The sequence below is a fragment of the Gossypium arboreum genome, chromosome 10 (genome assembly GCF_025698485.1).
Source record: "Gossypium arboreum isolate Shixiya-1 chromosome 10, ASM2569848v2, whole genome shotgun sequence".
Classification (NCBI taxonomy): Eukaryota; Viridiplantae; Streptophyta; class Magnoliopsida; order Malvales; family Malvaceae; genus Gossypium; species Gossypium arboreum.
The window spans coordinates 112752995-112813942 of NC_069079.1; the positions used below are offsets into that span (position 1 = coordinate 112752995).

General features: G+C 32.3%; 1 protein-coding gene, 1 long non-coding RNA gene and 1 pseudogene across 2 annotated transcripts; 1 reads left to right on the plus strand and 2 right to left on the minus strand.

Annotated features, from left to right (window-relative positions):
• The window catches only part of LOC108487662 (probable methyltransferase TCM_000331), a 1490-nt pseudogene extending 467 nt beyond the window's left edge, over positions 1–1023 (minus strand).
• A 49997-nt stretch (positions 1024–51020) lies between these two features.
• Positions 51021–53573, minus strand: LOC108487077 (superoxide dismutase [Mn], mitochondrial-like). Its single transcript, XM_017791306.2, has 6 exons — positions 53185–53573; positions 52658–52704; positions 52446–52571; positions 52294–52350; positions 51822–51899; positions 51021–51421 (listed from the first exon to the last, which is right to left on the minus strand). The coding sequence occupies exons 1-6, from the start codon at positions 53477–53479 to the stop codon at positions 51329–51331; spliced, it is 696 nt and encodes a 231-aa protein (XP_017646795.1). The 5' UTR covers positions 53480–53573; the 3' UTR covers positions 51021–51328.
• Positions 53574–55663: 2090 nt separating this feature from the next.
• Positions 55664–58393, plus strand: LOC108487469 (uncharacterized). The gene is made up of 3 exons (XR_001871654.2): positions 55664–56423; positions 56506–56623; positions 58028–58393. It is a non-coding gene; the product is annotated as an uncharacterized LOC108487469 (long non-coding RNA).
• Positions 58394–60948: the final 2555 nt, after the last annotated feature.

Consider the following 60948-nt stretch of genomic DNA (forward strand, 5'->3'; position numbering starts at 1 on the left):
AAAATATTTTACAAAATCTATGTTATTTTCAATTATATAAAGAGTTGTAAGGAAATATAGGAAATATATATATATATATATATATATATATAACCTCTGCAACCAAGTCAAGAAGGGATTTAGATATCAGCTCCCAACCATAATCTTCTTTTGAGGGATTTGGATTTTTCCTATCAATACAGGTTAGCACCATACACCCTTGGGGCATTATTTCTTTGGAGCGCATGCTTAGAAAATTTGTGAAGTCTTTCTGAAATTGGTCTGCATAAGCTTTGAAAACACTGGGAGGACTTGACCTTGCCATGTATATGTTCCCCTTGTTGTCCTCCAGTCCGACGGGACCTAATCACATTTATTCCAACAATTAAGATATGTGATAACACCCAAAACAGGTATCTATGTTTTTTGCTTCAATGACTAACCTTTGAGAGCCAATGAATCCCATAGGAAGAATGCACAAAGTGCAAGCTTTTGGTTGGAAAGAGTCTGTGATAGAAAGAACCTGCAACTCCTCCTATAAAACACCTTTCTGCACTATACCTCCTTTCTTTTTCTTCAGCCTGTCATAGAAACCAGGGACTGATTTATACACAGAGTTAAAGTCATTCTCTGGGAGATCATTTAGAAGCACTTCAAACTAGGGAAATTTCAATTGTTCTTGTTGACATATGCCATGGATAGTATCAATAATGTGCGATGTAGTCATGAAGGTGTTAGGACCTGAAGAGCAACCCAAGTCTGCCAGCTTTATGTAAATTGGAACAATTTTTTTGAACATATCAATGATGGATTCTTCAATGATTGGTCTTATTTTCAATATTACTTCTTTCTGAAAAGCATATTTAACATAAACTTGTTAGTATGATATATGTTGAGAGAAAAAGGAAAATATATAATGGAGAAATGATTAATATTGAAATAAGAGATGGAAGAAAGGCGGAAAGGAACCTGGGTAACAGAATTATTGGCATAGCTGATTTCATGATCTGCTGGGTTCATTCGAAGAATCTTTTCTGTTGCCATTTTGATTATTTACTTCAAAAACTTTATCTAATCTTTCGTTTATTCATGCTCATTCTCTAGCATACAACTATACATGTATATATGGTAACATATCTCTATTTATATTTTAAAGATAAAAATATATCTAGTAAAATATATGTGGTAAATTATAAATATATATGGTAACATAAATTATATTTTATGGTAAAATATAAATATATATGGTAATATATATGTATGTGTGTGAAACATATGGTAATATATATGGCTTAATGTGGTACCTGTATTTGACAAAAGTTATAATTTGGTATTTGTAAGTAACAATGTTAACTTTTTAGTATTTAATTTAAGTTTTAGAGTGGATTTGCTGAAAATTTATAGTTAGCTAATAATATTAACAATTAACTTTTATCAAACCAACCCTAACATCGAAATTAAATCTCATTCATTGAACTATATTTAACAAATTAAATGCAAAATTAAACAAATTCACAGTAAACATTGTCACACCACATCCACTTACCCTTACACATGTGCTCATTAGATATACCTCCGTCGGCTAAGTGTTGGATCTGGTGTCCTAAGTATAGTACATTTGTTTTTTATACTTGTATTTTTTTTGAATAGATTGATTTAATAAAATTATCCATGAATTAAATTAATACCCTTTGTATATTATCCTTAATGTTTTTTTTTGCATGCAAAGCAAAATAAAAGAAAATATTGGCTCACTTGTTATCTAATATTTAACTAATACTGAGCGGTATTACGTGGTCGAATTGTAATATGGAAAGACAATTTGTATTAGTAGATGAACCTAAACATGTCCTTAGTCTAATCGGAAGTGAACAAACCGATTGAAAGACTAATGTGTTATCTATCAAGTCCAATTGGGGAGATGTTTTGCCTTGAGCATAAGAGTAGATGATTCCTAGAAGATAGAGACATAGATTTGATTGACTGGACTGACAGTATATCAGATAGGACCCAAGAAGCATAGATCACGAATCTGTTTATGGATTTATTCACTTGTGACGTTCAAAGTGTGGCATACCTTAATCTTGAGTGGATGACGGACTATGTATGTGTGACTTGTATACTTTGATGTAAGTAAAAGCCTGAGTTCAAATAGAAAAGGAACTGAAAGCTAGTGCGTTGAGTATATGACTTCTGCAGTATGTAGCATCATTCATAATAGTGGAATTCATAATCCAAGAAATGAGTAAATGATATCCTGTCATTGACATTACATGATAGATGAAAAGTAAACGTGACCACGGGTTGTTTGTCTTTGTGATAAAATGACTTAATTACTATTTGATAGTAATTAACCTTTTATGAAGGAAGATGCAATGGATTCCATGAGATAAAATAGGATCATATTTTAAGAACGAGTTTATCCCAAAGAGATTAAGGATATCCTATGAGGGTAACACACTTATAATACACTGAGTCTGTTGAATAGGACGATGATAACCCATTCACATTTGATGAAGCCATGTAAAGTTCTAATTCCAAGCTTTGAGAAATAAATATGAAAGCTGAAATGAATTCTATGGATTCCAACTTAGTGTGGGAACTTGTAGACTTATCAGAAGGGATAAAACTCATAGTATGTAAGTGGATCTACAAGAAGAAATGAAATGTAGATGGAAATGTACTGAAAACTTACAAGGCCAGACTTGTAGCAAAAGATTATACTCAGAAATAATGTATTGATTACGAAGAAACTTTTTCTCTGGTTTCCATGCTCAAGTTAATTCACATATTGTTATCCATTGCAATGACTCTCGATTACGAGATATGGCAAATGAATGTTAAGACAGTTTTTTGAATGACTACATTGAAGAAAACATATATATGATGCAACCTACCGGATATATAGTTAAAGGAAATGAGCATAAATTTTGCAAACTGCTTAGGTCTATATATTGACTTAAGCAAGCATCCCGCTCATGGAATCAAAGGTTTGATCAAGCAATCAAAACTTTTAGATTTGAGTAAAATGTAGATGAACCTTGTGTTTATAAACATATTGGGGATGAAAATGTGGTTTTTCCCGTTCTATATGTCGATAATATTCTACTCATGGAAATGATGTAGGGACATTGTCATTAGTTAAAATGTGGTTAACTCAACATTTTAACATGAATGAATTGGGAAATGCTAACTTTTTTATAGGTATTCAAATCTTGAAGGATCGAAAGAATAAAATGATAACATTATCACAAGCTTCATATATAGATAAGATATTGGAACATTATGTAATGACCGGTTCTAAGAAGGGAAATCAACCTTCTATATTAGGATTTCATGTTTCTTTGAAGAATTGTCCTAGGATGGTGAAAGAAAGAGAAAACATGAGAAAGGTTCATTATGCTTTTTCAGTAGGAAGTCTTATGTATGTCGTGTTATGCATACGTCCAGATATCTGTTTCGCAGTAGGGTTGGTGATTCGATACCAGGCAAATCCCGATCCAAGACACTAGGAATTAGTTAAGCATATACTCAAGTGTTTACGGAAACGAGGGATTATATGCTTGTGTATTCCTAAGGAGATCTTACTTCTACCGACTATATCGATTCAAACTTCCAAATGTGTCAAGATTCGAGGAAATTGACATCGATCTGTGTCTTTGTCCTAGGCGGTGAGTCCATAGTATAGAGAAGTGTCAAGTAGAGCTGTACTGTTGACTCCACTACGGAGACTGAATATGTGGCTGCTTTTGAAGCTACAAAAGAAGCAATATGGCTTTGAAAGTTCCTTACAGATCTTAAAGTCGTTCTTGATATAGGTAAAGCTATCACACTGTATTGTGATAACAGTGCAGCAATAGCTAACAACAAAGAAACCAAAAACCAGAAACCATAAGAGGACGAATCACATTGATAAAAAGTATCACATCATAAGAGAGGAAGTAACACACGAAATAGTGGATGTATTCAAAATCGTATTAGATGACATCCTTGCAAACCCATTTACCAAGAGTCTAATAGCTAGGAGTTTTGAGAAACATGTAGAAATCATGAGAATGCGAAATATGACTCACTTACTTCACTAGTACAAGTGGGAGAATGTTGGATCTGGTGTCTTAAGTGTATTATATTCGTTTTGTATACTTATATTTTTCGAATAGTTTGGTTTAGTAAAATTATCCATGAATTACGTTAATAGCCTTTATATATTGTTCTTAATGGTATTTTGCATGCAAAGCAAAATAGAAATAAAAATATTGGCTTACTAGTTATCAAATGTTTACTAATATTGAGCGGTATTACGTGGTCGGATCGTAATACAGAAAGACAACTTGTATTAGTAGATGAACCTAAACATGTCTTTAGTCTAACCTGAAGTGATAAAACCAATTAAAATACTAATACATCATCTATCAATTTCAATTGGGGAGATGTTTTGTCTTGGGCATCAGAGCAGGTGATTCCCAGAAGATAGAGATATAGATGTGACTGATTGGACTGACAGGACATTGGATAGGACCCAAGAAGAATAGATCCTGAATCTGTTTATGGATTTATTCACTTGTGACATTCAGAGTGTGGCATACTTTAATCCTAAGTGGATAATAGGCTATGTATATGTGACTCGTATACTTTGATGTAAGTAAAAGCTTGAATTCAAATAAAAAAGGAACCGAAAGTTGGTGCGTTGAGTATACAACTTCTGTAGCATGTAGTATCGTTCATAATAGTGGAATTCATAATCTAAGAAATGGGTAAATGACATCCTCTAATTGGCATTATATGATAGATTAAAAGTAAACGTGGCCATGGGGTTTTTTTTGTGATAAATGACTCAATTATTATTTGATAGTAATTGACTTTTCATAAAAGAAGATGTAATGGTTACCATGAGATAAAATAGGATCATATTGAGAGAATGAATTTATCCCAAAGAGATTTAGGATATCCTATGAGGGTAACACACTTATGATAAGGTTATTGGATGAGCACTAATCGAGTAGCTTTCGTAATGATATATAATTAGGGAGAACTCAATCACGATACTATAGTGGAATGACTTCGTGACTAAATGAATTTATAATTAATAGGTGAAAAGTTGGAACTCAATTATAAATCATTTGAGCCCTAATTATATATGTCCAATCGATCCCTCTGCTAACTCGTTGAAACCAGAAACAAATTGTGTGTAGAATCAAATGAACATAAATGGATGGAAATGATAAAGTTAGAGAAATGGGTTACATTAGAAAATGATTGTGGTTTCTCACTAAGCATGGAAATGATTGAGAATTAATTTAAGCTTTTGAATTATTATTTAATATAATAATTGAAGTTTAAAAATAAAACAAAATAAATTGTTCATTGTGAATTCATTGAATATGAAAATTAAATATATTTTCCTATAGATTCTTTTACGATAAAATTGTCATAACTTTAACGGAATTAGAATTGGGTTGAGAAAATTATTTAATTGAAAAATTAATTTATCTAATTAAATTAAATTAATAAATAATATTTATTTTGGGAAATAGAAAAACAAGTATTGGGATGGATTAAATTATAAAGTGTTAAGTTAAAAGTTCAATAAATACATATAATTGGACCAAATACGGAGAGACTCAAAACTACTTATAATACATATGAAAGGCAACAACCCTAGTATATTTAAATAAGGTATGTCACCCCCTTCTCCTAGTTAAACTAAGAGACTAGTTTTTCTATCAAATAAGTGTTATTTGTGTTATACTAATTTAACCAGGATTCTCCTATCTGATAACTCTAAATTATATAGACTTTTTAATCATCTTTTAACTAAGAATTTATGAAAATTCCTAGCATTTTGATAGCAAATTATGTATTTTTAGTACATATTGAGAAATTGAGCATAATTAAAGTAAGATTGTAATTTTAAGTAATTAAATCCTAATTTTACATAATTTTACTTTATGTTGTTACATTTTGGGAAATACATAATTTTGTGCTAAATTTGCTGCAACTTGGTACACTGATGTGTTGGATATTTGAAGCCAATATGGACGACATATGGACATGAGTTGAATACTAATCAACATGGACGACAAAGCTTGAGTATTGGACTCAAGGAATTAATTCTAACCCAACTTGGAAGTGGGTTGATGAAAGGAATAAGTCTGCTTTTCACATTGAAGCCCAAATCGCCCATTAAGGGGGAAAGAATCCAAATTCGACAATGAGCAGCCCAATCAGCTTTGGAAAAATTAACTAAAAGTCCCTACATGTGTAAAAAAAATCACAAAATAGCCTCAAAAAATTCCCATGGTTTTCGTCTAACCTTTTTCCTTTAATCAAACAAGAATCAAGCTAAAATCAAGCAAGAATCAAGCTCTTTCCACAATTTATGGTCGACCATGCATGAGAGACTTTCAAGGGATGTTCATGCTATTTTTAGCAAACTCTCAAGTCTTCCCTCATGTATAAATACCATCACTCATCATTCATTCATTCAACACATTCACTTCTTTCTCCTCATTCTCCTTCCTCCGCCATGCCTAAGCCTTCCATTTCCCTTCATTTTTCCCATCCTTTCTTTGAGAATTCCCCTAGTAATAAGTTCTTGAGAGAAAGGCTCTCTTGGTTGACCACCTTGAGGAGTAATTTGCATTAGAGCAATAATGGAAATCGGAGGAAGCTACCATGGATAGTTTTTAGGAAATCACAGAATTCATCTAAGAGTTTCTTCTTCCTTTCTCTTTAAATTGTTCTTAGTTTATATACATGTTTGCAAATTATTTGATTGTTTTTTCATTAATAATAATGACTTAAATTGTTTCATCTAGATGATTGCAATTTCATGATTCAATTTGTTCAAATCATGTTTATGATGTTCTTTGCCTCAATTATTTATGTTGTCAAATAAAATCATTTATGTTGTTCATGCATTAAAATATGTTTGACTACATTAGAATTAACTGCTTAATCTAAACCAGATGGTGATTAATGGACACAATATTTGGAAGATGCATGCTTAATTTATATCCGAACAAGAATAAATTAAAGGTTTATAATAATTTCGAAAGAATAGTATTACTTTGCATTACTTTAGATTTATGTGATTAAATTGTTTCAAACAGACTTGTCCCTATTACTTCACATAAACTCTAAGGAATCCTTAGTTAAATTATGACATAGAAATCTGCTAGTTTTTCTAAGTGACAAATATAAGATCTCGAAAGAGCTTATGATTTTAGATTCCAAGTTCATAAATAATCGAGTTGCCATGAAATTTTTTTGGAACGTTTGTTAAACATGATAATGAATAAATTAAATCAAGAGTTGTAATTGTTCTAGCTTATTCATGTTATTGTTGTTAAATCTTGTGAATTGTTGCTAAACATTTCATTGCATTTTATTTTATCTCATTTACATACTAGTTGTTAATTTAATTAGGACATCCATCACCTTCAAATATTTTATTTTCATAACCAACTTGTAAAATATTAATTTTACAATTTTTGATTAATAGATACAGTCCTTGTGGAGATGATACTCTTTTTACTCACTTATTGCTTGATAACAACTGTGTATACTTGCACATTCTATTGCGAACCACTATCTCACCTTATAAATAGATGACACTAGTAGAGCTATAAACACACAACTTTGAGATATTGTTATTCTGCTAAAAAATAGTGATAATTTATTTTCTAAGTATAAATTCTATTTTTTGGGAATAACAATTCTACTGGTTTCTATTGAGAGAAAATTACTTTCCTATTGAAATTAATAATTCGTTTTTGATTCTGTGTTTGAATCATTATTTTTTGAACACACACTTAAAGCTATTCGTGGTATCAGAATAGCAGAGAAGGTCATTTGGTTGAAAGCTGGGAACGTCTAGGATCCATCTCGCACCAAGCATGTGTACTTTTCGAGAATAGTTTATTGCTATAAATATCACAACCAACTCGATTTTTAAAATTTTAATTTTTCGCTGTGGCAGAAAACTATTTTAAGCAAATTTTTTTTCTAACACTAAGTTTATCATCAAGTTATTCCATTGAGCCCACGAACCTATGTAGACTAGCTTCGCCAGGAGTGCATGAAACCTCACACCCAATTGATAGATAATTGTATTCATTTAGTATTCTTAATCTAATGTGTTCATTATGTAAATTTCATTTTACTGACAATTTAATCTATTTTTTTTAAGATTGTACATATTTCATGTGTTATTCAATATTTTTTAAACTGGACTGGTGGTCGAACAGATCAGGTCATCGGTTTTCCTGTCCAATTAACAATATTAAAACTTCAAAAAATAAAAAATTTGGTTCAATCGCTCGAATATCAACTGGGTCCTAATTTAGTAATTAAATTTCCAAGATGTCCTCAGTTTAACAAAGCAATAAATATCAATTTAAGGGCATTTTTATCTTTTATATAAAATCTAGACAATATTCATACTTATGATGGGATATGAACCCCAAACAATAAACACTCTCCCAACTTTGCCATTTCAACTAAAGTTACATATAGTTTTTATGTGAATTTTTAATAAATATATTATATAATTATTTTCACCCACATCATGAGTATGCCATAATCTTATTGATAATGTTGTCGATTGATCAATTAGTGTCATAAGTCAACTCGATATCAAATTAAGAAAAATGACAATGCTATGATAAACAATTGGAGTGCATTTAATATTCTTAATATGATGTATTTACCTATTTAAATTTCTTTTTACTCACAATTTAAATTATTTTTATTTTAATTTCATACATATTGCATATGTGTTGTTTAGTTTCAAATATTACATTTCGTTATGTATTGTAAGTTATTTATAAACACACCTATGCATTCTAAATACATGGTTTCTGCACACATACGCGTGTGATAAAATTTCTAATTATTATTAGTTTCAAACCATACATTTCATTATTTATTATATGTTACTTTGAAATACAAACCAATATCCTTTGCAAAGCAATGGAATGGGTGAAACTCAAAATAGACACTTTGTTCGAAATAGACACTTTTGAACAAGTTGTGGCTTATTATTATAACCAAAACAATCATATGCACGACTTGTAAAACCATAACCAGCTTTGTGCTGTAACGATTATAAATTTGTTGACCATTATAAGCTTGAATTTGTTGAGAATTAACTGAAGCAAAAGGTTTAGAATGTTGACTTTAAGTATTAGTCTTTAGCTGAACCAGATTTGCATGTATTTACCCATTCATGATAAACTCTTTCTACCTTGATTCAAAATCCATCAACATTTAAGTAACCAGGTCTAAAGGTAAGCTCTCCCTTTGCAATGAGATAATAGCTAAAATTAACTCAAATTCAATTGATAGTCCTGCAAGTATGATATTGACTTGTTCCTGTTCAGAAATTAAACTACCTGAACCATTTGAGGAGTCACAAATCAACTTGATCTTAGCAAGATATTCTTTGTTATGAACAGAAATCGATAAGCTAAAAATGGTAGAGAAGGAAAGGAAGGAAGAGAGAAATTCCAAAGAGAGTAATTAGAGAAGGAAAGAGATAGAGACGAAAGAGGAATTCTGTGTATAACCCTATTAACAATTACAGGTCATTATATAAAGGAAAAATAACATTAAAAAATAAAAATTGGAAAATAATGGTACAAATTAGCTGGATGAAATACTCTATTTCATTAAGTCATTTGCGCATCATTTCACTAAAACCAAATGCGTTGTTTTGCTTGTTGGTTGCCTAGTCTTCATTTTGAGTAAAAATTACCTCCACCTAAAAAAGATCCTTGTCGTCAAGGATCAAAGTAAAGAAAAGTGCTTGAAGTTTTAATAGGATAACGATAAATACCCATTCTTCAATCAAGCATAGGGCATCCATCAGCATAAAGTTCATGATAGGAACATCAAACTTCAATTTAATGGGACATAGATCATCAAAAAGTTCTAGCCCAACACTATCCATTGTGTCATTAGGATCAGTAACCTTATGCACTTTGGTACTCATGATAGTAAATTTCACATCGTTATAAATATGGTTTCCATGTGACTTACCTACAACTGGATGGTATAAAAGGAATTGTTTTGGCCTTTGAAAGTTAACCCACATCTTATCCCTATCATCATCAAGAGAGACAATTTCATCATTGTTAAGAAAGTTAGAATCTAATACAACCATTTCCGCAATAACCCGCATGACTTCATTGAACCTAAGGTCAAACTCCATGTTTAATGAAAATCCACACATTTTCTCTAAATCAGGACAGCCATTACGAAACTCGTGAAGTGTAAGTAGAATGGTGAGAGGAAAAATATGACCCACAAGTGAATCATCATGCTACGTTTTATGCGACCTGTTGCAGCGTGAAAACTTCCCTAGTAGGAATGGAGGCAACTGAGGAAAGCCTGGAACAATTGAAAATTCCAGAGGCATGGTCATGTCATCGAATGGCACATCAAGTAGCTTAAGATAGCTAGAGAAATCTAGTAATAAAAATTTCGAAGAAAAGGTTGCCCACATTTGCCTTGAAGTAACTTCGCATATTCTCGTTGACAAGCTAATGTTCTTGAAGACAAAAGAAAGTGTAAGAGATGACCTATTAACATATGCTTGTTGACAAGCTAATGTTATTGAAGACAAAAGAAAGTGCAAGAGAGGACTTATTCACATATACTTGTTGACAAGCTAATGTCATTGAAGAAAAAAGAAAGTGCAAGAGAGGACCTATGTAATAACCTATTTTCAGTGAAATCGGAATAGTGGTTTTGAGACCACAAATTTGAAGTCAAAAAGTTTAGTTTAATATTATTTTATGGTCCACAGTATGATGGAAATATGGTATAAAAATTTTGTTAAGAAATTTTATCGTTTACATGCCTAATTTGAAAAAAAGGACTAAATTGCATAAAGTGCAAAAGTTGTGTTCTAATAGCTAAAGGTATTAAATAGATATAGAATTTTAAATTGGAGGTCCTTATATAGTAAATAGGCCATTAAAGTGCTTAGTGGTTAAGCATGAGTAGTCATCATTGGAAATTGAATAAATTATTAAGGGTAATTTTAGAAATTAGTAATTAAAGTTATAATAAATAAAATAAAATAATCTATCCTCATCATCATTCACCAAAAAAAAAAAAAAAACTAGCCATGGAAGCTTGAATTTGGAAAAGCTTATTTTGCTCAATTAGGTATGTATTCTTGTCCCGTTTTTGATTATTTCTATGTTTCCGATATCATAGTAGCTTAATCTAGATAGCTTGGGGATTAATTTGCAAAACTATTAAAGTATTAGGGTTTTTCCATTGATTAATATGCTTGAATTTTGAAGTTACTAATAGAAAATGAATGGTTGTTGTTAGATAAACAACTTTTGTAAAGAGAATTTTAATGGAATTATCAATTAGAAATTAAATTGAAAAAGATGATAAATTTATGGTAAAATTTGTGAATTTTGTGAAATATATGGGCTGCTATTAATATGTATAAAATTGACTAGGCTTGAGTAAGGATTAAATTGTATGAATTTCATTTTTCGAGCCTAGGGACTAAATTACAAAGGAATTAAAAGTGTAGGACAAAATGATAATTTTTCCAAAATTCCATGTTAGATTAAAATGAATGAGAATTATATTGAAATGAGTTAAATTCATTCGTATAGATCCTGTCAGACCTTGTACAGAGTTAGATCGAGACAAAGAGAAAATATATTATTAGTCGCCTTCGTATCTACGTATACCTGTCGAGGTAAGTTCATGTAATTAAATTGAGTTTTTGTATGTTTTAATTAAATCATATGTATGTGATTTGTATAATTGCCATGTATAAATTCCGGTCGCATATCCGATGATTACCGAGTCCCGTTTGAACCTTAGAAATTTGTATGATACAAATGACATGTCATTAGGGTTACTGATTTGGTTTGGGTCTTGCATGTGTTGCAGACACACCACAGCTCGCATGAGCTTTCCATTATATAGCTCACATGAGCTTCCCATTTACAGCTCATATGAGCATACAAGTACATGAATTGACGGATTGCAGTAAAGTACACTTTATGTGTACTACCCATGTATCCAATGATATTCTGAATGGTTCAACAGGCACAGTTCTGTTACGAGATTATATGAGTCCGATATGAACTATTACTGGTATTTACATGAAATACATGAAACATGATTATTTGATGAATTCAACCATGTGTGTTGGATTTTATATGTGATTTTCATGGCTAATATGTTGGTGATCATGTGTTTAGGCTTTTGGCCAAATTGATTGAGATATGCTTTGTTTACTTACCTATTTTATGGATATACGATAAGTTAAATTCTGTGTTATACAAACTTACTAAGCTTAAATGCTTACTCTATGTTATTTTCCATGTTTTATAGTAATTCAGAAGCTTGTATAGGTTGGAAGCTGGTTGGAGCTATTTCATACTATCCATCGGTCCTTTTGGTACTTTTAGTAAATTAATTTCGGTTATAATGGCATGTATAAGTTACTTTGGCCAATGTTGGTATATAAAGGTTTTGTTGAGACTAGCTATTTGAATGGCTTGTGTTTGGTATATTTTGATGTGTATATAAGTGACATTATCGTATTTTTTATGTGTTTGATATTGTAGAATGAAAGAAAGTAAAATGTGGTTTGAATATGCATACATGAATTTGGTCATTTAGATAAATTTAGATACTTGTTGACATCTCTTTAAGTTGTCAATTGAGGTGCCTAAGGGAATATTGGTTGTATGTGGTGATATTTCATGTTTGAGACTACATTTTGGCTTGTTTTGAATGCCTTGTTATGGCTTGTTGATGTGCAAATTGTTGTGTTTAGGTTGGTACCAAATTGGGTGAGAAATGTGGCTAGGAAAATGGCCTATTTTTGTCCACACGGGCGTGTGTCTCAGCCGTGTGTGACACACGACCAGGTGGCACGGTCGTGTGTCCCCTGTATCTTTTAAATTGTACAAGTCAGTATGCTCACATGACCTAGCACACAGGTGTCTGGCTTGGTCATGTGACCCAAGTTAGAGAGTTACATGGGTACGAACACGGGATGGGACACCGGCGTGTTTCCCTATTTCGAATGTCCACACGGCCTAAGTCACGGGCATGTCTCTTGGCCGTGTGAATTAAACGAATGTGTGACCTTTGCAGCTTTGAAAAATTTTAATGTTTTCTGAAAAATTCTTTAAGTACCCGATTTAGTCCCGACTTATTTTTAATGCATATTTTGGGCTTCGGGGGCTCGTATAAGGGGCAATATGTTTGATTTCGATTGGTTTCTGATATAAATGTTATATGATATGAAATGTCTATTTATTTCATTTGTAAACTTCGGAAATGCTCTATAACCCTGTTCCGGCAATGGATACAGGTTAAGGGTTTTACAACCTAAATCGACCAAATCCATAGACCATCAACTTCTCACATAAAATTTCATGAAAGTCTAGGTTAAAAGATTCCTTTTGCTGCAAATGCTTATGGGACTTTTGCACCTCGTAACGTAAGCCTTCCACAAGATTGTCATTCAAATAACCATGAAGATAGTCAAGGTTCAAATACTTAAACCTTTTAGGAAATCAATATTTGTCGTCAGTCAAGGAATATGGTAAGCTATCCTCAAAATTGAATAATGCTTTTCTATGAGCTATATCAAAATTCTGCACCAAATCCCATAAGGCACAATATTGTTATGCTTCAATCTTCCCTAAAGACATTAGCCTAATCAAAATTAACCCACCAAATTCATCTGACTCATACACCAAATTCGAGAGACTCCTACTAAAAAAAGGTTTGCAAAACTTTGAAATTTTCGTAGCAACAAATCCTTCATTAGCTGAAGAATGGCCATAACAAAACAACCTAAACTCACAATTCCAAAATGATCCCAATATTATGCAAAAAACTTGATTCAGTTGCTCACTGATATATATCATCCCTAAATTGTGACTTTAATTCTAATAACCTAATCACATTAATGAAGCATGGATTATATAGATCATGAGCCCAACACAACAATAGCACCCTTGACTTGCACACATTGCAAATGAGCAATAAACTTTTGGAAGCCAAAACAAACTGAAACCCATCAGCTTCTACTCTAGAAAATGCTAGGAACTGATCCTTATCAACTACAACATATGAGCTCAACATCTCAAGCTTAGCTAAATAAATTACATTACACTCGTCATGCTTAAAATCAAGTAACAAAGTAACATCTGATCGAGCAACAATTAAAATCCTAGGATGCTAATTGAACTCAATACCTTACTATTTATAATTCTCTGCACCACTCGAATCATCCCATAAAACTCTAAGTTTACTCCCTTTAACATAGCCATTGAGTTTCTAACAATTAACACAAAAAGTTAAATCAAACAAGAATAGTGCCCCATTTTCTAACAAGCCACACTTTCTTTAGGCATGTGTGGGTTGCAACAAGCACAGACAATTGAAGAACTCTTGAATAACTCACTGCCTAAGTAATCCAAAGCAGGGGTTTTGCTAGGGTTATCAAATCTAACCGAAATCTAATTAAGAGAATATAGAGTAGAAGCCATTAAATTCTCAACAACATAATCACCTGAAATCCCATCAAAATCATATATTGGATCGTTTGTTGCTAGCACTCTACTGAAGGAATATTCATTTGGAGGAACCTTACCTATCACTGCACACCAATCATTTGTCCCAGTTATGGCTTGCCTCACTCGAGTCCTTGACATTTTTTGTATAGTTGAAACAACCAAAATATCAACATCAGGTTCACCCTATTCCAATAGCTAAGAAACCTTAAACATTGGATCCGATTGAAGTGCTTGAATTTTCAACTTGTACAAATGAACCTTCTACCTTCACAGCCGACACATGAGAGAGAGCAAATTTAATACCTTTAACCCATCTCTGTTGTTGGAGTAGGGTTACAAGGCATTACTAAAGAAATCAGAACATTTAACTTCATATAAAAAATTAAGAAAAGTAATTAAAAAAATACAAAATCACATCTTATTTAATGTAACACAACTCTCACGGGTCTTAAATTGAGTCTTCGTGACCCTAAATTCAGTTTAGGAACATTCCATGATCAATTTGAAACAAAACAGAAAATTTTGGAAACACGACCATGTGACATAGCCTAGGCCATGTGGACATTCCGAAGTATGGACACACGGTCGTGTCTAGGCCCGTGTGTCCACCTGTGTGGGTATTTAAAATAGGGTCACACGATCGTGTTGCAGGCCATGTGCCAAATCATGTGTGCCATCGATGTTGGGTCACATGGCCGTGTTGCAGGCCGTGTAAAACTTGCACCTAAAATAATAATGACAAGCGATCATGTGGGATGGCCGTGTGTGGCACATGGCCGTATAATAGCGCGTATCCTAAGCTGTATTCTTCAAAAATTGCCCTTAAAACAAGTCATTTCAAACCCAATTCTTTCACACCAAGACACACCATTTCTACAAACATTCATATGACCAAAACACATTTTAAACATACTTAAAACATACCATTTCCATCAACCTATAAGACTAACCAATGTACCAAAAAAAGGTACCACAATCACAAATCAAGCATAATTCCATTCAACATTACAAGTTCATTCAATAAACTTAGATCAAACATACCAACAACCATTTTAAAAGAATACCGTTCAACCATGACTTACCTAATGAAAGATAGAACATGCACAAGAGCAACTTCACCTATTTACATCATCATTTACAACACAACACCAACTAAACACTTGATCATAATAAACTTATCACAAACTCAAAACATCAAAGGAACCAAGATTACATTTGAGCCTTATACATGCCATTTATAATCATTAGTCAAAATAATTGAAAACTACCAAAATGGTCACAGATAGTGTGATAGAGCTTCGACGCGATTCCAACTGATCGAGCTATCTGATGATCTACAAACAAGGAAAAACAACCATATAAGCAACTAATACCATATAAGCAACTAATGCTTAGTAAGCTCATATAAAGAAAATTTAAACTTATTGAACACATTATAACAATTAACCATGCATAATTTCATTAGGTCATAAGCAAAATTTCTATTTCCTATACCATCTCACAAGGTTAGTAAATGTATTAATTCACATGTAAATCCAACCAAATCCTGGCATATAGTAACAAAAGTATTTCAATTTCTTATTGCATCCAGCACATATATTCAAAGAACATTCTTTTCTTTTCAAATACACATAAATATAACTCACATTATTTCTGAAAATCATAGATCTTTTAAAGCTGAATATACTTGTTGAACCAAATGAAATAAATAACTTATTATGGTATGAAACATTACAAAGGCACGTATTTAAAACTCAATTCAACCTTTTATTCACATAATAAACTTCAATCTATAAATATAATACTCATAAGTTCTTATTCACATACCTAACCGTAGAACAGTGATATAATAATCATTCCATTGTAATCATTTTCAACCTTCCCATTTTTTCGGGGATGCCAAGTTATCTTTCAATCAAGGTCTTACACAATCTTAAAATGATGTCATTGTATCTTTCAACCATGGCCTTTCCTTTTTAAATATAATGCCATGATATCTTTCAACCAAGGTCTTTCCCTTTTCTCAAATCAAGTAATTTGATGAATCAATCATAAATAGATAAGCATTAAATTACAAAATATAAATCAAATAGCTACTAAATTAACTTTCGAACTTACCTAATATATACCAACAGTTGACTCATAGGGGCTAATCCGTAATTTTTCCTTATCCTCGGTTATCTTCCATACGAATCAAATCTTGATCTATAATAATTAAATTCAATCTTATCAAATTCAAATAAATATTCCAACTCAGTTTTATGCATATGAACCTTAAGTTTTTATTATTTATAAATTTTCCTAAAATTTTACATTTATCACAAATTAGTCCCTAAACTCTAAATTTCCAAATTTTCAAAATTCCACAATTTTCCATGCTAGCCTAATTTATTCCTATACTAGTACAATCCATAATTATTCACAATTCACAAAAATTCCATGTAAATTTTAGTATTTTATCAAATTAATCATTTATCTAAAACTAACAAAATCACTTTACAAAATAATCTCAATCCACAACCAAGACTACAAATTCATCATTTAACATCAAGAATAACTAAGATTCATTAATGGTAAAATCCAAAATCTGTAACAGTTTCAAAAAAGAAGGTACAGATTAACTGGACCTAGTTGCAACGATCTCAAAAACATAAAATTACTAAAAATAGGCTCAAAAATCATACCATGCATTAAAAATATGTCTTGACCAAAGCTTCCCCCTCCTTTAGCAATGGTGTTCGGTTTTTTGGGTGAAAGAAACAAGAAAGATGATTTTTTTTTTCATCTTTTGTTTATTTTATTTTATGTTACCTAATTACCATATTACCCTTAATAACTTAATTAACTATTAACAATTTAAAGTCCATGGCTGTCCGTTAGTTTTCTATATGATATAATTACAAATCAAGTCCATTAATTTTATATTCCATAGCTGTTTGACCTCTTTAACTAATAGAATTTAACTTTTGTAGCTTTTACGATTTAATCCTTTTCAATTAATTAACTATGTAAACATTAAAATTTTTGAACCAAACTTCAATTTACCCTTATAATAGCTTTGTAAATATTTAATAATAATATTTACGAGCTTGGTTTATAAAAATGAGGTTTCAAAACCTCATTTTCTAAAACCACTTAACTTTAAGGACAAACTACTTGAACTTAACTATTCATTCCAATAACATAAATTATCAAGTCAAAATTTTTTATAATACAATATTTGACTCGTAAATATTAAATAATAATATTTACAGATTCACTCATCAGGTTTGTGGCCCTGAAACCACCATTTTTGACACCACTGAAAAATGAGTTGTTATAGTAACAACAGCGCAAGCTTGATGGAGCTTGTTCTTAAGGATAGCACGGTACTTATTTGTGTCAATCGGTATCGTCGGTGTCAAATCGGACGGAGGAGAGTTATGGTTATTATACCTTTTTACCTCCACCACACTACCATCCCAGTCACCATTTTCAAATTTGGAAAATGGCATTTGAGGTACTGCCAAAGACATACCAATCACATTCTGGCACACATATGACCCCTCGGTTGATGCACCAACACCATAAAATTGTATATCAAGTTGACAACAGTCATCATAAATATTATGGCTCTGCAGAGAAATTCTAGCTAAGATAGAATTCAGGCATCCTTCAAACTAGATCAGGGCTTGAAAGCCAACCTGCTTTTGAAATGTGACGATCTTCTCCACAAATCCATGAGGTGACAAAACTTGGTGGAGTGCTTCCACAGTAATAAGATAAAACATATGATGGATTGAGACCAGGAGGGTTCAATTCGACTCATCACCAGCCATTGATACCTTTGTTACGAATAGAAATCAAGAAGCCAAAAATGGCAAAGAAAGAAAGGAAGGAAGAGAGAAATTCCAAAGAGTAAGAAGAAGGAAGAAGAAGAAGAAGAAGAAGAGATTAATCAGAGAATGAAAGAATAAAGAGAAAATAGGAATTCTGTGTATAACTAATTCATAACCCCCTAGCAATTATAGGCCATTATATAAAGGAAAAATAATAGAAAATGAAAAATAAAAAAATGGAAGATAACGGTAGGATTAGCTTGATGAAACACTCCATTTCATTTAGTCTTCTGTGCATCGTTTCACTAAAACCAAACACACCGTCTTTCTTGTTGTTTGCTTAGTTTTCATTTTGACCCATGACATTCTTTTATGGTTAGATGCCCTTTCTTCTGTAAATGAGAGTGTGTCTTAGATTTTAGATCTTTGTGCAACATCTAGCATTAAACATACAATTTATAGCATTCCACACAACAAAAGAAGTGTTTGTACCAATTAATTTGATTTTTCAACTAACTATCCATACGAATGTCTAAGGTTCCTAAAATATACCTACTTAGGCTATAACCCTTACTAATAAAAGTAACCTGATGTTTCCCCAAAACATAGTTCTTATCATTCAACTTAACTATATCATTTGGGAAATTGAATTAAAGAGGGATTTGTGAACTGAGTGAAATGAGAGTTTAGAGATGAAGTTTCTTTACCCAATTGAGGATCTTTAATGGAAGATGGATTTGTTCCCAATGGATTTCCTAGGTTTCTAAGAGTTTCTTGAGGAGTTCCTTAAGTATCCATTGCTACCAGGAACCACAAATGCAGAACGAAAAAATTGAAACCATAATCTTTAGCAATACAAGAAATGATCACTTGTTATACAAAGGTTTCGATTCCATGGTTGAACACTTATGGATGAGAAGAAATGAAGAAATGATTGAATTATATAATAAAGAAGAAGAGAAAATAGGGCACAAAATAAGGATGAGCTGATATATATACAAAGGACTTGCCAGAGCCTTGAATTGATTAGTTCTAACAAGGCTTAATGGTCAATTTGTCCCCCAAACTATGTCTGTTTTCCCACTTTGATACATATTTTTTTTGTCGCAAATTAGTACTTAAACTATCTTTCCATTACTCGATTCAATCCTTCTATTGTAATAGTGTTAAAAAACCGGTTGCCATGTGGCACCAATCAAAATGTTCATGTGGCACTTAAGGTTATTTAAAAGAACAATATAGACCCACCATTGACTAGCGTTGATCGATGTTGACTAGCATTGACCACTGTTTACCAATGCTAACCACCGTTGATAGGTATTAACCACCGTTGACTAAAGTTTCCATCCACGTGACACTATTAGAACGTGCCACACCATCCTTCTTTTTTTTTTGTTAAAAATATAAAAAATCATATATAATATATAAATAATTCAAAAAATTTAAAAATTAAATTGTATAGATATAAATTTTAAAAATCAAAATATTATATGAAATTTGAAAAAATTATTTAAAAAATAAAGAAGGCTTTTAAGTTTTAAAATTGCAAAGAAAACCTTAATTTTTCAAAAATACATGCTAGAAAATTGGTCATAATTTTTTTTCAAAAACTTTCAATTCTTAAAATTCAAAACAATATATCTAAAATTTCAAAATAGACAAAGTTGATCAACATATATAAAGTTTTAAATTTTAGAAATTCAGATTTTTTTAACTTTTAGAATTTAAAGCTTTTGAAAAAATAAAATTTATGATAAATTTTCAATTTTATATAATATTTTGATCTTTATATACATTTTTAAAAATTTCAATTTTTATATAATATTTTGATTTTTTAAAATTTTAAATTTTTAAGAATTATTTATATATTATATACAATTTTCTTTTACATTTTAAAATAATATATTATAAAATATTAAAAAAGGTGATATGTTGCCTTCTAATAGTGCCACATGGACGATTAATAACCAATCAACATAATCAATGATGGTCAAGGTTGGTAAATGATAGTCAACGTCAGTCAATAATGGCCAATGTCGTTCAATGTCCAGCCAATAGTGGGTCAATGTTTTTATTTTAAATAACCCTAAGTACCACATGGTACATTCTGATTGGTTAAAATGTCCCACGTGGTACATTTTGATTGGCGCCATGTGAAAATCAATTTTTTTAACACCACCACAAAAAAAAAAAAAGTTGAACTGGGCAATGAAATGATAATTTGAGTACCAATCTAGGACAAAAAAAAAATACCAAAATGGTAAAACAAGCCTAATTTGATGTTCAAATTGTGCATTAAACCTTCTAACCAATTACCTAATTAATCCTCTTCATTTGACTCCAAGGAATTGAACCACAAATTGAATTACAACATATATTAACCAACTAATACTTAACAGACTAAGAACAACAAGCTAATGATTATCAATAATATTTTCTAACAAGCTTTTCAATCTTGTTACACACAATCACATGATTCAAAATTGTTGGCATAAAATAGTTGGGAATTGTCATCACAACAACCTCGATCAAAGTTACTCGAACTATGAGCAATAATATCTTGACATCTTTCTTCTTAACTTTGTCAATAGCATATTGATAACCCTCATCTGTTACTCTTTTATGAAAGAGGGGAACTCCAAGATAAGTAAACAAATCCTCTATCAATTGAAAGCCCAAAATTTAGCTAATTTCAATTTTAACTCTTCATTATCCATTAAAGACATTGATTCATTTGTTAATAAAATTTTCAACTTTTGGAGTTAATTTCTTTCGTGCAAAATTACTTTTTTGTAATTTTTAGGAGCGGTTTTTTCTTCTCGATTTTCTTCAAGGAGTTGTGGGTATATATTCTTCATGCTTTAATTTGCTAAAGATTATTTCTTGGAGGGTTGATTAGATTCATTAATTGAATTTGTTGGGGTTTATATCTCAAAAGGTTCAGTTGGACAACTATCTTCTATCCATATCCATCGGTTTATTCGATCCATCTTCCACCTTTTAAATTCTGTTTTCTTTATTTTTCTATATTTTGAATCTTTATTTTTATTTTTTTATTCTTGAGTTTCTTCTTTGAGTTGATTTTGTTTTCTATGTTTCTAAATGTGTTTGTTTCTTCTTTCAAGTCAAATTTGAACTTTTTTTTGGAGTCGAAAAACTTGAATATGACCTTGGCCCGCTACTCCACTTATCTTTTGGTATCAGATTTGGGTGTTTGGGGTTATTTCTCGTGTGTGCTAATAATTGAAATTTTGCTTCATTTTTTCTACAATCTTTAAAATTGTTTTACCCAGAATATTTTTTGAAAATTTGATCATTTAAGTGGGTAAACAACCTCGATTTGATCTAAAATTTTAATCACTATTCTTAGACATTATTTTACAGTAAAAAAATTCCGCAAGAAAAAAACTGGAAAAAATAAAAAATTCGAAAAAGTGAAAAAAGAAGTCAAAAAATATTCTTAGGCACTATTTGAGTGTTTTTAGTTTCATATTCTTAAAATGGTGTGCACACATGGTATGGACGAGGATAATGATAAACTTAGAGTAAAGCACAAATCTTGTATTTGAAAAAAAAAACATGCATGAACATGTCCCCTGAAACACCTGTTACCTGGTTTGATCACCGAACCCTAGCTACAGGATGCTACTATAGTTATCGAAACAGTCACATTCCGAAATTATCAATTTAACACCAAATAAATATTGAATCTTTTGATAATTTCAAGTATAATATCATTTACCAATAGAAACGAGACTAAATAGAGTTTATAAATGTGATTAAACTGATCCAAGCATGAAAAAGCATCAAACTATAAACTTTTCAAAATATGAGTGTCGGTATCGATACCCAAATCAGGTGCCGATACCATTTTTGTATTCTGTCGATTTTGTAAACACTTTTCCTTTGGTAAAATATTGATACCTTGATCCATGGTATCAATACTTTAGCCCTGATGTTAAAAAATAACAAGTTTTGGAACTTTTCATGCTCAAAACATAAATCTTATAAAAAAATAGTATCTAAGTACAACAAGACCTGCACAAAACTCATTCAATTCAAAATCATTCCAAGAAATAACATACAATATTCCCAATCATTTAACCAATATGCCTCAATGGCACCAATGCACAATGTTCAATTGAATCAAAACTAATCATCCAAACAATTAGGTAACTATTCTCATCACATTAATTCACTTATCACAATCACATTTAACTATTCATATGCTTTACTCATAACTTACCGTATTACCTTCCAACTCTTTATAACATGCTTAAAATAAGTACCTTATAAGGATCTAAATCGTTATCATTCTAAGCAAACTGTTATACACATCAAAACTATATATAAATCATATGTACATATATTGTAGACATACTATATGAATCATTTCATCATCATCCAAAAACAAACATGTATTCACAATAAAACCTAACACATGTCACATAACTGAGTTTAATACAATCAAAAGACTACGAAGACTGAAGTTGGATAGTGTGAGCTCCGAAGATGATCCAATAAGCTTGTTCCGCAAAAATTTCAACTACAGAAAAAAAAAACAAAATAGACTAAACATTAAATATACTTAGTAAGTTCATAGGTATATAAACGATTAACTTACCTCATTTCATAATAAAACATCCCAAAATAACTAATTTAATTAAGCTTCCTGTCACAATATTTGTTAGAGTTATGTGACCCAAATTCTAAGAGATTGCTTACAAGTCAAGTTAAACAAAATATATTTTCTTTCTAGAAGATTTAGTATTTATTAGTATAATATATTTAGCATTTATTAGCATATTTTATTTGACCTACTAATTTAGCCTATAAATAGGTTCTTTTGCAATCTTAGAAAATACACCCATTAGAGATTAGAACTCATAACATATTTATATGATTTTGTATTTATGTTTCGAGGGTTCTTTATTTTTAGGTTTTTCGAGGTTTAGTTTTTTATCTCAATATTTTGTACTCTTCGTTCTTTTGCCATTATAGTAAAATTATCTTTACTCGTGGTTTTTTATCTTCTTTAGAGGGGTTTTTCCACGTTAAATTTGTGTGTTCAATTTCTCAATTTACTATTTTTTTTTGCTTAATCAGGTCTATCCTAACAAGTGTATCAAAATTAGTTTAATTTTCATAGATCAGCCCATTCAGAGATGGTAGCAACAAGTTTGAAATTGAAAATTTCGATGGTGAGACAAATTTCAATCTGTGGCAAGTTCAGATGATGACAATTCTAGTTCAAACCGGATTAAAAAAGGTTGTCACCAGGAAAATGCCTGAGAATCTAAATCAAACCCTAAACCCTAAATCCTAAACCCTAAACCCTAAACCATAAACCCTAAACCCTAAAACCTAAAACCCTAAACCCTGAAGAATATCTCATTTGTTTTGTGGAAAAGGTTAGAAACTCTTTATGTGACTAAGTATCTGGAAAACAGTTTAGTGTTGAAACAACGTTTATTTATGTTTCGCATGAACGAAGGTGAGCTTCTTAGAAATTCATTAATCTTTTAAATGGTTTATAGAACGTTGAGGTTCATATTGACAATAAAGATCAAGCTATGCTATTATTGTGCTTTTTACCTCTTTCACACAAGTCTTTCAGGGAAACCTTGATTTATGGCAGAGACAAACTCTTTTTCAAAGATGTGAAGGGTCATTTATTGAGTAGAGACAAACTCGAAAATGAGTTTGGTTTGGATAGCAAGGCAGATAGACAAGTTTTCGTTTTGGCAGCATCAAAGAAACGAGACAAAAGGTGTTGCTATTGTAAAAAGTTAGGTTACATCAAAGCAGATTGTTATAAACTGTGAAATAAAAGAGCTGCTGAGAGTAACGAGGAAGATGTAGCTGGTGCTAATTTGGCCGATGAAAGCAGTGATGATTTCTTGTTAGTGTCAACGAGCGATAACTCCAAGATCATGTTCGATATGTTCTTTCCATATGTGTCCCAATAGAGAATGGTTCTCCACATACAGTTCGGTTAAAGGTATAGTTGTGCTCATGGGAAATGATTCATCTAGTAAGGTAAATGGTATTGGTACTGTAATATCCCGAAAATTTTTGCAGTAAAATATTATCCTCGATATAGTAAAATAAGAAAATAAAGTGACAAAAAGGAAAATTTTGAGTTGTGTCAACCTTGGGAAGTATATTATGATATATTAATTTAAGAAGCACTAAATTGTAAAGATGAGAAAAGTCTTATTGCACAAGAGTAAGTACTCCAAATTTGAGGGGTTAAAGTGTAAATATGAAAAAGTTGAAGGACCAATAGTACAAATATTTTAAGGGTAGAATGATCTAGAAACTAAGGAAAATGGATGAATTAGGACCAAATTGAATAGGTGAAAAATTATGAGGGACTAAATGGCAATTTTACCAAATTATGTGATGACTCAAGGATGGAATTCTAAAAGATCATGAAGGGAAAAATGGTCAATTAGTAAGAGAGAGAATTCTAGAATGTAATGATTACGTTGATGATATTTTAAATTAATTAATTAGATAAATATTATTTTATTAATATTTTAATGAGATATTTATTATTATTTTATTATTTATTTAGTATATAAGGAAGGAAAGATGAAGAATTCTTATCATCTTTCCATGCATGCAAACGTTAGAAGAGAAGAAAAGAAAGAAAGTTTTCTTTTCTTTACAATTTGGTCCTTCCACCAAAAATTCACTATTTTCACCTACAAATCAAAAGAATTTCCATGGCTACCAAGAGAGAAAAATGTTAAGGAGACTATGGGGAGTTAGAATGTCAAATTGGATTCAATGAATAGAAGCTGGAGGAGAGAGAAAATCAAATTAAAGATTGGAATCAATAGAAAAAGGTAAGTACATCAAGATTTTAATATATTTTTAAGTTGTTATTATTGAGAAAGCATGGAAATAATGTTATAGTATAGTTTTCTTACATAAGGTCCTATGTTCTTGATATGTTAGTGAAGAGAAAATAAGAGAAAGTGATGAGAAATAGTGTAGAAAAAGAAAATAAGGGTGTTATAAACATGGTAATTAATATCTTGCACTAAAATAGTTTTGGACAGCAGCAGTAGTCTAACTTTGAAAAATCATAAAAATAGTATAAATATAATTATAGGATTAATAAATTATGAAATTAAATCTTATTGAGTCTAGTTTCTTATAGAATAAATTATATAAGCAATGGAATTTTAAATCATGAGATATAATAAATTTTGTGAGACAAGGTCAGAATGATTTCGGGTTCCCCTGTTCTGAATTTGGAAAATCATAAAAATTGGATAAAAATAATTATTGGCTTAAATTTATATGTTTAGAATAATTAATGAGTATATTTTAAATATAAATAAATGAGAACATCATTTTAATTCTGTACAAGGAGATAATTAATTTTTAGTGAAGAAGGGTCAAAACTGTCAAACAGCAGAACAGGGGTAACTTTAAAGAATAAACTATACTTATTGGATAAACCAATAACTCTAAAAATTTTATGGTAAGAATATATATGAGTATAGTTTCAGGAAAAATTATCGTATCTTAAATTGGAGTTCTATAGCTTCAGATATAAATAATTTAGTGACTATGACACAGATGGGCAGCTTGAATATTCATAAAAGTAAATAATAAAAATTATAGATAATGTTACTTACAAGTGTGTTATATACACTAAGGATGTGGAATGGAGAGGAGGTGGAGAAAAAATGTGTATGAATATTCATCTAGCATGGCTAATTTGCATGTTTTAGGCTCAAGGACTAAATTGAATAAAAGTAAAACTTTATGGGCAATTTTGTAAAAATTTTAGAAATTACCAAATTGCATGAAATGGATTATATCATTATTTAAATTACAAAATTGAATGAAATTATTAATTTAGTTCAAGATCGGGGGAAAACATGTTTTAGGGATTAAATTGAAAAGTGTTGTAATTATGGAAAATTCTGATATTTTATAGAATTCATGTACTGTTATCAATATGTATGAGAATAATAGCTGGAAGTAAGGATTAAATTGCAAGAATTTTATTTTCCTAACCCTAAGGATGAAATCGTCATTAATTAAAAGTTTAGGGGCAAAATGGTAATTTTGCCTAGAGCATTAATTAAATGCATTAGAATATGAAACGAATGAAAATGATGATCAAATTTATTTATAAAGATCCAGATGACTCAAATACGAGACTTGATCGTGGAAAAGAAAAGATATCGAATTAATGAAATTATAAACACAAATAAGCAATGAGGTAAGTTCGTGTAACTTGAATTATATTCTTAAATGCTTAAAATGTATGTTATTGATGTGAATATGATTTGAATGTTAATTGTATGAAAATTAATGAAACATTGATATATTTAATAAAATGGGAAGAAATCCTGGTTGAATAAGAGGAAAATTCGATGGATCTTTGAAAAGGAATTGGCGGTAAAAAGGATCTAGCCCTGACGGGTGATCCTATCCTGATATAGCCCTCCCAAAGAATATGTGTAAAATGGATTTAGCCCGGACGGGTAATCTGAATTAGGGTCTGAATTTAGCCTGGACTGGTAATTCAGATTCAAGCTCATTAGAGTGATTGTCGTTGTAGGGGATTTAGCCTGGACTGGTAATCCCGACAATACTCTACGTATAACACCCCAAACCCGGCCCAGACGTTACGACCGAATCCGGCGTGTCACATTGAAGCGTTACTAGAAAAGTCATGTTTTATCTAAAGTCTCTCTTAGTGTTTAAAGAATATCTTCGTTAAAGATTAAAGTGAATGGAAGTTGTGCACCAGGTAGGATGCTAGAAAAGAGGAGGTGAGTCAATTAGACTGCTGAAGTACCCAGCTCCTCATGGATCCAATCCTAGACATGCACACAACCATTGCCACACTTTAACCGAGTGATTGTTCAGGGAAAACCAATTCGTTTAAAACCATTTGAAAAGGTTATTAATTTGAAAACGTTTTCGTTGCGGAAGCCTTGCTTTGTTATCACGATATTTTGAAATCAAGTAACCTTTTAAAAGCAGCATACTAGAGCTATTCAATTTCAAGCAGTTAAAACAATATCATATCTAAGCTAACAAAACATACTAAAAACAACTAAAAATAATTAAAGCGGCCTTATTACAAATTAAAACCCGAAAACATAAAAGAAATAATCTAAAATAAAAGTGAAGGTATAAACACTTATTTTAAACAGTCCACATGGCCACTTTGAATCCCTCCAGCTCCAAGTCCACCGATCTAAGGCTCACTTGTAAAGATGGGAAAAAGGGGGTGAGTTTGGAAAACTCAGTGTGTAAAGTAAACCCAACTAGAGCCTAAATCAGTTCAAGCTCTACTGGGCGTAAGCAGAGTTAACTGGGCCTTAGCCCATATCAATATTAATCTGGGCCATAGCCCCTTACAATATCAGAGTATACTGGGCCTAGACCATATCAGTGTCAATCTAGGCCGTAGCCCTATTACAAGTCGAGATATGTTGGGCCTTGCCCATATTAACACAGTTGGGCCCATTTTAATACAGTTGGCCCATAACAAAACAATCTCATATGATTAATGCATGATAACCCCATCCAACCCTACACTTACCTCCGTCCATCCCTACACTTCCTGTGGGGAATAAATCACCCACGCCATCCCTACACTTACAGTGTTAGCACCGGTTGCGACACTAACTATAATCCATGAGAAAGTCGCTTATATCGAATATGTGGCATGACCACCGAGCAGTTCTTCCTCCATAACAAAACCCAACCCCATGCAGTATGACATGTATGCAGAGAATATATAATTAACAAGGCATGCTTCAAAAAGACAGTCAGATTATAGTGTAAGAACAGTTATTTACCCTCGAGGGGCATAATCGTAAACTTACCCCTTTAAGGGTATTACGATAATTCTACCTTACAGAGGTATTTTAATAATTTTATCAGTATTTTTAGGGTTTCATGCTCATTACAGTTATTAACGTATTAACAAAAACACTTATCGAGTGTTTTTACCGAATTGGGCCCGTTAGCCCATTAACCCGTTTTCAGCCCATTAAGTACAAATATACCGAAGTGCACAAAATTGCGCACTCTGTAATCATACCGATTTTGATTACCAAAATTATCAATACATACAATCCCACGAGCGTTCGTACGATCGTAAGTTCTCGAAATATCGACTTTTTGGCATTTCGGCTTTTTCGCTTTTACCGATCTAGTCTACTAGTCGGTGTCGTTTACACACCTGATTTGCGAAAACTGCTACCGAAATCTCCCACGATATCTTACAATCATCACTAGACATATCAGATCCAAAATACAATGGCAACCATCATAAACTTACTTACCATAATCGGCCATCAATACATATGGCCCTTGATATCCCACCTTTGCCAAAACTAGTGACTAGATCTTGATCTAGTAGTTCCATTTGTCCAAGCCTTCGATCAGTAGCCTCTAGATCACACTAACACCAAAACAAATCAATTGTTACACCCCTTAGAGCCTTAAGCTCCAATCGACAGCCTCCCTATGCCTTTAGGGATTTCGGCTTTTCTAAAACCCGAAATAAAGAATAGATTTGAGTACCTACCTCAGGTTCTTTCAACCAAAACGATTCCACTTCAGTTTCTACTCAGATCTGATGCAGATCTAGCCCTTAAACACTAGCAGAAATCAAATCTTAGAGATCTAAAGATTTGGCTATATGTCCCTAAAAACTATGGTGTTTTTGGCTTTTGAAATTGTAAAGAGGAAGATGATTTGGTATGGTGGTTTTGCAGTGGTATTTCTGACAGGGGTTGAGGTTTAGAGGATGTGAAAATCGGCCAAAAGAGATGAAGAAAATAGGAGGATTTTGACTAGAAGAAATCGGCACAAGAAATAACTTTCGGGATTTCGGCTTTTATGGCAATCGGCTATAGAGGTTTAGAAAAGAATGGGAATGAAAGAATAGATGAGTAGAATGGTAGTAATGTTTCGGCTAGAGAATAAAAGAAGGAGAAAAGAAAATAGAAGAAGAGAAGAGAAGAGAAAGAAGAATTCGGCACTCAAGAGATCTAACTTTGCGTTTTTCGGCTTTTTGAGATACTGAGAAGAGAATAGAATGAAACGGAAGGCTCTAGGTGGCTAACCCTAATTCAGAAAAACAAAAATAAAATAAAGCTTGCCCTAATGGCCATTCAGACCCACGGCCCAACCTTCCTAAAGCCCTAGCCGAATTTCTACTTAAGCTCTATCACATGCCCGGTACATGCACACATAAAATAAAAGTAACAACATGCTTACCTTGTGACTTGAACTCTGGCTCCCCCTAAACATCCACACGTCACTCCCCAAACATCACATGCCCGGCACATGCACACATAAAATAAAAGTAACAACATGCTTACCTTGTGACTTGAACTCTGGCTCCCCCTAAACATCCACACGTCACTCCCCAAACACTTAGGTGGCGCTACATGCCACTTTACCATAGATCTTTTTTTTGTCCTATTTTACCACCTTAATTTTCAAAGCCCATATCGCCAGAACCCTCTCTCTCAAAATTAAAAATTTAGGAATTGCCTCGAATTAAATTTACTCTTGGGCCTTTTTAAAGGCCCACCAACATACTCAAACCCACAACAGACAGTCAAAACACAGTATTTCTAAAAGTCATTGGAAATTATAGAAATCCCGAAAATCCCAAAAATTCGGGCGTTACACTATGAGTTTACATTACAGGGGATTTAGCCTGGACTGGTAATCCCGCTGTAAGGATGAGGTTTGCGGGAGTGTGCTCTCTGATATGAAATGTCTAAGACCATGGTTGAAAGATACCATGGCAACGTGACATGAAATGTGTAAGACCATGGTTGAAAGATACCATGGCAACGTGACATGAAATGAATAAGACCATGGTTGAAAGATACCATGGCAACGTGACATGAAATGAGCAAGACCATGGTTGAAAGATACCATGGCAACATGACAGAAAGTGAGTAAGACCATAGTTGAAAGACACTATGGCATCATGTCGAAGATAAATAAGATCGTGGATGAGAGGCGCCAAGACATCTGTTGAACAACTAATATTCAGGTAATGTGTATCAAATGATGAATGGTTTTATGAATTGGTTATACAAAATGGTTGTATGAAATGTTTACAATAATTGGTCATATGGAAATATATGTACAAAATAGTTGTATGAAATAATTAAGAAGATAGATAAATGAAATAAGTATAGGTACATGGAATATAATTTATGTTAAGTTTGATATAAACTATTACCTAATAAATATACATAAAATATATGGAAATGATGGAGCATGAAATATTGATATAATGAAATGAATGATATATACTTATGAAGAAAGCGGTAAGAGAATGATATGTTTCATGACATGTACATATATGATTATCTTTAATATGTTGAAACAAGGAAATTATGTAAGTAAAAACAATTATTAAAACTCAAGTGTGACTTGTCGAGAAAATAAGTATATCAATGTTTAATTTATTTGAAATATGTACTAGTATACTAACAATGTTGCTGTTTGATGCTTAGACAAGTGCCAAGCTGTTGATTGAATGGTAATATATTTATTTATATGATGCATTGAATCGGTATGTATTTAATTGAATTTTTTAAGTGATCTGTAAATTTTAGTAATACTCCGAAACCCTATTTCGATGACGGATATGGGTTAGGGGTGTTACAGGTACTGTTAAAATTAGGATACATTACGCGACGATTAGGACACTCTCAGATGTCAGGTATGTACCTGATTTACGAAAGAATCTCATCTCTTTAAGTATTTTAGATTTAAAAGGATGCAGAATCAACATTGAGTCGAGCAACATTAAAGTATCTCGTGGAGCTCTCGTTTTGCTAAAAGGTAAAAGAACCGACAATCTTTATATTCTGGAAGGTTCTACAGTGACCGGTGAAATTAAATGTCCCTCGTCCGTTACGGAGTCGAAGTTAACTCGTTTGGAGTGGAGGCAACTTAGTCATAGGAGGGAAAAAGGTATGACTGTTTCGTTGAAGAGAGGTTCTCTTTTGGATGCAGGTTTTGAAAAGTTAGGGTATTGTGTTCGTGAAAATTAGACCCGGGTTAGTTTTGATTTGGCAGTGCACAAGTCGAAGGCTAAAAGTCTTCCAGCTTCTAAGCACAGATTCGACTCAGTTAATTCCCTGCATAGTTCAAGATAGGCCCGTGGCGGGCTTTGGCAAAGATTGCATTGTAAGAATTCATGTCAAGGTGGAGTTTGTTAGAGTTATGTGACCCAAATTCTAAGATGTTGCTTGCAAGTCAAGTTAAAAAAATATATATTTTTTTTTCGAGAAGATTTAGTATTTATTAGTATAATATATTTAACATTTATTAGCATAGTTTATTTGACCTACTAATTTAGCCTATAAATAGGTCTTTTGCAACATTAGAAAATACACCCATTAGAGATTAGAACTCATAACACATTTAGAGAATTTTGTGTTTATGTTTTGAGGGTTCTTTGTTTTCGGGTTTTTTTGGGTTTAGTTTTTTTATGTCCATCTTTTGTACTTTTCTTTTTCTTTCCCATTATAGTAAAATTATCTTTGCCCGTGGTTTTTTATCCTCTTTGGAAGGGTTTTTCCACGTTAAATTTGTGTGTTCAATTTTTCAAGTTATTCCGCTATTTTTTTTGTTGCTTAATAGGGTCTATCCTAACAATATTTCATAAGTACTAGGCGAGCACTTCATAATATATAGCCATAATACTATTAATTCATTAAATATGATTCGGTGTAGTATCATTCTATCAGAACCATGTACATATAATTCATTTACTCAATTCAATCATATATAACCATATAATCACCATAATTTCCAAACATCATACAAGATCGGTCATTATATACATATTTCATTTTTAAAATATTTAGCCAAATGAACTATAATAAAAAGATATAGATATGAGGGTAACTACCTCACACCATTAGGCACCGAAGTGCTTAAACAATAGGGACTGAAGTGCAGAGCAATAGGCACCAAAGTGCATAGTTGTAATGACCCAAAATTCACGGGCATCGGAAAAGTACAATATCAAGCCTCCGTTTTAGTGAAATAGATTCATAAATAATTATTAGAAATATTTATGAGACTAGTGGTGTGCCTAATTAGGTTCTAATTAGGTGAATTTAGCTTAATTAAGAGTAATTAGGAAAAAGGGCTAAAGTGAGTAAGGGTAAAAGTTGAATTGTACATTAAAAGAAAATAAAAAGGACCTAAATGGCAAATAAGCCATTTAGCATAAGTTGAGGCGGCAAACAAAACAAAAATCTAAGATTTTTGTTTGTTTAATTAATATAAATAAATAAATTAGTTATAAATTTAATTATGTTAAATTATAATAATTATATTATAATTATATTATATTATATTATGAAATAAATAAAATAAGCACAAGTCGATGGTGATGATAATATACAATTGTAAAAATATATGTGTGCACAATTGTAATACATATATTTGTTATTAAATAGATATTTATTATTATTATTTAATTTATATTAAATTATAAATTAAATTAAATAGTTGATGATGTAGAGTGATGATAAAACACATGTGTAATAAACATATGTAAACATTTGTAATGTAATTATTTATTTACTTATATTTTAAGCTAAAGATATTTATTATTATTAAATTAATTTATTATAAATATCATATCATGAATTGAATTAAATTAAAGCCAAGTATATGGTGATAAAATATACAAATGTAATAATAGTATTTATACATTTGTAATATATTTATTTAATTATTTTTAAGTAAATAAATATTTATTATATTATATTATTTATTATTATTATTATTGTTAACTAATATATATAATAAAGTAAAATAAAAAAGAAAGAAACAAAACAAAGAAGAAAAGAAATAGAGAGCAATTCGAAACATGGGGAAAGGAAAGAAGAAAAGAAAAGGAAAAGGAAAAATTGAAGCTTAAAGCTTTAATTGCTAATATCGCATCCGAGGCATCCACGAAGAAAGGAAAAGAAAAAGTAGACAAGGAGTAGACACGATAATCATGGTTTGTATTACTATAATTCAAATCTATTTATTATTAATTGTTATATTTTAATTAAAATACATGGTAAGTAAATTTAGGTAAGCAATTGAAATGATAATATTGATTTGAATGAAATTGATTCAAAAATGTTTATGGCTATTGAAATTGAATGTGAACAAATTGGAAATTAAAAGTGATTTGAATTAAGTAATTGAATTATGAATTATGTGAATATTTGAAAGTATATTGATTGGAAACTAAAAGTGATTTGAATTGAATCAAATTGAATTGAATGAAGAAAATATGTGAGTATTTGAAATATATATTGATTGAAAAGTAATTAGTAATTTGAATTTGATTGGAAAATGAATTAAAAATATGACTTGAATAAAAGTGAATTAAATTATGAATATGTGTGAATATGTGTATTAATTGAAAAGTGGTTTGAATTGAATCAAGTATGATTATATGTGAATATTTGAAATATGTACTGGTATTGAATTGTATATTGATTAGAAAGTGGAAAATAAATTTGAATTGAATTGTGATTGAATTGAAAGAATTTGAAATAGAAAAATGATTTGAATACCCTATTAACTAGTCGAGCTGAGTCGGATATAGTTGTCATGCCATAGGATTGGAAGAGTATGGTAATTTATCGGATTTGCCGATCAGGCACTTTCTGTGTCGTATCAGGCACCTCGTGTGTCATTTCAAGCACTTTATATGTCGTATCAGGCACTTCGTGTGTCGTTTCAAGCACTTAATGTGTCGTATATTGCTTCTGATATATTGATCAGGTACTGAGTACTGTTTTAGGTACAATGTGCCGTACTGGTGTGTTTGGTTGAAATCCGTGTATTCGCCAAAGTCTGGGTTTGTTAATATGGTGAATAACTGAAATGAGAAAATTAAATAAATTTGATTGATCGTACTACTAAAAATATGAAAAAGAAATTATGAGTTGAATTGTGAATTGAATTGAGACATGAGATTTGAAGCATGAACTTAAGGTTCATGAATTTGTTAAAATATCGAAATAAGAAGTGAAAATAGAATGAATTGGAAATAATGAAATAGTGTATGAGTTAATTGAATATAATCATATGAATTAATTATAATTATTTTTATTGAAAATGTTGGTTTAAATAATTATTGAAAGACTAATGTTGTAAGGTTTTAGATATGAAATAGAATAAGTTATTGAATTGAGATATAGAAATGAAATATGTCAAATAATGATTTTATGAAATGGTTATTGATGAAATGCATGAAATGAATATTGATATAGTAAGAAGATATATAAATTAAAATGAAGAAAAGCTATTTAAGATCTTTGTTAGAATTAAGTGACCCAAATTCTTATTTAAATAACATACGATGGAAAATAAAATAAAAGTAAAATCCATATAGAACTAGACTTCTTTTATTTTATTTTAGAATAAGGTTTTTAAACCTTATTAAACTCCATCTATTTTATATTGATTAGGATAAGGTGTTTCAATCCTACTAAAATATGGCTTTGCAAGCCTATAAATAGACATAATCTATTCCTCTTGTATTTGATTCAAATTTTTCGACATAGTGAATTTTCTTCTCCTCTGCCCGTGGTTTTTTTCCGAAAAGGTTTCCACGTAAAATTTGTGTGTTCTTTATTTATTTTATTTTATTTTATTTTTTTCACAAATTGGTATCAGAGCTTCCGGGTTATTCATCTTGATCACGGTAATGCGTCTTTGAAGTATGAATTCCGCTGTTGGATTGCAACACCAGATTTGCGTTGTGGCAAATTAAGATGCAAGCAGTTCTTGCACAGATGGATCTGGAAGATGCCCTGCTAGGGATAGATAAGATGCCTTCGACATTAACAAATGAAGAGAAGAAGCGTAAGGATCGAAAGGCATTAACACAATTACATCTACATTTGTCCAACGAAATTTTACAAGATGTGATGAAAGAGAAAACTGCCGCTGCATTATGGAAGAGGCTAGAATAAATATGTATGTCGAAAACTCTAACAAGCAAGTTGCATATGAAGCAGCGTCTTTATGCTCATCGTTTGGAGGAAGGTGCGTCTGTACACGAACACTTAACAGTATTTAAAGAAATTCTCTCAAACTTGGAGGCCATGGAGGTTCAGTATGATAAGGAAGATCTAGGTTGATTCTACTTTGTTCGTTGCCCCCGTCTTATTCAACCTTTAGAGACACGATTTTATATAGCTGCGAGTCTCTCACAGTTGATGAGGTTTATGATTCTTTAACCTCGTATGATAAGATGAAGCATCTTGTGGTTAAACCCGACTTTCAAGGAGAGGGTCTCATTGTTCGTGGGAGACAAGATCAGAATACTGATGATGATCGTGGTAGGACACAGGAACGGAATCCTCGTGGTAAATCTAAAGGTAGATCGAAGTCTTCAAACAGAGGTAAAACTTGTAACTTCTGCAAGAAGAAAGGGCACATTAAATCTGAGTGCTATAAGCTACAAAATAATATTAAAAGGAAGGTTGCGAATCAAAAGGGAAAACAACCAGAAAATTTCGGTGAAGCTGATGTTGTAGAAGACTACAGCGATGGTGAACTTTTAGTCGCTTCTGTCAATGATTCTAAAGTAAGCGAGGAGTAGATACTTGATTCAGGCTGCACCTTCCACATGAGTCCCAATCGGGATTGGTTTACAACTTACGAAACAGTATCTGAAGGTGTTGCTTTGATGGGAAATAATGCTTCGTGTAAAATCGCAGGTGTTGGAACAATTAAAGTTAAGATGTTTGATGGAGTTTGTCAGAACACTTAGTGACGTGCGGCATGTTCCAGAATTGAAAAGAAATTTAATTTCGTTGAGTACTCTTGATTCAAAAGGGCAGATACACAGTGAAAGTGGGGTTTTAAAGATTTCAAAGGGTCCCTTGTTGTAATGAAAGGCGAGAAAGATTGCCAAGTTATATGTTTTATAGGGTTCTATCATATCTTGGTGATGCAAATTGCCGCTTCCTCTTCCTTGTCAGATGATGATATTACTAAACTTTGGCATATGCGCCTAAGACATATGAGTGAGAATGGCATGGCAGAATTAAGTAAAAGAGGACTTCTTAATGGGCAAGGAATTTGCAAACTGAATTTCTGTGAGCACTGTGTTTTTGGGAAGCAAAAGAGAGTTCAATTCACTAGAGGAATTCATAACAACAAGGGAACGTTGGAGTATATTCATTCTGATATGTGGGGGCCATCCAGAGTGCCTTCAAGATGTGGAGCTAATTATATGCTAACCTTTATTGATGATTTTTCCAGAAAAGTTTGGGTATTTTTCCTGAAGTAGAAAAGCAATGTGTTTTCCGCATTTAAGTCTTGGAAAATTATGATTGAAAAAAAGAAGGGAAAACAGATAAAATACCTCCGCATGAGACAATGGCTTAGAGTTTTGTTCGATGAGTTTAATAGATTGTGCAAGTCGAAGGATCATGAGACACTTGACGATTCGTCATACTCCACAAACAAAAGCGGCATTACTGAGCGAATGAACGAACGATCATGGAGAAGGTTCGATGTATGTTGTCAAATGCCAACTTACTGAAGGCATTTTGGGCAGAAGCGGCCTCTACTGCATGTTTTTTGATCAACTGATCTCCATCCGTTGCCATTGAGAAAAAGACTCCACAAGAGGTATGGTCTGGTAATCCTGCTAATTATTCTGATTTAAAGATTTTTGGGTGTCCTGCGTATGCTCATGTTGATAATGGAAAATTGAAACCGAGATCTATTAAATGCATTTTCTTGGTTATAAAACTGGTGTAAAAGGGTATAAGTTATGGTGTCCTGAAAATAGAAAAGTTGTGATTAGCAGAGATGTTGTTTTTGATGAAACTACTATACTACCTAACTTATCTCTTAAAGACTCTTCCAATAAAGAAAATCAAAAGCAAGTGGAGCATCAGATTAATACAGAGTCAACTCCTCAAGCCAGAACAAAAATTGAAAATAGAGTTGCTTCTTCACCACAAAACTCTATCGCCAAAAATAGAACTAGAAGAGAAAGTAAACCTCCAAAGAAGTATGCCGAGGTTGATCTAGTTGCTTATGCTTTAAATGTGGCTGAAGATATAGATGCGAATCAAGAGCCATCTAATTATTCTGAGGCGGTTAGCTGTGAAGACTCAGAAAAGTAGATGTTTGCTATGTAAGAAGAGATAGAATCACTCCACAAAAACAGAAAGGTAAAAAGGTTGTTCGTTGTAAATAGGTGTTTAAAAAGAAAGAAGGGACTCTAGGAGTTGAAGAACCCAGATATAAAGCAAGGCTTGTTGCAAAGGGTTATAGTCGCTTTGTCTACCACTGAAGCTGAGTACATGGTGATTACTGAGGCTTGTAAAGAAGCTATTTGGTTGAAGGGACTATTTAGTGAACTCAATGAAGACCTTCAAATCAGCACAGTATTTGTGACAGTCAGAGTGCCATCTTTCTTACAAAAGATCAAATGTTTTATGAGAGAACAAAACACATTAATATTCGGTATTATTTTGTTCGTGATATTATTGCTCGTGGTGATATTGTTGTGAGCAAAATTAGTACTCATGAAAATCCTGCAGATATGATAACTAAGTCACTTCCTATAACTAAGTTTGAGCATTGCTTAGACTTGGTTGGTATTCATTGTTGAAGTTAAACCCTTAAGGGGTTTTATGGAAGAGGTGGAGAACTTGTTTATTGAAAGTTCGCGATAAAGAACTTGTTCATTGAGAATTTGTGTTAAGGTGGAGATTGTTAGAATTAAGTGACCCAAATTCTTATTTAAATAAAATACGATGAAAAATAAAATAAAAGTAAAATCCATATAAAACTAGACTTCTTTTATTTTATTTTAGAATAAGGTTTTTAAACCTTATTAAACTCTATCTATTTTTTATTGATTAGGATAAGGTGTTTCAATCCTACTAGAATATGGCTTTGCAAGCCTATAAATAGACATAGTCTATTCCTCTTGTATTTGATTTAAATTTTTTGACATAGTGAATTTTCTTCTCCTCTGCCCGTGGTTTTTTCCCGAAAGGGTTTCCACGTAAAATTTGTGTGTTCTTTATTTTATTTATTTTATTTTATTTTTTTCACAGATGCGTATTACTAAGAAAATTTAAAGTTTTAAATGCATGAATGATTTATTGAAAGTAAAATAGTGGTAAGATTAATTGTGCATATTTATTGTTTTTACCTTAAATATTTGAATTATAGTAATACCACTGAGTGTATACTTAGCGTACGGTTTGTTTCCGTGCGCAGATTAGGTATAGAAATTTTTCAAGAGTTGAATTTTGAGATTGCAAGCTTTCATCTCATCACATCTTCAAGCAACAACATGGTATGTTTTAAAATTTTGAATAGAATGACATGTACTTAGGAAAAATATTAAGTATGTTCCAAGTGTTCGTTTTTATGTTCAAATATATTAGTAATTAGCGAAGAATTACTTTGGCACCAAATGTAATATTCTTATATCAGGTTTCTTGAGTCGAACATGGTATAGGGGTGTTACATTTAGTGGTATCAGAGTCTAGGTTTTCTGATTACTGGGAAAAGAACGAGTCTAGAAGTACATGTCATATAGGATATGTTAATGTGATAAGATGTGATATCAATATTAGAATCATTGATAAGGAAATGATTTTGAATTAGTTAGTAGTGACTCAAGAGGGAAATAGATAAATACTGGAATTTGATAATAAAAAACTTATTTTTTGTCATAGATATTGAAAGAAATGGTAATGAATTTGATATTACCTGATGAGATAACATCTTCAGCACAGAGGGATAAAGTTGATAAGATGATGAGAGAAGTGCATGATTATAGAATGAAACCAGAAGAAGACATAGTTCAACACTTTTTTACTGTAAATCGAAAGATGCAAGAAGTGTTATGAAAGGGTCACGAATTGATTAGAAAGAATAAAGTGCAAAATTTGACCCTTAGAGGAGCATTAATAGAATAAGAGCACCAAATGATTTTAGACCAACTTTGGAAGACATTGGTACCACAAACTTATTGGAATATAGTTATATACTTTGTGAAGTTTACAATCTCTGAAGGAGCAAGGAAGATAGCGAGACAAAGTGTAGGCTCACAAAAGTTGACTAGGAAGCAATATGTCTTTAACATGCCATGGATGGAAAAACTAGCTATTAGGAAATTACCAAGAGAATTTATAGATTCAATGCCCGTTATAAAGATGCAAGAGGAAGAAAATCCCGAGGAATTTTCAAATTAGATCATAGAAGATGAATTTGAAGAGAATTTAGAACTTAATATAGATAATCTTCCGGGGGAAGATTGTAATACCCCAAACCCGGCCTGGACGTCATGGTCGAATCTGGCGATGTCACATGAGAGTGTTTTTGAAAATGCATTGACCTTAAAATCTTTCTAATTATTAACTTCTACTTAGTTCGGTAAACCATGTTCTAATTGATTTGATTTAAAACATTTCTTTTGTGCGGAAGCTTTTGAAACCCAAATAATTTTTAAAAAACTGTTTCATTTACGAAAAATCTTAGTTTCATTTAAGAAAACCATACTTTGTTGCGTTACAACTTATAAATCCATAGTCAACAGTTTCAAAATCCCAAATTAAAACCAAACAATCCCAAAGTCCATCATACATAAAATACCAACAAGAATTAAGCGATATAACCGCAAAAACTGTAAATAAGCAGTTCGATAGTGATGGTCACCATTGAGCCTTCTGCTACACTGATCCGTCAAGTCTGAGGATTACCTACATAGATCAAATAGAAAAGGGTGAAATTTCGCAAACTCAATGTGTAATCCCCACAGAAATCACACATACTGAATACACATCAGGTGCCACAAATAAACAGTCTAGGGTCGGATCCCTTTACAGAATTAGTTAGGGCCTTAGACCATCAGATACAGAATCAGATACAACTTAGGGCCTTAGCCCATGTCAGATACAGTATACAGATAGAATATCAAAATGCTAGCCACCAACCTCTACACACCATCTCTGTCCAACCCTACACACCATGTGGGGATAAAATCGACCTACCCATCCCTATAAACCATGCTGTACTGGAATACGGCACATAATCAGATAATTGCAACTGAGTTGCCAGATATCAAGCTTAAAAGCCTTTCAAAATACTTCCTCCCAATAACATCATCCCAACCCTGATGCAATGCAACATACAAAAATGACATGCTAATATGCAATTTATCAGACCATACATTCAGTTCAGATATCTCAGTTCATGCTCGGTACAGAAATCAGACATTCAGAATACTCAATGAAGGGTTTAAGTAGCGCTTACCGACCCTACAGTAGGTCCATAGTCGACTTGGGCGACCCGTGAACCTTAAAGATCATTTCAGAAAAATGGGCTCATACGTCCATGCGTGTGGGCCCACACGGCCTAAATTGGCCTTGGTCGTATGATCACACGGTCAGGCCCAGAATCCCACACGCCAGTGTGGTTCACCCGTGTAGGCCCACACGCCTTTTTGGCCCATACGGCCCAATAGGTCGAGCTTGTGTGTCGCACATGGCCTCACCGGCCATCACACGGCAGTGTCATGCTCCGTGTCCTGCGCGTACAACCTTGCTCATCGATCAACGTCCGTGTATTATCAGACGGCCTACCATACGGGCGACCACACACCCGTGTGGCATCGACATATTCTTTTTTTAGCTTTCACCGTTTCTTGTTTTTTGTGTTTTTGGGTACACATTTGTTTCGATTTCGCAGCCTACACAACTTTAACACCATCAGAACCTAAATTTGACCAATAACTCACCAATTTAGTCACTTATAGTCATACTCAAACGAAAACGCACAAGATAACCGAATGCTAAACTCACAACAATGTATCTCCGATCGCACAATGGAAATTCCGCACACTTAAACCGTCAATTAAGAATCTCCAGCCCTTCAATTGTCTCCTAAACACCAACCGAAACTCAATAAACTACGATTCATCATTCCAAGAATAATAATACACTAACCGTACTTACTAAAAATGCGCACAACGGATCGATATAATGGGATGCAGGAACTTTTCAAAAAAAGAAAACGATAGCAAAAGAAAAGAAGAAGATTGGGCAGTAAAAAGGGAAGGAATTTCGGCAGGGGGCTTTTGGGAAGGAGAAAATACCCCAAATATTTTGATAACCATCCCATTCCCCCAAATCACTCCACTAACCCACTATTCAAATTTTTAGTCCAACTCAAACTCTTCGGTACGAACAAGCAAAAATAATACTCATGCAAGGACTCGAACACAAGACCCCCCTCACACTAACACTCCACTTAACCACCAAACCAACAGGCCCATTCTGATATGAAATTACAAATAATAAAATATAAGCCTAATGGACCAAGTTCAGGCTTTACTCATTAAAATACCAAAATTTTCTAAAGCTAGAACTTGAACTTAGGACCTCACACACACACCTAGAACACTTAACCACTGAAGCAGATACAAATTTGTGTCAAATTAATACAGATACATAAATACCAAATTTTTGGGGCGTTACAAAGATACAAAATTAGAGATGGAAGAAGACGCAGAAAGGATTTAAGTGGTTAAAAGTAAAAGTTAGGGACTAATGAATATGAAGGAAAATGAATATATATATATATATATGTATATATAGTTGTACATGTACAAAATTAGAACTTAAAAAGTCGAGCTTTTAAATGAAAAGTTCAAGATATTAATATAATTTTAGTCTTTTGGAAATAGAAGAGATAATAGAAATATGAGAAGTAGAATAGTATAGTAATATTTTTCAATTATGAAGATCAAAAATGAACTTTTTAGAAAGAAGTATAGAAAGAAATAAAGACCCTAGTTAAAAATAAAAAATAAAAATAGATTATAGAAGATAAGAATAGAATTGACCATGAAAAAAATAGTGTAAGTACTTTAGAGAACATAAAACGGTAGCGAAATGATTTTAAGAATTAATGAATAAAGAGCGATCTAAAGTGTGAAAAGAAGAAGAAAAAATAGCAAAGTTGTAAATTGTGTAATAAAAGAGGCAAACTTTGGAAAAATACTTACCTTGAGGAGATTGTTGGCAGCGGTCGGGCCAATAGATCCAATAGACTTCTAAAGGTTTGGATTAAGAGTAATAACTCTGATCCATAACTGGAATAATCATTGTTTTCCTTGAAAAGAGAAAGAAAAGAAAGAAAATGAAAATGAGAATATAAAAGTATAACAAAGTAGAGCCTAAAAATATATATATATAGGATTATAAGAATAACTCCAAAGATAATCTACTAAAGGTTTTCGATTCTTAGGGAAAGAATATTTCCATTTATAGTGATGATTCTTGAACGGTTTTAGTCATGTTTTGATGTAAGACTAGAAGTGATTGCTTATGCATCTCGTCAGCTAAAAATGTATGAACGCAATTATCTAATACACGATTTAAAAACTAGCTGTTATGGTTTTTTCTCTAAAGATTTTGATACATTATTTGTATGATGAAAAGTGTTATATTTATACCGATCATAAAAGCCTCAAAAATCTTTTATGTCAAAAGAATTTGAATTTAAGGCAGCGTCATTGATAGAGCTTTTGAAAAATTTTGATTTTGTTATTGATTATTACCCTGATAAAGTTAATGTTATAGCTGATGCATTAACTAGGAAAGCAGCATTTGAATTGCAAACAACGTTTGTTCAGCTTAGTATCAATGACGATGAAAGCTTATTGGCTGGATTAAAAATCAAATCGGTGATGTTGATCAAATTAGGTCAGTGCAATTAGAAAATGAAAAATTGGTGAAGAAAAGATAAATGGTTCAGAATGGTATATTAGAAAATTTCAGCCTTGATATTTGTGGTTACTTGAGATTTCACAATGAAATTTGCGTTCTGGATATTTCTAAATTGAAAATGTTGATACTTTGCAAAGCTCATAATAGTCCTTTTGTTTTGTATCCTAGAGGAACGAAAATATACTATGATTTACAAAAATTTTATTGGTGGTCATGAGTGAAAAAGAGATGTGGTCGAGTATGTGGATAAATGTTTGACTTATCAATGAGTTAAGGTAGAGTATTAGGTTCCTACTAGATTACTTTAGTTTATTAACATTCTTGAATGGAAATGGGAATTGTGTCACTATATTTGTAACAAGACTACCCTTATCAGCAAGTAAAAAAAGAATACTATTTGGGTGATTGTTGATAGGCTTATGAAATCAGCTCATTTTGTAGCAATCAGAACTGATGGATCACTTCAAAAATTTGTTGAAGTTTAAATTCGAGAAATTATGAGGTTGTGTGGTATTTTGTATTCCTATATATTGAATGAAAGAAAAATGATAGGGCCAGAATTAATCCAAGAAACGGAGGAAATTGTTAAGAAGATTCGAGATAGACTAAAGGCAGCTTCAACAGATAGAAATCGTATATAGATTTAAAATGCCGAAAAGAAAAACTTAGTCCTCGTTTTATTAAGCCGTAAGAAATTATAGGAAGAGTTGGGCCAGTTGCCTATTGCTTAGTATTACCTCTAAAATTACAGAAGATTCATAATGTTTTTCATGTTTTCATGCTACAGAGATATTAATTAGAACCTTCTCATATTATTTCAACAAAAGATATTAACTCGGAAGGTAAGGAGTTACAGAATAAACAGGTTTCTTTAGTGGAAGTGTTGTGGAAAAGTCATAGTGTAGAAGAAGCAATTTGGGAACTGAAAGAAACTATAAGATCTCAGTACCCCTATCTCTTTCAGGTAAATTTCGAGGACGATTTAGATTTTTGTTTTTTTACCACCTCAACTTATGCTAAATGGCTTATTTTCCATTTTAGTCCTTTTTTTTTCTTGTAATCTACAATTCAACTTTTACCCTTATTCACTTTAGTCCTTTTTCCTAATTACTCTTAATTAAAATAAATTCACCTAATTATAACCTAATTAGGCACACCACTAGTCTCATAAATATTTCTAATAATTATTTACAAACCCATTTCGCTAAAACGGAGGCCCGATATTACACTTTTTTTATGCCCGTGAATTTTAGGTCATTACAATAGTAGGGCATAAATGTGCAATCACAGCATCATAATGCAAACAGGAGCACGGATGTGCTATCAGGAGCACTTATTCAGTATTTGGGACGCTCATGTTATCACAACACTTCTAATAACTACAGCATGTATCAAGTTCATCTCAATTCCAAACCAATTTCACAATTTCACCAAGTTACGCAATTTTCAATTTATTACTCTATCTTGATAACAAATCAAATTCATACCAATATGATTCAATCAATCATAATAAGCTATTATTTCATTACATATATTAAACTTAAATTCATCATATTCAATTTATCAATCAAATTATCATTTCTTTACAATTTAGTCAATATCTCACATTTTGTACCAAATTGCAAAAAATTAAATTACTATCTAACATACATATTTTCATAATTAAGTTAGGTAAAATTTAAATACAATCATACCCTATGGACTTGCCAAATACTAATAGCAATAATTGAAGTGTCAGACTAATTTTCAATTTTCCCTTTTCTTCAATTAACTATCGTTGATTCATTTCAAAATATTAGTGCCAATTACCCTATATCATCTTATTCAAGGCATATGAAAACTTAATTTCATTTTACACAATTTTCCTAAAGTTTTACATTTTATTCAATTTAGTCCCTAAAATCGAAACTATCATATCTTTCACATTTAAGCCCTGTTTTACCATCTGATTTCAAATACATCCTTCTACATCCCTCTAATTTCAATAATTATAGAAATTTCATGTAAATTTCAAAATATTTTTATTTTAGTCCCTAAGCTCAAAACTAATAAATTTCACTTTACAAACTAGTCCTTAATCAAATCTAAGCTTGCAACCAAGCCCTTTAACAAAAAAAAATATATAAAAAACCATCAATGGAAAATTTCAAATTTTTATATTTTTACAATTTAATACTAGGGGTTAGCTAAATCGAGTTATAATGATCTCAAAAACATAAAATTTACAAACAAAAAAAAAATGGGTCTTGATTTGCTTACCATGCAAGAGGGAAAAGCTTGATCGACAAATTCAAGCTTTAAAAATGGAGGATTCAGGTGGGAAAGAAGAAATGAAAAAGATGGTGGTTGTTTGTTTATTTTTAACATATAAAATTAATAATTTAATAAAATTTGAACATATAAAACCTTTAAAAATAAAGCACTAATCGTACACTAACTTTAAAATGGTCAATTTTCCATATAAACCCTCAATCATTTACCTTTTAAACCTTTTTAACTAGTAAAAATCAATAGCGATTAACTTTTACGATTTTTACAATTTAGTCCTTGTACCTTAATTAGTCACTAAATTGGCAAAAAAACATATCCAAAATGCAATTCACTTATATAATCACTCAGTAAATATTTAATAAAAATATTTACGGCATAGTTTTATGGAAATGAGATCCTGATATATCAAATTTCATACTTAACATGTCACTCTCACTTCACTTCTAGACTAATTCTAGATCTTACTAGTTGTTATAGATCTTAATCCTTCTTAGAACACAAGATACTTCTTAGAAAAATATCTATATAGAACACACTTTCATCTTCAAACAAACACTTCACATTTTTGCAGAATGGTTATTCACAAACATTATTCTTTAACGGATAATTACTAACCAATCTCACACTTGGCAGATTCCCATACTGGATTAACAATTATTAGACCAGCAATCAGATTGTAACCTAAATTAAACCCAAAACGAACTTATGCTAACGATAAAATATTTTAGATCATTCAAAAGAATTTTCATCATTCCATGTTACATAACATAAGAACTCCCAAATAAACAAATAGTTCAGATTCCAAATAACCCTAAAACAACACATGATACTATTCATAGTGGCCAATACCTGATAACTCATATTTTAACCCTATATAGCGTAGGCAAACTCAAACCAACGAACACCTATATCTTTTATAACTATGAACAAGTCTATATCCTATACTAACGGACTACTATAGCGAATTCCCTCTTTAAAAATATAGATACATACTTTCTTTCAAGAACTGTCCCTTAAGACTCATTCAATTTCCTCACAAGACTAACTAAACCAAGTTAACTACAGACGTATCAGATCCTTATCATAGAATCACCTATCGAAGAGATCTTAGAACTTACCACAGAGGTGGATAACCAAATTCTGCCACGTAGGCATCCCTGAATACACCACATAGGCATTTCACCGATCACCATAAATACATCATAGAATACGCCACAAAGGCAATTACAAAATACACCACAGAGGCATTTACAGAATACGCCACAAAGGCAATCATAGATAACCTGCCTAAAAAGGATTTGTCTGGTTGCCACCAATGCACCACATGAACTGTCGTGTTTACCATATGGGTTTGCCTAAACTCATCATTGTGTGAAGTTTGCCCATCATTTCCCTAGGACACATAGAAACCTAATAAATAAATGCAACTCATCTGCTCTTTTTAGAATGTATCATAGCCATGGTCTTTCCTAAGAATTGTCATACCAAATTTTGTGTTTACTGTCTTAACGAACTTCACTGCATACCACCGCAGTGTCAAAACTCATATCACATAATCTCCCAACGCTCTGTTAAACCTCCATTCTCCAACATTTACAATCATGTATCGTACATCTAAAATAAGTACACATTCATGTAAGCTATACTTATTTTCCTAATCGAGTCATACTTCTTTACATGTTTCACTTACATCAACACTACCATGTATCACAGTATAAGTTCCATGTACACTCATACATTTACTTCACAAAATCACATGCACCCATACATACAACACATCACACATTTAAACTCACATGGATACTATACAAAAGATCACATATACACATTCAACAATCACTTAAGGGCTCATGCATCGTTACTTGAACATCAATATAAGAAGAACTTTCTAGAATAATTATAGGAGTCGAGACTAAGGTCCCACCTGATACTTACCTAGGCTGTAGCTTGGAGTTCTAGACTCAGACATCATTCTCGAACTAGCAGCAACAACTGCTTAAAGAATATAGAATCACTATTAAAACTCATTTATATACAAATGACTAACATCTCAATTACAGACAACCCTCATGTAAGATCTCTTATTCACAACTCACTATTCATATGCTTCTTAACAACCTTATTCTTTTAAAAACGTAACATGCAGAGCTATCAGACTTACCAGGAGGTGGAACATCCACTCATTAATTCAAAAACCTTAGTTTCCAGCTAAATAAAGGAAAGGAAAACATATAATTTTAAGAAGAAAAACCAGAGAGTAGTATTGAAAGAAGAAAAACCCTCTAGACAAACCTTTCTCTCCATATATATATCTAGTTCCCTTTAATGGAACTTGATAAGTGGCGATTGTATCCAGAATTTGTCTTAATAAATGACCTAAAAGATCCAAGAGAAACATAAATAAGAATCCTGTACAAATATTATTTGACCAGTCAATCCAGTTGACTCCTAACCAATTCACGTTACAAAATGCAATGCACAGTGCTCAGGCAAACTGGGCATACTATATTTTTTGCGGTAACTCACACCAAGCTTACTATTTGATTGTCACTCTCTTTTCTTAAATAGTAGAATACTCTGAGATAAAATCTTTAATTACTTATACGGCAAGTACTTTACGTAAACTCTTATTCACCAAAAGACTGCAAATGGACGGACTAGACTACGCCAAATAGATAACTTCACATATACACGTCTTCTAATCTAGTTCGCCAAATTTGAGGTGTGACATCCAAAATGAAATTCACTTATATAATCACTTGTTAAACATTTAATAAAAATATTTATCACCTCGATTTTTGAAAATGAGATCCCGATACCTCAGTTTCCAAAATCACTGACTTTAGGGTCAATACACTTGTACTTTAAATAACTCTCCACTTAACAAAGCCATTAGACCAAATTCCAATATAATAATATAATTAAATCATAAATATTAATTAATAATATTTACAGACTTAATCATCGGAGAACAGGGTTCTGAAATCACTATTTTTAGTACCACTGAAAATCGGGCTATTACATCCCAATGCCACTCAATATTTTATTGTTTTTGGGTTTATCAAGAACGAAATTGGTACAAAAGATATAGCAAGCTCTGCAAGCTTAAATGACTTCTGGAGGAGCACCAAAAAAATGTTTGGTGATAAGAGGGATCACTAAGACTCTAAATGCAAACAAGAAAAGGAGAGTATGATCAATCTATTTCCTGTTGTGAAATGTCATTGGTGTGATTCAAATGATCATAAGGGTTTCGAATGTTCGATTCACTATCCACCTAATGATGAAAGTTGTGAAGAAGAATATATGTATGACACTGAGCCTATTGAGGAGTCTTCTTTTAGTGTTACCATCGACAATGATGACAAGAATGAGCATGGAACTTCGAGTGACGTTGTTTGTAAAGGCAATAAGTGTGATTTTGTGCCTATTTTTTAGTCTAGATCTAACACTGCACCTTGTTCCAAATTTGATGTCAAAGAAGTTGATAGTAATAGTGAGAACTGTGATGATAATGATAGTGCACTTTGTGAATCGAAAAAATTTGATAATAAGAACTGTTTCCTAGAGTATATGAATTTGGATGAGTTAGACCTTTATTGTCCTCCTAAAGAGTTGTATTCTAATGAATTTAATGTTCAAATTTTTTTTAAGGGTTAAAGGGAAATGAGGATGTCATGTAAAATGATTGAAAGAGAAGAGACCTTGAGCGATAAAAATCAATTGAGTTCAATTTACATTGAAAAAAAGAAGAAAGAAAGAACCTATACAACGAAGAGGAATGATTATTTTTTCACTAACCTCAACTTGAATTTGTCTAAAGGACTTGCTTCTTTCAAGAATTTCTTTATTCTTTGAGAGGAGCTTAATTAAATCATTCCACCTATGATAAAGATTCTTTCTTATTCGACCAAAGAAAAGATTCAAAGACGAATCTTTTCAAGGAAAGGGGGAATGATACATGCACAAATGGGGTGAAATTTATTAAAGTCAATTCAACCAAGCTGCCAATTTTCAAGTTTGGAAGATCAATCAACTTGCAATGAACTTTTGGATGGGGTCTAAGCATTTCTAGGCTAAGATGTCTGCATAGCATTTGAAGAGTTATATTTTAGCTTCAAAACGCACTTTGAATCACTCAATTTCGAGTCTAAAAGCTTAAGTTATGATCATTTTACTGAAGACTATGTTGAATCACTCAATTTCGAGTCTGAAAGCTTAAGTTATGATCATTTTACTGAAGACTATGTGAGCAGAATCTATGGACAAGAATATCATGGGAAATTACGAGATCCAGGTTTTAATTCGAGTTTAAATCATAGTGGGTTCGAGTGTAATGTCTAATTTTGATTATATATGAACTCAATATTGTATCTATTAGGTTTTATTATTTTATTATTTATTTATTTCAAATTTTAGGATATTTTAAGTATTTAAAGTTGTTTAGGAGTTTTATGTTTCTTAGTCAATAAAAAGTTTAGTTCTACCAAATCTACTTCTTATTTAGATTAATTAGAGTTTCATCATACTTTAGAGTTTTATTTTGATTTAATTAGTTAGCCTATATAAAGGTCTCTTCGTTATTCATTAAAGATATTGATTTATTCATTCAACTCTTGGAGTTAATTTCTTTTGTGCAATGTAATTTTTAGAATCAATTTTTTCTTCTCGATTTTCTTCAAGGAGTCGTGAGAATCTATTCTTCATCTTTCAATTTATCAAAGATTATTTATTGAATGGTTGATTAGAGCCATTAATTGAATTTGTTGAGGTTTATATCTCAAACAATTCAATTGCACAACTATCTTCTATCCATATTCATCTGTTTATTTGATTCGTCTTTCACCTTCTAATTTTAATTTTCTTTATTTATCTATGTTTTGAATCTTTATTTTTTTTTTATTCTTGAATTTCTTCTTTTAGTTATTTTTGTTTTCTTTGTTACTAAATATGTTTGTTTCTTCTTTCAAGTTAGATTTGAATTTTGTGTTGAGTCGAACAACTACCTAGCAGAAAAAAAGGAAACCACTCCTTGGTCCGCTGCTTCCCTATCACCATTCCTTAGTTCTCATTGCTCTATGTATACTGTGACCAAAAAAAAACGTAGGGGTATAACATGTCTCCCTGATGATTTCCCCTGGAAGGTGTAAATGCTTCCGTGATAACCCCATTCCACAACCTGCATCTTAGCAGTAGAAATACAGTTCATAATCACCTAAATTAAATTCTAAGGGAAGTTTGCTTCAATGAAGGAGTCTTAGCTAAAATCCCATTGAATATAGTTTTGAGCTATTTCAATAACTTTTATATAATTTTGAGCTTTTTCCATAACCATTATGGCCATTTATCCCCACATTGCCTCTCTTAATCCTCCTGTGCAATAATGATATTATCTGTAATGTTTCTTCCAGTAACAAAGCTCACTTAATTAGGGAATGTGTATCAATTCTTCGAGAATATTATATAAAAAATCAAGCGAATTGACTTGTAAGTGAACGTGTAGATCAATTCATATAAATACATTACCGAAATTAAAAAAAATTATAGTTAAATTTCTTTTTAATACAACCTTCGTATTAAACATATTACAAATTTCTACTTCATCACACATAGATTACAAGTGTTACCATGTTTTGAATCAAAAACATAAGAAGTGCTACCATGCAACCACATATAAAAATTAAACCATATTTCAGAGACTGACGTTATCGCATTTAACAAATTGAAATTCATCTCACGCAATTACGTATCATTTTTTGCTACACATGAAAGAAGCTTGAAACGAACAAGCAAAAACCCAAAACCAAGGTCGTCACAAGGGAAATTATTAACTTTCATTCACTAAGAAAAGGGCCCAATCTCAAGCACATTCTTTCTCGTACACTTCACTGGCATATTTCCAATTGATGACTTTCCATATGTTCTTCAGGTAATCTGGTCTAACATTCTTGTACTGCACCATAATAACATAAGTCAAAGGGACACATAATCAACAGGACAAAAGGATTTGCTAAGAATGCTGTCTTCAAACAGATCAATGAATAAGCTAAATTCTTGATACACACACATATATATCCCTTCCTTGTGCACGCACTGGAGAAACAGTTGTACAGAGATTCTCTTAAGAGGAAACAAATTCCTAACCACTTCTATTGACTTAACAGGGATATGATGCAGTGATAGGCTTATTTATGAAACTAAATCAAGTAAACCATAAGATCTTTTCGACACTCCCTATCTTCAGTCATTTGCAGGAGTGCAACAGTGCAAAACTCAGTTTGTTGCTGTGACTAATCGTAGAAGATAACTTTTGAAAAATATATATAGTGGACAGCTTAAAGTTTGAGAATTACCTGTAAATAGTACGCATGCTCCCAAACATCTACGCCAAGCAAAGGAACTAAATGTGGCCCTTTAGTCACGAGTGGATCCTGCAGCAAAATTTCCATAATTATATTGAACCTGGCAAAATCTTCTGGGTTTCTTTTATCTTCTTACTACAATAGCCACAACTCTCAAGGTTCAAGAAAGATATGAATTTGACAAGACTTCAAACTTCAATCTATAGAAACTGATGGCAAGTAACCTCTCTATAAAAAGGGGAAAAAGAACACATCATAGACCTATAAGGTTATGGCCAACCCCGTTGCTTGGTAAATCTCCTAGAGAGCATAATCTAATATCAGATATTCTCAGTTATTAAGTTATGTCTTCCAGCAAAGCAGGAAAAGCAGGACGATAGAAATAAGTAGATTTAAATTCAACCAAACCAACTAAGATGCCACGGTAATTGGTCTTGGTTTATGCTATATATTACAATCATACCTGATTTGGAGTTGTTTCTATAACGAGTTTCTTTAATTCCTTGTTCACTCCAAGCCACTGCCAAGGCAAAAAGGAACCAAACAAGAAAAGAGAAGTAAGTTATAGATGCAAGCCATTCATGACCAATAACTAAAATTAACCAAATTCCTTACCACCCAACCAGAGCCCTGCAAAGCAGCACCCTCAGCATTCATCTTCTGAATCAATGATTCCAATGAACCAAAGTGTGTGTCAATAGCCCAACCCAAGGAAGCTTTTGGAGGTTCACCTCCTCCTTCCTGTCATGTAAACGTCAATAAGCAAAGAGGGAATGGATTTGAAATCACAAGCTCCATCACGTATTACTTGGAAATATGGAACTTACACGAATAGGGGCAAGGTTCTTCCAAAAAATGGAGTGGTTGACGTGACCTGCATGAGATACCAATCATCCAACATAAGGGGAATTTAATGTAATCACCTACAAAGGATAAAAAAACAAAGAAAGCGACAGTCTAGTCAATAGACAACTGTCCTAGTTACACAGAATCATTGATCAAGCATAATTGAATTATGCTTGTGTCTAATGAACTAAGTTTTTTTTCCCAACAGATTTGTAGTAAATCATCGAAACTTAAATTTCAAAACAATGGCGCATGAAACGAATGAAATCAAAATTCAATTGGGCTGAATTCCACCAAGTGAACTTCGGTATCAAAACTAAAGATAACATTTACATTTATATCATTCAAATTTCAAGATATCCTATTTACTTTCGTAATCAGAAGCAAAAAGAAAGTAAATTAAAAAAAAGCGTCTTACAATTTCAAAATCTGTAGAACAATCCCAAAATTTCAATCTTTAAAAGAGAAATTCGATTAATTAGTCGAACAATTAAAACAAAAAATTTACCTCCGCCGTTGAACTTGATGGCGCTTTGCAACTTAACGACGGTGGAAGAATCACCTTTCTGAATAGCCTCATGGAGCTGCTCTAAAGCCTTGTTATAGTTAGTGATGTAAGTTTGATGGTGTTTTTGGTGATGGAGTTGCATGATCTCTCCACTAATGGCGGGCTCAAGAGCGCCATAGTCGTAAGGAAGATCGGGGAGGGAGAAAGTCTGCAATGATCGAGACAGAGGCAGCAGCATCGTGGAATTTAGGCCCAATGTTAGGGTTCTTCTGGTGACTGACGAACGAAGAGCCATTAGGAAATACTTTTGGATTAATTTTTCAAAGGGAAAGAAGAAGGGCGTGAAGTGATGTGAAGGGGTTTGGTTTATATAGGAAGACGGGAATTGAGGAATGGGCTGGGCTGGGATGGAGAAAGGATGAGTCTTCAACTCTTAGGTCAAATTAGAGGAAAGGACACCTCGTCACCTTTTGGCAATGTAGTCGATACCGACAAATTATTTTATGAACCTTCTGTAGTCCATTTATAATTATTTAATAATATTTTAATAATTTTTTTTATGTTATTGACATATAATTTTAATAATTTTATTTATTTTGTACTTTAAACTCGAATCTCAACCCTAAATCCTGACATTAAATCCTAAATTCGAACCCTAAATCATGAATCTCGAACCCCAAATACAGATTGAGAGATTCAAGGTTTGGGGTCAGAGTTTAAAATTCAAGTTTTGATTTTGAATTCAGGGTTTGATGTTTAAGGTTTAGGGTTTAGGGTTTGAAATTTAATATTTAGGATTTTGGATTTTGGGTTTAGGGTTCGAGGTTCGAGGTCTGAGGTTCGAGGTTCAAAGTAAAAAAAAAATTACCAATATTATGTGTCAATGACATAGAAAAATTGTTGAAATGTTATAAATAATTAGAAAGAGGCCATAGATAATGTGGTGGGAAAGACTCATAAAATAATGTTTCCCATATCGATAGATATACCATTTTTTATTAGTACGGGTAGGTATTGGTATCAGTTTGTTTTGATATGCTGACCTATTTTGTATTTATGGAGATTTTTAAAAGTATAATATATGTGTATGAAAAATATTAGCTATAATATCGATGAATGAGATTAAATAAATTTCAAATACAAAATATTCATCAATTATATAAAATATTAGCTTAATTCATGATTTAGCCTCTAAAAGGATACCTATTTTTCTACTTTGATATCTAAACTTTTCTTTGGTATCTAAACTTTTCTTGTCCCAATTTAGTACATAAAGTATCAATTTCCTCTATTTTTGGTCCATTCTATAACGCATGTTAAAAAAAAATCGGTTAGGCAACTTTGGCAATTGGAAAATCGCCATGTGGCATGTTTTGGCTAATGAAAAAGTGCCACATACAAATTAGGTTTATTTAAAATAAACAAAAATTAATTAAAAATAAAATTATATATTAAATATTTAAATATTAAAAAAATTTTAACTTTGATCGACCGTTGATTGATTTTGATTGACTGTTGACTATCTATGTGGATGATTAGAATATGATTTTAATGTTATATTTTATTGATTAAAATAAAAAAATTATATATAATAATTATAAAAATTAAAAATAATATTTTTATAAAATTTTAGAATATATAATTATAAACTTTTTTATTTTAATATTAGGAAGGATGTCATTAATAAGAAAACATTACAGGACTGCATGACAGACAAGTGTTCTTCCCAGCCCTTACCTGCATAACAATACCAAACCCTCATAAATGAAAAATAAAAGTTTTACAAGAAAAAAAAAACTTTACTTTTAAAAAACCCCTACATAGACACAAGTAAAGCCTAAACCTAAGAAAAAACCCAAACACCAAATTTGAAATAAAAAAGAAAGAAAAACATAAAGGAAAAAGAAAATTGTTCAACTCTCTGGCATCCCTTATCAACTTCTCTACTACCATCGTCAAAACCATCAAATATCCTACCTTTTTTTCGTCCATGATGGAATGTATGTAGAGACTAAAACCATCGGAGTCCTTTCATTTGCATTTCGCCGGCTCATTTCACCTTTCAGACGGGAACTTTTATCTTCTTTGAGCGCCGATTCCATTCTTGGATGTGCCTCTTCAATTTAAATCCTCGATGAATCCCATTGTTTCCCTTCCTTCGCCATTATGTGCGCCAAGTGGTGCATCGATTTGCCCGTAAAATGACAGGTAAAGCTTTCAAGCCTCCGAGCCCGTTCTCTTATTTCTTTAATAATCACAACAATATTTGATTTGTCCTCTTCAAACGTTTGGATTTTCTTTATGACTATCAAGGAGTCCCTTTCAATCGCTAAATTTCTGAATCCTAAACCTTCAGCTACTACCACCGTTTGTAAACAAGCTCTTGCTTCTGTCGTGGCTGCATCAGCCACAAAGGTATTAGGGTAAGTATATGCTACCAGTATATGTCCTTCGAAGTCTCTAAAAATTATTCATGTTACTAAAATCAGCATATAACTGTCATACTCTGCATTAAAATTACATTTTACCACATTTATCCTCGGTGGAATCCATGAACAATCATTTTTTCGAACACCTGCTTCTGTCACTACTTCCAGTTGAATGTTCTCTATGTAAAATGCCTTAATAAAAGATATCAATCTCGTTATGCACTGCCTTTCTCATTGATGATAAACTTTGTTTCTGTAATGCCATACTGCTCATAATGTGATGACTTACCATTTACACTGCACTTCTTTCATATTCAAAAATAAATTTGCTAACCACATATTCCAATTTTGTTCCGGGCTACTGGATGAGCCATCAATCCCCACTCTTTGCAGGACACATTTAATGAACGTGCATTCCTAGAAGACATGACTCATTGATTCCTCCATTGTACGGCAGAGAGGACAAAGATTCACAACCTGTAAATTTCTATCTTTTAAATTGTTAAAAGTAGGGAGGAAGTTATTGGCAATTCTCTAAGATGTAATTTTGATTTTGCTTGCAACCTGTAATCTCTATAATTTGTTGTAAAATTTCTGTAGTAGCGTAGGCTGATGTATCCTTTCCTCTAGCCCTATTATCGTATCCTTCTGCAACAGCCATTTGTATCCACTTTTTTGCGGAATATACACCTGTTTTGTCACCCCTCCACACCTTTTTCATCGTGAATATCCACTGCAGCAAGTGGGATAGAAAGAATTCTGGATATTTTCTCTTCCTCAAAAAGCTGTTGTAACACACCAAATCTCCAGGTAACATGATCAAAATTAACGAGGTATGCTATTGATGTAAAATTAATATTAATATGTTGAACTCTTACTTTGCTATTCCCAGGTCTCGGGATCCAAGCTTCATTCCAAATATTAATCGACTTTCCATTCCTCACTCTCTATCCCATTCCTTCCTCCCAAAGTTTCCTCGCACTCCAGATACTCCTTCAGGTAAACAAAGGGTAAGATCCTAACCTCACACTCATAAAGTCAGTATTCGGAAAATACTTTGCTTTTATAACACGTGTAAATAAGCAATCTGGCTTCGTAATTAATCTCCAACCTTGTTTCGCAAGTAAAGCTATATTAAAATTCGCCAAATCCCTAAAACCAACCCTTCTTGATATTTCAGTTTACACATTCTTTTCCAATCACACCAATCAATTCTCTTCCCTATTTTAGAATTTCCCCACCAAAATTTGCTAATAATATTTTCAAACTGACGGCATAGTGAAACGGGAAATAAGAAATATTGCATAGTATAAACTGGAATGGCTTGTAATATAGCTTTAATAAAAACTTCTCTACCTCTAAGTGACAACTGGCGAACACTCCAACTTTCAATACGTTTAATCATCTATCTTTCAAACTCGCAAACGCCTTCTTTTTTCACCTTCCAATTATAGTCGATAAACCCAAATATCTCAATAGATTATTGGAAACCCTTACCTCAAGAATCACTCCAATCTGTTCTTGCATATCGATTTGAATATTGCTACTGAAAATAATTAGTGATTTCTCAAAATTAATCAACTGCCCTGAAACCCCTTCATATTCATTCACAACTGTTTTAATAGCATTTGCATTATCCAAACTTACTTCCCCAAATACAATACTATCATCAGCAAAGAAAATATGAGTTAAACTAAGTCCTCCTTTCCCCATCCTAACACCTTTAATAGCTCCCTCTCTTTTTTCCAATTGAATGAGTGAAGAAAAACCCTATGCACAGATAAGAAAAAAAATATGGGCTCAAAGGGTCCTTTGTCTCAAACCCCTTGAAGGCTTAAATTTTTCTCCTCTAATCCCATTAAACAGAACCGAATATTCCACCGATCAAATGCACCCCATCACAAGATTCGGCCATTCATCACAAAAACCCATTCGTTTCATTACTTGTTCAATAAAATTTCATTCAACCCTATCATAGGCCTTGCTTATATCTAATTTCAATGAAAAATAGCTCCGATTTTCCTCTCTTTTGGGTTTTAATGTTTGTAAAACCTCATAGGCAATTATCACATTATTTGTGATTTGTCGTCCAAGAACAAAAGCTGCTTGTGCCTCATCAATGTGCTTGTCCAACACAGTTCTAAATCTGTTAACAATTGTTTTGGATATGATTTTGTACACCATATTACATAAACTAATCGGCCTAAATTGTGTCATACAGTTTGCGGAATCAACTTTTGGAATAAGCACTATACTAGAACATTTAATAACGTCAATTTTTTTTTCCTATTAAGAATTTTTAAACAAAACTTTGTGATAATACTCTGAAATAACATACTTTTATGTGTTAATTTCATATATTTTTTGAGTATGGTTCTACTAATTTTGGTTTTTTACGGTTTTTTATCTTGTAGGGATTAAATTGAAGGCAAAAGAAAATTTAGGGGCAAAAAGCATGAAATTAAAGACAAAATAGGTTAGCATGAGAAACAGGGAAGAAGTGGTGCCTAAAATACAAAGTATGAAAGACTTGGGGCAAAAATTCAAAGAAGAGATTTATGAACATAAGACTTTATATAAATTTGAATTTTATTTTTAGGATTATTGTTAGGATTATTATGATATTGTTTAGACTTAATTTCAAATTATATCTTTTATTATCTTCTAGAATTTAAATAGGAACAAGCTAGGTTTTTTATGTACTATAAATAAGAGATGAAGTGACATGAATATGGACTCATCATTTTCTGTAAAAAAAACTCCTTCCCCCTAAAGCTCTTAACTTTTTGTTTTTTTTATTTTCCAATAAAATCCATTCCATTAAACTTATTTCTTTTTTTCCCAAAAAGCATGAGCCACCAAACTCATCTAGCCAAAAGTTATCAAGACTCAGCCAAAAAAGTTAATGAGGCTTAGAAACCACATTAACCCTTCTCAACGGGTATTCATCATTTTTTCGTATTACGGGACTGAAATTCTGTCCATGTCCTTCCAAAAGTAATTTTTTTATCTTGTGCAAAGGCGGCCGCTTTGCATGTTTTGGGAAGGTTGCACAGTCGGTTCGTTAACTTACTGTATCAGAGGTTGTCGAGCCCAAGAGACGAAATGGCGTGGCATTCGCCATTGAGAAATGGTGATCTAGTGTACGACGGTCTCACAAAAGTGACAGTTGGCTAGAGTCAGGTTCCTCTAAATTGTAAGGCTAAAACCTAAGTGGACCTATGGTCATAGGCGTCCTCTTCCACTATAACCGGCTTATTTGAGAAGGATCATCTAAAAGTCGATGATTGAACCAAAGGAGAATCGAGATAACCCGGAGGCTAAAATCCCCTAATTGGAAAACCCCTTTCTTTCAACTCTGCTTCTTATCACATTTACGATTTTGATCTATTTCATTTCGACTTATCCATATTTTTTAATTCTATTTTATTTTATTTTTTCCAGGTTAGCTATTTTTTTTAGCACGACAGTGTCCGGGATTTTAAGAAACAAGAAGCTGTAGCGATCCAGTCCCTAAGGATTTGACCCTATTTCCCTTATACTATTATTTTTGTTATTTCTTAAGGATAGGTTATTTTTTGTGCTTTCAACGACACACCACTTTGTAACCTCCTCTCCCACAATATGTCAATACTTGTGGAAAAAAAGGGCTGGGAAACCGTCCATACCTGAAGCTATCAATGGTGCAATACATTTAACTACAGTTAGAACTTCCTCAGGTTTAAACTCCTTGACAAGCTCAACATTCATATTTTCTTGGATGCATATTGAAATTCCTAACAGTACTCTATCAGTGTTCCATGTATTTGAGGCTGTAAATAACTCTTTAAAATATCCCGTCGCCAGCCTTGCCTTCTTCTCTTCTCCCACAATCTACTCTTCATTCGGCCCTTTCAGTTTTTTATATTGTTCCTTTTCTTCCGCTGATTTGCAAATTTATGGAAAAAAGATGTATTTTTATCTCCAAATCAAAGCCAATTCACACTTACTCGTTGTTCCAGAAAAGCTTATTTTTATCGGCTTCCAAGTTTAAAGCTAACTTAACTTCTTCCATCTCTGCCAATGTATCATCATCTGGGTCAATTGAGCACAATTATTTCAATTTTGTAATCAATAATGCTGACGCTTTCCTTTTATTGGCTGATATTTGTCCCATCTCTTTTTTAAGGATGTCCCCTAACTTACCCAACTTTGTAAGAATCTCATCCATATTTCTTTCCCAAAACTCTTTAACTATTTGTTCACAACCATCCTCCATAATCCAATTTGCATTAAATTTGAAGTTCTTTCCCCAATTTGAAAATTCAATACTCTCTAATCTCAAATCCACCGAGATAGGACAATTGTCAAAAAAAGCATGTGATAAATATTTTAAATAATATCATAGAAAAGTCCTCCACCAAACTGAATTTGTCACTCCTCTATCAATTTTCTCTTGGATGTTATTTTCAGGTAACCTCCCTCTTTCCCAAGTGAACCATATCCCCAAAAGACCCAAATCATTAAGATCACTCTCCTCCAATGCTTCTCTAAACAGAGTTATATTTCTTTCGTTTCTCAACCACCCTTTTTTTTCTCAAAGAATACATAATTTCATTAAAATCGCTCATGACCAGCCAATATAGGTCTTGACAATATCCCAACCTCTTTAGTAGTTCCCATGACTCTATTCTTTTATTCTCTTCCGAGGCACCATAGAACCCTGTAAGTCTCCAATGTAGCATACCTTCTATTTCCATAACTTCCACATTAATATGATTAGCCGGATAACTTTTCAATTGTACCACACACTCTCCCTTCCTATAACGCCCCAAATTTAGGCCTAGAAGTATTAGGTGTTGAGCGTGGGAGCAGTTCGGAAGCTGCTCATAAATATTTAATTGTGCAAAGAAGTGACACAAATGCATGTCTGCTTCAGTGGTTAAGGGCTCTAGGAAGTGTCTGAGAAGTCTTGAGTTCAAACTTGGAATTTAGCAAAATTTTTTGTTTTCCCTTGAATGAATCTGGACAATAGCATGTAGACCTTATAAATAATTGTAGGTGAAATATGACACAAATGAGCGTGTAGTCTAATGTCAAGGTGGTGTCTTACTTCTGCTAGAGGACTTGAGTTCGAGTCCTAGGTTGCTCAATGGAGAATTTATTTTGCTTTTGAGCTGGGTAGGTGGTGGAGTTGGAATGAGACTCTCAGGTTGAATTGGTCATGAGAGTTTGAATAGAGTTTGAATGAGATGTTGGAGTGATTTGGGGAGAAAATCATGGAGAGGATTATGGAGAGATTTTAGGAGAGGATTAAGGGAGTTTGAGGAGGGTGATAGTAGTTAGCCGAAAATGA

Excerpts from the sequence above, each read along its gene's own strand:
- LOC108487077 (XM_017791306.2), bottom strand. The coding sequence starts at position 53,479 with ATGGCTCTTCGTTCGTCAGTCACCAGAAGAACCCTAACATTGGGCCTA. Across the intron at positions 52,705-53,184 it reads CATCAAGTTCAACGGCGGAG|GTCACGTCAACCACTCCATT; the intron begins GTAAATTTTTTG and ends TATCTCATGCAG. Across the intron at positions 52,351-52,445 it reads TGCAGGGCTCTGGTTGGGTG|TGGCTTGGAGTGAACAAGGA; the intron begins GTAAGGAATTTG and ends TTGCCTTGGCAG.